This window comes from Adiantum capillus-veneris, chromosome 2 (genome assembly GCF_014529385.1).
Source record: "Adiantum capillus-veneris isolate H3 chromosome 2, ASM1452938v2, whole genome shotgun sequence".
NCBI classification, from domain to species: domain Eukaryota; kingdom Viridiplantae; phylum Streptophyta; class Polypodiopsida; order Polypodiales; family Pteridaceae; genus Adiantum; species Adiantum capillus-veneris.
The window spans coordinates 85,615,742-85,687,346 of NC_140932.1; the positions used below are offsets into that span (position 1 = coordinate 85,615,742).

General features: G+C 43.3%; 1 protein-coding gene across 1 annotated transcript; it reads right to left on the bottom strand.

Annotated features, from left to right (window-relative positions):
- Window positions 1-23,602: 23,602 nt before the first annotated feature.
- LOC147463111 (amino-acid permease BAT1 homolog) lies at window positions 23,603-59,092 on the bottom strand. The gene is made up of 7 exons (XM_086487368.1): window positions 58,831-59,092; window positions 58,535-58,717; window positions 28,973-29,092; window positions 27,200-27,391; window positions 26,694-26,999; window positions 24,464-24,646; window positions 23,603-24,362 (listed from the first exon to the last, which is right to left on the bottom strand). Exons 1-7 carry the CDS (start codon window positions 59,032-59,034, stop codon window positions 23,874-23,876), a joined length of 1,677 nt encoding a protein of 558 aa, XP_086343494.1. The 5' UTR covers window positions 59,035-59,092; the 3' UTR covers window positions 23,603-23,873.
- Window positions 59,093-71,605: the final 12,513 nt, after the last annotated feature.

The window sequence follows — 71,605 nt, forward strand, 5'->3', positions numbered from 1 at the left end:
GTAAGAGCTTCAGGTAACCGAACGTTGTACTGTGAAGCACTCCATGACCCCCTGAGCAATATGCTCGTTTCAAGATATCGCACGCTCTAATGCAAAAATCGATCGTAAAAAGACATTAAAAAACATCAAAAAACGAGTGAAAACGGGGTGCAAAATGTCCAGTAAATCAAGCAGTTAACCTTCGAGGGTATTTGCCAATGCTTGTAGGGTGCCAAAGGCACATCCATCTGCTCTCTGGTTGTGTGCTAGAGGCCAAGCAACTAGCAAGCACTTAGACTTACACGGGTTCTCAATACCCACCTACCTTAGGTTACGGGCCCTCAATGGGGATCCAAGGTAGTACAACCCAAGACCCAAACATAGCGGCTAGTGACTCTTCATCTGACTATGACATTATGGAAGGGTATCCTACAGCAAACCCCGAGCAAGTAAATGAAAACATACATGTCTGGGGCCCACAGCCTGGATCTAGTGTGTTTAGTCGCTTTATAGAAACCTTTAGTAGAGCTACTGGCGTTGAATCTACGACTAGTGAACTTGTTAACGAAGGTGAGGGAGAGGTAGATTCGTGTTTGGTATCTCAAGGGGGAACCTATACTCCCCAAGAGTGTCCATGTTGATATCCTGACCCCTGCTTTCATGGAAGACCCTGCAAAGCAATCACCCCCCAAAGTTCTAGTACCCGATGTAGGAGTCTTGCGGAGGTACAAGAAGTTGAGCGCTATATGCAAGCAGCTAGGGAGAGGGAAATGGAGAGTTTCCTAGAACAACGCCGAGACATGAAGGGAAAGACCCCTGGGAAAATAGGCATAGCAATTGAGAAATCAATTGCTCTTGAGTTAGTAGGCAATGTGGGTCAAACTGTGGGGAACAACAATGCCTCCACCTCAAGGGAAACCTCTAGTACGCCGGGCCTAGAAGGGTTATTTCTCAACAAAAATTGGAAATATGACCTACAAATTGAAACCTTGACTGATCTGTACATGGGTTACACATACCATGTAGGTTGGTTAGAAGTTCTACAATCTAATTCTAGCACCACAAGTCTAGAGGAGAGGCAACAGATGGTCTGCAATGTCATCCATAGCATCATCCAATCGGAAAGTAAAAACCGAGGGATTAACATTCCTTCAACGGGCCTTATGAGATTCTTGGATACGGGAAAGGCCAGACAACCAATGGACCCTTCATATATTGTGCCGCTTGGAGTTTCGGTACAGTTTGAACCCACAAGTAGTAGTTTTACTTTTCCAAACCTAGCTCATATGTCTCTCGGAGACACTACGGCTACGATATCTACTTTGGTGATGAGTATAAAAAGTACACATTGGACCTCGTTTGTTAGCACTGCACCACTACCTAGTAGCACAATGCCCCCAAAAATACCTACAGGTGTGCATCAAGCCTATGTACCTGTCGTTGCACCTCATGCCCACGTAGTTCCCACACCCCCAATATTGCCAAGGGCTTACACTCCACAATGGCATTATTCAATCTCTTATTCAAGTGGAGCCATACCATTTAGCATTGGTGGTGACTGCTTCCCAAGTGGTGATACCTCTAATGACTAGGCCATTGTAGATATCCTCATGTCGTAATCCCCTAATGAATCTATCAAGCAATTGATTATTATTGAAGTGCTCATTCGGATGCCAGTCCCACCTCTTGAACAAACATCACAACACGGTCCCTAGGGCCCAAAATGTTGTTCAAACAACACCATTACCACCTCCAGTGCTAGGATTGCAACCACCACATTTGAGAATCACTTTTGTGAATCAAGTGGGTTGTGAGTCATCTATTGCTTGTTTGGAAGGCTATGAGGAAGATATAGATCCTAATATTGCCTATGGGATTGATGCGCTTGAAGAAAGTCCACAATACTACATGGAGGACTATTGGGGACAAGTCAAACCTGTCTATCAAGTAGCTGCTCTTGCCGCAAGAGGCCAAAATATCAATTACACTACCAAGAGACCATCTCTTCAATGCTATGAGTGTGTAGGTCCACATCATGTGGCCAAGTGTCGTATTTGGCTACAAAAGAACGCCACACTAATGCAAACCAATCAAGCGAGCACATCTACAATGCCGATACTCATGTGTAATTGATGTGGCATAGATCATTTGATTGCTCAATGTCCGAATAATTCAAATGTGCCAAAGATCACGGCATTAAATTTGGTTGAGGTTAGAGGAGCCATCACAAAGTACACCTGTGGTACCAGTAAATGTCCTCACACGATTGATGCTCCAAAAACATATATATATATATATATATATATATATATATATATATTATATATATATATATATATATATATATATATATATATATATATATATATATATATATATATGAAGACCGGAGGAAGGGAAAGATCATAGAATGCTACACACCTATTCCAGAGCTAGTTTGGGTTCCAAGGAAAAACCAATCTATTCGGCTTAGCTCACAAAAGGGGGAGTTCCATGAAGCTTCTAGTTCCTCATGTAATGCATCCATAGAGGTAAAAGCTTCTACACAACCTCCACCTACCATAGGTAGCCTCCATGAAACTACAAAAGATTTGACACCTCCCATTGTTCAATTACTACATGATGCACTACTTCAAGTTCGTTCATGGGAGAGTACCTAATTCAAGTTCGTTCACGCACTACTTCAAGTTCGTTCAAGTGCTAGATAAAGAGAGGAAAATCAGATACCAAAAGGCACTCAATGCGCTTAAAGACCGCCTTGCCAGCCGTCAACCCAAAGACTACTTCAGCCCATAAAGCTGTGTCAAGGGACGACACCAGCAAGGAGGGGGGAATGTTAGCAACAAGCTAACACGAATACCATTTTTTGGAGCTCTCATTGTAAAACACTTATTATTTTTTATACAGCGGGAATATTGTAACTGTTATTTTTTTAGTAAACCTTGTAATTGATGAGCTGGGGCTACAAGCTTCCAGATTGTATCAACCCGTCATTACCTATCTTTAGTTAGAGCTCCCAGATTATTAGTTTTGGCCACCAAAAACCTTGGCTAAGGTATAAAAGCCAATTTTTGTTTTGGATAATGAAATACACAGCGTGAGCTAACGGTCCTCACTTCTCTCCTTCTCGTGCTTCCTACTGCCTCCTCGGTTGTCACGTTGCAGTTGCGTTTGTTGCATTGCAACCGGAGGTAAGAGCTCTATGCATTGACATTAACACCTCACAGTATTTCGTAGCTTTTGGCGTCACCTACCCGCGGCCTAATTTCATCATAAGTAGGAATTTACACTTCAAAATCAAAAACTAAGTATAGGCAAGGTATTGGGCATCACTGCTAAGCATTTAGGTGCATTTTGGGTTGAAAACGACTAGGTCAAAAATCCACTGCTGTTAATAATTGCAATTTTGGCACTTGACCTAAAGTGGGGTTTGAGACCATAGGCATGTGTGCTTAGGTCTTATAAACTTGTCCTAGCAGTTTCATTATGTTTGGATGTCATTGATGCCGTAACGGATGTGATTTGTTTGTCGATGAGAGATTGGCTTTTGGTGATATCAGTCACTTGAGTGTAGCTTGAGTTAGATGCGAGTTGTCTGTTGTTTTCCAAGAGATTGACAACCTCTTGTAGCCTCTCTGCACTAGTCGAGTAAGCTTTATCCCATGGATTGACAATTTAATCATGGTTCTCACTAAAACTTCAATAAGATAGGATAGTGAGGTTAGACGCACGTCCCATAGTGGAAGACCTGGGCAACAAGTGTAATGGAAAGTGTAGGCTTGATGTGACCTTTTAGGCCAAAAAGGCTTCAAAATGATTCAATTGGGATGACAGGTCCAAGTGTCTAAAGTGCTCTATCAGTGTTCTGGGATGTAATGCTCAATGTACTCTAGAAGTCGGCCCAGACGGCTCGTCAAACGGAGCCTCGAGGTGCAAGATATTCAAAAATGACGGCTTTCAATCAGATGTCGCAACTTGGGCTTGGGTTTTGTGAGCACTAAGAGCGAGCTTGTGAAAATGGCAAGGGAGGAAAGGTTTCTGAAATTCTTGTGTGGATCCTCACTATCGTTTCCTCCTCCCTTTGCCATGGGATCCTTAACACTAGGTTGGTAACCTAACAGAACATAAAAGTGTCCTTTCAGGGTTTTGAAAAAAACCTCTAAAACCATAGTAGATCCACTCATTTTGTAAAATCTTTTCAAGAGGTTATAGTTCAAGGCCTACTACACATGGAAAAAATAAGAAACTTTGAAAAAACTGGGTTCAACATTATGAGTTGTAGAATCCCATAGAAACTATTCAATATCTAGCCAAATTTGATCCTTATGACTAGATATGGTTACTACCTACAAAATTCATGTAGTTGTCACAAGAAACTAACAATATTGAAAAAGCTATACTTGATATACTAGAATGTTTTGTTTTCTTCTATAATTGAAAAAATCAACCATCCTTGTCTACTATGCAAAATAGGGTATTAGGTGCCCCAAAACTCAAGGAATATTAGCTTTATGTTACAATATACGACATAGAAAATCAAAACTGCATTTGGATATCAAGAAAGCCACCAAAAAAATCATAGAAGAGCTAAAATTGGCTATAAAACAGGATTTGACAATTTTTGTAATTTTGGTCATAACTTACAACTTTAACATTTATTTCTCCCTAGAAGAATCAGGACATGTTGAGGACTACTAAAGATAGTTCTCTAGCATTATAGACCTCACAAACATGAATTCTAGAGTGGTATAGTTGCAAAAAGTTGAAAAAAGCCAAAAACAGGACCCGTTTTTTCACACAGTTTAGGTTGTGAAATGTTGTGCAAGGGCAAGGTTAAAGATGGAATTGATATTCCAAAAAAATGTCGAGTTTTTTTCAGCTCATGAGACAACTTTTTAGACAGATAGCACCTCAAAGTCCATTTTGAAACTCTTGACATAACTCAAGGAAAATGGTCACTTAACAGGACATAAAAGTGTCCTAGGACATAAAAGTGTCCCATTACCAACCTAGTGAGCCACCCTTTCTAGATGTCTTGCTTGCGTGTTGTGTGCTTAGCTTGCAGCCCTGCAGCCATTAGTTGCACATTCTATTGAAAAGACTATATTATCTATGTACAATGAGGTACTAGTATTACGACTTAGATAGAGGAAAACCGTTTCTAGGTGAATCATAAATAGAGAAAGCGAAGAGTATGAGAAGAGAGAATTCCTATTAATTTTTTAAGTAGCCTTTATAAACATATTTGCATGAATTGTGTATGTATTGATTTTCTTAGTGTTTTCTTTCTTTTTATGCCATCTTTTTCCTTTTTTTGCAAAACTCACAGTTGTGAGTGAATTATACTGATCAACCCAAAAAATTACAGGGTCTTGCCATGCTCGTGTTGAGCCATGACATCATCTAGGGAGCATAATTACATCGGCTATCAGGGCAGCCCCCCCTACCAACCCGCCCCCTTATCCTTGATACACAAGGTCCATTATCATGTTCTTTTGAGATCTTTTAATTACCGATGTGGCCAAGATTTTCCCCCATCTTAGGCATGCCATCTACTGACAACAAGGCACAAGTAGTCCTAGACCAATCCTCTAAGTGTTGCTTGTGCCCGAGCGTCCATATTAGCACTTTTATTTCTTGTATAATTTTTGCGAAGCTTGCCACCGCAAAACCTCCTTCAAACACATAGCATTTCCTTGTTTGCCATACATTATGTAAGAAGAACTACCTGACAATTTGAGTGTCGATGAGGAGGATAGGACCACCTGAATTCTTCCCTCCAAGGAATAGATCAGTCTTGAAAAAGGCAATTTTCCATGTTCTTTGGACCCACTTGCATATTTTCCCTGCAAGGCCTTTGATAGTTGGGCAATCCATGAAGAGGTGGGCCAGATCTTCACTAGCCAACCTGCACCCCAAGCATTGATCTAACCCAATCCCTCTTTCCTAAATCTTCAGCCCCGTCGGTAGAGCACCCCAAATTACCTTCCATAAAAATACCTTCATGTGCTGCAGAACCTTTGGCTTCCAGATGTTCTCCATTACTTGCTCCCACCTTTCCTCCAGCCATTGTTTTTTCCATATCTTCTTAAGGGGCTAGACCAATTCCTCTTATGTATCATCGTATGATAAATGTCTTTAGGATGGGGTTTCCATAAGAGACTGCTTGTGGGCCATTTTCAGGCATTCCAGTCAAACTCTGAATCACAGATTGGCATCAATATATTGTCAAGCTCTTTCATCACTTTGTGGACAAGCAAGACCTCCAAGCTATTAAGTTGGTGTTGGGTAACCAAAAGGTCAATGGTTTTCCAACTCTTGTTGTCACTGTCCCATAAGTGCCACAGTCAATTATTATTCAGCTTCTTGGTTGTCTCTATCCAATAGGAAATTTGTGGCGGATCTACAACTTTGGAAATCCAGGGGGACCAATGCAAAATGGAGTTCTTGAAGTATCTGGTTTCTTCCCCCCACTTTAAGACTCCTGCTGCTCTATTGCATTTTCTTACCAACTCTCCTGAGCTGCCCCCCAGTCTTAGGGTAGACCACGTCGGGGCTAACAATTTGTCATGAACCTCCACCCCTCTCCACTTTCTACCTTTCAGCCCAAGTTTAGCTGCTTCTATCATATCTTTGATCATGACAACCCAAACTTGATCATGTTATTTGGCGCAACAAGCTTCTGCATGGGTCGCAGGGTTGAGAATTTCAAGGCCTCCTTGATTCATCGGCCGAGCAACTGCTTCTCAACGGGCCCATTGCTATGGCCTAGACGATTTTGTGTTGTTTTTCCATAAAAACCTTTTTACTGGTTTTAAGAACTCTTTCTAGTGACACTTAGCCATCTTGAGAAGCGGGCTAGTGAAGGCAATATAAGGAATCATAAAGGCATTTATCACTTTTATCCGACTTGGGAATGGGAGAAGAGCATACTCCAACCTGCTCATTTTTGTTTTGATTTTTTCAAGCACCCACTCAAATCTTTGCTTGTGAGTTACGTCCACCCCCAAGGGGGATCCCATATGTCTGAAGATATTCCCTTTCGTGACAATCTCCCCCAACCAGTCAGAAGGGTCAAATGAGTCATTTTTCGATAGGGAGATCAGCCTTGAATTCTCTATATTACACTGGGACCCCGAAGCTACTGAGAATATTTGTACAATCTCCAGAGCTTTCCTAATGACCTGGGGGCATGCCTTCAAGAAAAGGAGAGAATTATCTGCAAAAAGTTTTGCTAGGAGTTGGCTATTTCCTGGTAAAGCAAGGCCTTGCAACTCCCCTTGTTCCGCACTAGCTTCGAGAATCATGATTAAAGGATTTGATCCTATGGCAAAAGGCAAGGGGGACAGAGGGCATCCCTGCTTAATAGACCTTTTGACCTCAAAAGAGCCCACAATTCTATCGTTGAATAGGAGCTCTGACTGGCATCCAGCCCCCAGTACACTTACCAGACGACATAGATGAGGCCCAAAGCCCAGAGATTCCATGACGGCTTTTATATATGTCCATGTTATTCTGTCATAATACTTATAGCAGAATGCACTCTTGCTTTGTGACAATTGTGTATTCGATTCCCACCATTGCTGCCAAGATGTTATCGTAAATGGACCTTCCTTTGATGAACCCATGTTGATGGGGAGAGATGATCTTGGTTAGTAAGGGGGCTAGTCTAAGGGCTACAGCTTTAGCAATAATTTTGTAGGCCACTGACATCATCGTTATAGGGAACCAATGTTTCAATTGAGAACAACAGATCTATTTTGAGATGGGTTTGATAAGCCCTCTCTTTACACTTATCTCCAACGACCCTTCAACAATGGCTTTATTGGCCAACCTTGTGATTGGGACCTTGAGATCATCCCAAAACTCTCTATAGAATTCCACCGTCATGCCATCCCAACCAGGGGACTTTTCCTTGCCAAGGGCTTGCAATGCTAGTGAACATTTGTCTTTGGAAAATGCCCTTTCCAAGCTATTCACTTCTGAGTGGGGAATCTTCTTCTTGACACTCTGAAGTAAGGTCCCTTTGGCTTCTTCCACTTCTTGGGACTGGATCTCTGGTCGTCCAACAATTTGACTAAAATAGCTCAACATAAGACCAGTTATCTCATCTTGGTTATGAACTGTTGTCCCTTTCTCATCATAGAGCGAGCGGACGTGGCCCCGGATCTTCTTTTTTAAAGCCCTAAAATTGAGCTTGATTAGAGGCTTCAGGTTGAAGGAAAGTCTCCCTGGAGAGAATCCTTGCCTTTCTAATATCTTCTAACTGCTCATTAGCAAGGTTAGAATTGGCTTTGAGCCATCGTTTGTGCTCATCCTCAGTAGCAAGCCCATTGGCTTTTTTGGAGGTAACCAATTGTACCTCCGCTGTGAGAGAAGGTGTACCTCCGTAAATTGCTTGATTTGGGGGCCCGAGGTTTTGATTGCTTTCAGGATGCTCCGAGCAAAGAGGTCCCATGCATTGTGTTTATTGAGGTCGACATATTTTTTAGCTTACCCAGTGCTTTCTTGGTTAGATTCCTGAAAAGAGGGTCTTTGAATAGGTTTTGAGTAGGTGTGTCCATGTTACTAACAGTTTTTTCCCACCTCTTGGTGTCTGCTCCTCCCTTGTATTCTTCTTAAAATGAATGTGCAGAGGTATGTGATCCGAAAGGCTTTTTGTTGGGACTACCTTCATCTCCATCAACGACGGTATCCAGTCAGTTTGGTGTGAGCAATAGCATATGTCCAGCCTGGAGGCAGTGCGGGCATACTGGAGGCTTGTGTAGGTGAAACCAGGCATGCTGTTCCATGGGCCGACTTGCCATAAGTCAATCATCGCCCAGTTTTTACACAAATTTTTCCATTTAGACCTTTCTGAGCCAACTGGCATACTGGAGGATCTTGTTCTATCATTGCTCTTTTCTACCATATTGAAGTCGCCAACCAACAACCACTCACCTTCAATAGGAGTATCTCTAAGATGCATCCATAGTTTAGCTCTATATTTTTCATTGCAAGGGCCATACACATCCACAATGGTGAAGGGATGCCCTTCCCATCTGATTCTAATCCCCAAGATTCTTCCGGATGGGTGGTTTAGAACCAACTTCTGCTCCAATTCTCTGTCCGCAATGCTGAGGACGCCACTGAAACCGTTACTTCCTTCTCCATAGAATACTAGTTTCTTTCCTAGCACCTGCTTTCTCTTGCAATTCGTTTATTTATCAATGCTTATCCTTAGTATTTTGTTGTTGAGACATGCTCTTTGGAGGTAAAGCTAATCAAAATTGTACGTTCTTTTCTACTTTTAGTTTTCTATTTTTTTGCATAATCCTTTAACATCGAAGCCTATAATGGAAATGGATATTTGAATAAGTTTTTATTGCTCATTTTCATATTTTATTGATGATGCAATTTGGATTGGATTGATATATCTATTATGATCACTTGGTATGGTGTTGTTGTTAGCAAATGAATGAGTAGTACGATGTGGGTTGCATATGCAATGGCTTTGATTATCAATGTAGATAGTGTGCATCAATTATTGTTAAAGAAATTATATTTATGTTATAAACATAGCCTAAGGACAATTTCTTTTTTTACCCAAGTGGATTGTAACTATTTTGAGCTTAACTCTTTATCTTTAAATTAGATACATGCAGAAGGAAGAAGCTCACTTCTCCACAAGGGGAGATTGTACCCAATGCTTTGTATCTCTCTTCTTCTCCCCCCTCTATCCACATCTCTATGTTTGCATGTATGTGTAACACTCTAGTTGTGGAGGCTCGCATGTTCCTCCCTCCCTATTCTCTCGCATCGCACAAACATCATCAAAGGTATGCACATTTGATTCTATTTCTTGTATGTATGCTATGTTGTGCATTATGCATGTTTGCTATGCTCTCAATTGTTACATTATGAACCCATGATTCTACTAGTCAAGAATATGGCTCACATTGATAATGGGTAAAATTATCTCCTTGATCTAGATTCATTAACATAATATAAATGAAGGCATATTTAAAGCTTATAAATTAATAGAAATTATTTCGACAAAGTCTTTTGTTATGATTCATTAACAAAGGGCTTACAAAAGAGAGATTTTTTTTGCTTTCTGTAATAACAAGCAGCTACTTCTCAGAGCTCATCTACCAATGTGTGAGGGCCATACCCAGACTCGACCCTACTCACCTCCCTCGTTCCTCTAGACCATTCCACGGAATGACGTACATCTATCTGCAGGTATCCCTCCCACTTGGGACCGACACTCAGACAGGACTCCGGTCTATCTTGAATGCCAACCCAAGGGGGTACATCCCTTCATTCAACGATTCTATCCGCTTCTCATAATCAATATGTCCTTGACAGCTTTCAACACCCAAAGTCGTGGTCCTTAGTCTTATTCTTTTGTATTAAAGAATAAGTGTATACATAGGTTAAGTTAGTAGATGGGTTAGTAGTAAGTGGGATGTCCGGCCAGTTGGCCTGAATCCCAACAGAGGGGATGCTTGCAACTATGCGAGAGGGGACACAACATGCTCTAATACCAATTGTTCAAGTTAGGGTTATAGGAATGCACACACAACTTGGAGATGGAGAAGAAACTCAAGGCACACAAGAGAGAAAGTGTTACTAAGTGTGTGAACACAAAATAAGATAGCCCTAGAGTGATGGGCGCAAAGTGTGTGTGTGCACATACACATGCGCGTGTGGTGCAAATGTAGCGTGATATGTGCTCGATATGTGCTTGTGAGAAGGGGAGAAGGAGAGAGTAGTCCTTGTGTGGGTGTAGCAAGACTCAAATGGGCTACTTCTTATTCTTGGTATATGTACAAGAATAGGTGAGTAGAGGATGAGCACCTATAGCTTGGGAGATCGGGCAAGGCATAGACGCCTTTATCCCAAGGGCATAGATACCTTTACCCCAACAATCTCCCACTTAAAGGTGAATGTATCGATAAGTGGGTCCTACTAGATAAACTATTAGTATGTACAAGAAAACATGTGAGAGACTCTCTCAACCTATGCCCACTGGCTTGCTTAGTCGATTTACATACAGCCGTATCGGTTGTAGGGATAGGTGAACGTGTGTATCCATGCTAGAACCTGCATGTAAATTCCATAGACAACTCGATATGGTCTAAGAAAACTCCATTATGCATCATGGTAGTGTCAGTCATCATACGACTAACAATCCCTGCTGCAAATGCTCCCACTACAGCTCTTAGGTCAAGCCTCAACAGTAGTGGGTTGTACATGAGACGCCAAAAATCTCACAAAATCTACACAAACTTGGTTGTACTCCCCTTCCTTGCACTATCTGCAATCATTGCATCATCAGGACTATCCATCATGTATGGATGTGTCAACACCGACACTAGGATGGCTATGTCCCTCTCACCCATAGGTAGAATTGTGCATCCTGACATCAACTCATCAGCTTCTAGCATGAGCATATCAAAGAACTACATTTTTGTCATCTTTGTTTGTGTCTCTAGGGAGAAAATCCACTCTACTTATGGCTGCACAGACTCTGATAACACCTGTTGTGTCTCAGGAGAGCACTACCGTTGTACCTCTATCTCTACAGAGTCTACTGGCACATCTTGCATACATTAGGAAGAGAATGGGGTCTAGGAGGGCCTCTTTATTTGGCAGTTTAAGGAAGTCAAACCTTTAGTATTAAGAAAGTAATCAAAGGAAAACTTTTGAATTCAAGCAGGCGAAACGGCTAGTTTATTTGAATTCAAAGTTCCCCACCAAAATGGAATTTACAATCTAGCGGGTAAAATCATATCATGTAGCATATCTATGGAAAGAGGTCGATGCGTAGATTGCAAATCTATGATCTCCACTCAAATCAGAGATAATATGTAGGAGTTATGGAAGGCCAAAAATTGAAAAATTATCCACCTCCTTTTTGGGGGGAAAAGTGCATCCTTTGGCCACTCTTACACACCCACCATTCTTGCACACATGGCATACACCTATTCGTCAAAATGTTAATCACTTCCATAAGCTCATGGCAAATAAAGAGGCCCTCATACACCCCATTCTCTTCCTAATGGCTAAATGCTCTATCTCGTGAGCATGGTGGAGCTCATCCGCAAAGGAGACATGTCTCGTCTCTCGCTCAAACCATGAATGCAAAACAAAACCAAGACCATGCCGTCTTGAACCTGAGACACATGCATAGGATATACCAGGCACTGGGGGCTCCTCTGGGCAATCACTAATGAGCTACAAAGCATTTGTAAAGACTGCTCTCTAATTAGTATCTGACACCCAAAACCTGCTAACTGTCTCACCTTGATCAAACTCTGTCTCAGTTGAGGAACATAATGCACATGTCATAGCATATATGATGCACCACTAGGTAATGACAAACAAACATCTCCTGCACCTATAATGTCAAACATCAAACCATCGGCCAAGTGTAGACAACCAAAGTTCCCACTAGAGAAGGTGTTAAACCAATCACGATGTGGTGTGACGTGGAAAATTGCATCCTCATCTATCAACCAATGTGGAGAAGTGTCACCTCTTAAAGACATGTAATTAGGAGGAACGCTAAAGGCAAATGTGACATCACCGTCACTAACATATGAAGCCATCACTTGAGCATGTGTCAAAATCTCATATGCACCACGCATAGATCTTTGTTGTTGTCTCATACATTTGAAACAACGGCACCTAATGTGCCTTGTGTGACCACAATACCAACATCGCATGTATCGACAAGAGCAAGACCGTCGTCTCTCTTGAGTCATCATTGTAGACTCTAAATTGTCACACATATCTCCAACCATAAGTGAATGTCAAGAAACTATGGCAAGAAAACCTAGGAGAAATTTAGCAGAGTCTCTCTTGTAAAGTGAGCAAAAAACTCAAGCACAATCTCTATCACAAACCACGTCAAACTAGCAACAAAGTGGGAGGTAACTCGCGACCACTACACAATCATGAAACCCATGATCAAACACATTAAAACCGATGCTCACGTATGCATAAACTCAACTCCACAATCTAAAAATTGCAAGCGCACAATGTGGGACAAACCTCTCAATTGAGCGTAAAGAGCATAACCACATACGCAAGTAGTGAGCAACCTAGCTCAAAACGCATACCACAAGAGAAACTGCCTGCAAAAATTTGCAAAAAACCTATGAAACCTGTGATTGTTTGTGTGTAGCCACAGAAGAATGTGCAATCCTCACTCCTGCGAGAGTGGGTACAAGAACACTAAACTGTGTCCAAGCTGACAAAACCTGTCAAAATGAGAGTGAACACTCCATCACTATCAAAGTGGGCGTCAAACTCGACCACTAAACCATTAGAGAGAAAAATTGCAAATACACATAGAACATGGCAAGAATCTGGGAAAAATGCGATAGAGTTTCCCTTGAAAACTAAGTGAAAACTCAAAAAATCTCACCAATACCACATAAAGCATACAGACACTCAATGCCTCAGTAAACAGATCCACAAATGCTATACATAAAATGTCAAAATCCTGGCAAACAAGCTCACTCTTGAGAATGAGCGGCTCTATGGACCTATACCTGTCCAAAAACACTATAAACCTGTGAACCTCGTACCAGCGAGCTATACCTAGCTCAAGCTATACCCACAAATGCATACATAGTATGAACGATGTCATGGAAATGGCCTATGAACTTTGAGAATAGCGGAATTAAGAGAATTTGAGTGAGCATTTTTGTGAGACTACTTTGAGAACATAGAGGGTGAACTTTAATTAGAGGTAACAACATAACCATTATACTTAATTAACTTTGGCATGAACAATACTTTTGCAAGAGAGAGAATTAGAGAACATGACAACAACTGAGGACCGGATTTATGTGGAGCCACATAATAGCATAGTAATGAAGATGAAGAAGATGGAAGACTTAAGCATTGAAGCATGGCTCTTGGTTGGATTTGCATTCCATAGCCAAGAGTGTTGGTGAGGCTCTCAACTTCTCAACGAGCTTGGAGAAGGAGATGGAGCTCTTGCACTTTGCACCTCACACAAAGAAGGGGGGGGGGGGAGTATACCCCCAAGCTAGTCCCTTCCTTGCTTTGGTCGACCCCCTCTTCTAGCTCATGGTGAAAGCTCATTGGACCCCTTCAGCCTAGCCAGTCACATACAGAGTGCTTATCAAGCAAGCATGCTAGCCTTGAAACAAGTGTCCCCCTTTCCCCTTTGAGAGAGAGGACTTGATAAATGCATACACGATTAATTAAATTAGCTAAACTATCATTGGACCCCTCGAGAGGCCAACCAATAGGCTTTAGTCTCCTTATGAGGGCAACATGGAGAGGAACTTGACGTGCGTCCGTGTTGCTTCATTAGGCAAGGCTTGACTTGTGTGTGGGTGTGTGTGTGTGTATTATCTCTCTAGCTCCTACAATGAGGGCTCGCCCCCCTTTGATGTTAAGTATGGAGCCTGATTTACCCTTGTAATTTTCTGTGGTAAAAGCGCACATTTGTAAGGCCCCCATTATGAGGAGAAGCCATCGTGCGTGAAGAAAAATCACTCGTCGGAAACCAAAATTTTCACAGCCAAAAATCAGGGGCAACTTTAGGAGCCTCGGGGGTGGAAGCCCCCGAGACTTTTTTTTTCTCTCTCGCCGGAATATTATGGCCGGACGGCGGCCGAAAAGTGGTCGGAAAACAACCGATCGGTTGGCCGGTGGCCGGTAGTCGATGTTAGGCATGTTCCTTCTCTTCGGAAAAACTTGATCTCTACAGGACAATTGGAAGATGAAGGTCACAACATTGCACTCGGAAACAAACGATGGAAGATCTCAAAGGGATCTTTGGTGGTTTCCAAGGGAGAAAAGGTCGGTACACTTTACTTGTGTACTATGAGCACGCAACCTTCAGCTTGTGCAGCAACTACAGAAGTTGACAGTGTAGTGTGGCACTACCGGCTTGGGCATATGAGTGCCAAAGGAATGCAAATCCTTCAAACAAAGAAGCTTCTGCCAGGTTTGAAAGAAGTGGAGTTAGAGTTCTGTGAAGATTGTGTTCATGGTAAACAAAAGAGGGTAAAATTTCAAAAATCAGGAAATGAAAGAAAAAATAAAAAACTTGAGTTGGTTCATTCTGATGTTTGGGGTCCTGCAAGTACACCATCACTTGGTGGCTCATTTTACTATGTAACATTCGTAGACGATGCGACTAGAAAAACATGGGTTTATGTCATGAAGAATAAATCCGATGTATTTTCCATATTTCAAAGGTGGAAAGCCTTTGTGGAGAATGAAACAGGTACCAAGGTTAAATGCCTCAGATCCGACAATGGAGGTGAATATTGTAGCCAAGATTTTGAAAGCTTTTGTGCTAGCAATGGCATTCGGAGGCAAAAGACAACCCCAAGGACACCTCAACAAAATGGGATTTCGGAAAGGATGAACAGGACAATCATGGAGCGAGCATGAAGCATGCGGCTACATGCAGGCCTACCGCTTGAGCTTTGGGCAAAAGCTGTAAGTACGTCTGTGTACTTAATCAATCGGTCACCCTCAACGGCATTGGATGGGGGAGATCCAGAAGAGGCATGGACAGGTAAACCGGTGAATTATGTATTTCTCAAAGTGTTTGGGTGTGAGGCTTTCATGCACATAGATAGAAGCCTAAGATCAAAGCTAGATGCAAAGTCCAAAAAGTGTTTCTTCATTGGCTATGGAGAAGGTGACTTTGGGTATCGCCTATGGAATCCTGAAGATGGTAAAATCTTAAGGAGTAGGGATGTAATTTTTAACGAACAAAATATGTACAAAGATTACTTGGAAAGAAAACAAACAAAAGAAACAGGTGATGAATACATGGAGCTTGAGGACGGTGAAAACTCAAGGACTGCAAACGGTGACAATGTGCAACAACATCAACCAAATGAGGAGCCTCAACCTATTCCCCGAAGATCTACAAGAGCAAGTAGACCTCCAGAAAGGTTTATTCCTTCCTTCAACCATCTCTTGATCTCAGATTCTGGAGAGCCGGAATCATACGAAGAAGCTATGCAACATGAATCCAAAGAAGAATGGAGGAAGAGCATGCAAGTGGAGATGGACTCACTACATCGCAACCAAACATGGGAGTTGGTTGAGTTGCCTAAAGGTAAGCAGGTACTTCAAAACAAATGGGTGTACAAGCTGAAGGAAGAAGAAGGTGGGAAGAAAAGGTACAAGTCTAGGCTTGTGGTACTAGGGTTTTCTCAAAAGAAAGTTATTGACTTCAATGAAATATTTTCTCATATTGTAAAAATGAACTCAATTGCTGCTCATGATCTAAATCTCGAGCAAATGGATGTAAATACGGCATTCCCTCACGGTGACTTAGAGGAGGAAATCTACATGCTTCAACCAAAGGGGTATGAAGTAAAAGGTAAGGAGAAAATGGTTTACAGATTAAAGAAGAGCTTGTATGGTTTAAAGCAAGCATCAAAACAATGGTACTTGAAGTTTGATCGATGGATGTTGGATAATGGATTCACAAGATGCAACTCGGATCACTGCGTCTACACGAAGAATTTGGGAGATGGGAAATTCATCATCCTAATGTTGTATGTTGATGACATGTTGATTGCAAGTGCTAACATGCAGGACATCAAAGACCTAAAAGAGGAGTTGTCTAAATCTTTTTCAATGAAAGATTTAGGTGCTGCAAAGAGGATACTTGGTATGAAAATATCAAGGGACAGGACGAAGAAGACAATAAAGCTATCTCAAGAAGATTACATGAAGAAGGTACTAGAAAGGTTTGCAATGCTAAATGCAAAACCAGTTTCTACACTTTTGGCTGGTCATTTTAAACTAACGAAGGATATGTGTCCAAAGACACAAGAGGAGATAGCCTATATGTCTAAAGTTCCATATGCTGCAGCGGTAGGTTCTCTAATGTATGTTATGGTCTGGACAAGGCCAAACGTTGCACATGCAGTGGGAGTTGTGAGTAGGTTCATGGACAACCCAGGTAAAGAGCATTGGCAAGTTGGCAAGTGGATACTTAGGTATCTAAAAGGGACAACAACAAATGCTTTGTATTTTGGAGAAACTGATATTTTTCTAGAAGGGTATGTTGATGCAGATATGGCAGGTGACAAAGATACTCGAAGGAGCACTATTGGTTATGTGTTCACAGTTGGAGGCACAGCAGTAAGCTGGGCTTCAAAGCTGCAGAAAGTAATTCCACTTTCTACCACGAAAGTAGAGTACGTAGCAATGACGGAGGCAAGCAAAGAAATTATGTGGCTTCACAGATTCTTAGAAGAGCTTGGATTCAAACAAAATAATTGTGTCTTGTACAGTGATAGCCAAAGCGCTATCCATCTTGGGAAGAACTCAGCCTTTCATTCAAGGACAAAGCACATTGAGGTGAGATATCACTTCATACGCACTCTTTTGGAAGAGGGACAACTAAAGCTAGGAAAGATACATACAAGTGAAAATCCTGCAGACATGTTTACAAAGGTGGTCAACTAGGAGAAGTTGAGCTTTTGCTCATCTTCAATCGGCATTCAAGGATAAGAAGCCAGAATGGAAAGCAGTCACAGGTTTGGTTTGGAGATCAGTCTCCAAGTGGGAGATTGTTAAGTATGGAGCCTGATTTACCCTTGTAATTTTCTGTGGTAAAAGCGCACATTTGTAAGGCCCCCATTATGAGAAGAAGCCATTGTGCGTGAAGAAAAATCACTCGCCGAAAACCAAAATTTCCACGGCCAAAAATCAGAGGCAACTTTAGGGGCCTCGGGGGTGGAAGCCCTCGAGACTTTTTTTTTCCCTCACCGGAATATTATGGCCGGACGGCGGCCAGAAAGTGGTCGGAAAACAACCGGTCGGTTGGCCGATGGCCGGTAGTCAATGGCCGGTGGCCGCCGGTGGTGGGAAGTCAATGGCCGGTGGGCTGGTGGCCGAATTCAAAAGTGGACTTGTCTTCTCAAGGGCGGCCACACATGGGCGGATTGGAGGGTCCGATTTGGACTTATCTACACAAGGGCGGCTACACATGGCTGCCTCTCATGAGAGAGGGCAGCCCTTTTGGCCTATAAAAGGAGGCCATTTCTACACACATTTCATAGTGTGAAGTTGATGCAACAAGGTGAGTGTGAGGTGGTGAGAGTGAAGCAAGGCAGGAGCTCCATTAAGGGTATAATCCCTTTGTAAACTACTTCCTGTTTTGAAGTACTAAATCCATTGAGTGGCTGCTTTCCCATGGACGTAGCCCACATTGGGTGAACCACGTATATCGTGTGTACTCTCTCTCTACTCTATAATCTTGTGTATGTAAATCTGTCTCTCTCCATTAAGTAATCTACTCAATTATCTATTTAGCTACGTCTTATTTCCTAACACTTGAGTAGGGATCTTGTTGAATTTTTTGGAACACCTTGAGCCCCTCAAGCTTGGGGAAGGTTCTCACCTCAAGCTCAGTCCTAGCACCTCAAGCACGACAAGCACCTCAAGCACCTTAGTGAGCAAGCACGACAAGAACCTCAAGCACCTTAGTCAACAAGCACTTCAAGCACCTTAATCACCAAGCATGACAAGCACCTCAAGCGTGGGCCAAGTTCCCACCTCAAGCACAGCCCTAGCTTGCCTAAGGTCAAAGGACTTTTAACTAACCTTTCGAGATCTTCAATGAAGCTAACCCTAAGGTATTTTAAGCTCCATTAAATAGCCTTGCTCTTTGACAGACCCTCTCTCATTTAGACCCCTTTAACCTTGGCCCGGTGTTGAGATAGATCCATAAGCACATGTCTATATTCTAACCCTTGTTCCCGTTTATTCTCCCATGCATTAAATGATCAGTTTAATATAAGAAAATCATTTGGGTTGGTTAGATATTAGATTTTATGACAAACTACACAAAAAAATGCTAAAAATTTCTCTCTCAAATGCCCCACAAAATCATACATAGTCTGCATTACAAGAAAGCGCAGACTGCGAGCAAAATGGTATCTCAAGAAACTGGCGTACACTATGTCATCGATCAATAAGCACGTCAACCGGAAACCAAGCGCAAAGCACAACTAGCTTCATGTGGTCAAAATCGCCATTTCAAAGCCACGCTGGTGGGAAAAATGCTCCAAAATAGTCCATTGGAGCCGCTATGTGTCGGTACATGTCGTCGAAGCTCGAAACTGGGAAACCGTCAAAGCCGAAAAAGCTAAATGAGGCCGGGATATCGAGAAATGTCTGTCGGAGCAAATTTGCTCTGAAATGAGCGTGGGAGGGAAGTCGATGGGGCGAGGCTATGGCGGAGGAGAGCCAAACCGCTCTCTCTCGCTCATGCTATGTCGAAGCTGAGAAAATCGTCAATGTTGCCTTTTGCCGCCGGATGAAAGCAATCGCCAAGGTCATATGTTTGCATCCCAAGGTTCGAGAAAAGGTGGATTTTGAAGGCCCGGAAAATTACAATGGGGTAGTTGCTATTGCGCAGGACAAGAGCAGGAAAATCAAGAAGAAAATTGAGCAAGGTGCATTGGGGTACGAGTTGATGCCCCCTACATTAGGGAGAGAATGGGGTCTAGGAGGGCCTCTTTATTTGGAAGTTTAAGGGAGTTAAACCTCTAGTATTAAGAAAGCAATCAAAGGAAAACCATATCATGTAACATTCTACGGAAAGAGCTTGCCGTGTAGATTACGGATCTATAATCTCCACTCAAATTATTGTCCATGCCAAGGAAAAACGCCAAAGTCGTAGCTGCGCTCTCGTTGGAGGAGAGCTAATCTGATGCCGAGGGATGCTTGGGCTTACTCGCCAAGGCTCGCACACAATGTATGTATGCGTGTGTGTGCCCGCGTCGAGAGCGCATGCGCCCGCTCTCTTTTTCGCGACCAAGAGAGTCAAAACTCTCTTTATTTGCTGCCCAAAGTGTGTAGCCATGCACCAAATTCTTTCTCGGTCTCTATCTTCTCTCTCGAGTGTGTGTTTATGTGTGAACGCACTCCAAAGGGAAATAACAAAAAGAAAAATACTTTCTCTGTTGTCTGTTGCACTCGAAGTGTGTGTGTGTGTGTGTGTGTGTGTGTGTGTTCAACACACACAATTCCTCCCCAGTTTTCCCCCAATCAGTGTTCGGGAAAAGTGTGTCTTAGCTTACATTCGTGCCGCTTTAAAATTCAAAAATGCAGCTTGAGAGCAGGGGGGGAAAAAGTGCCGCCTAGATTTTGACCAAAATGGTGTAAAAATATTAAAAATTAACTCGATTTTTCCAATTTTCTCTTTAGAAAACCTATTGGAAGGAATTGTGTAGGGTTCAAAAAATGATTTTTGCCGAACGCTGCCCCAATGCCTCGACAACTGCTCGTTTGTTGTGAGCACTACAGCAATGGCTGCCCGACTTTGCTTGATTTCAAGATGTTTCTACTCTCAAGCTCGATTCCCTTCTTGCCCTGCACTTCTTTTCTCACGCTGCCCCTCACTCAATCAGTGCTCGACTCTCCAAGCCTTGCTCAATTTTCTGCTCTTTATGGCAAGCCTTTTGAATTTCCCCAATTGCCAATGCTCTGCACACGCTTTAGTTTGCTGACCACAGCACTACTAAACCTGCTTTAATTTGAATGCAATGCAATTGCCTATTTCCCCCATGCTCAATTGCTTGCTACTCTAGCTCACATACGATGCCCAATTGCACTAATATAACCAACATTGCAGATCCGCACTCGACTCTGCTATGCTTCCTAATTTGGCTCAATTTGCTTGCTTTGCAAATTCCTCCAATTCTCTACACACTAACTTTCGCTTACTACTCGATTTTTACTGCATCTCGATTGTGCTGCTCGATTCTCCTCGATCCACATTCTTCTCAAGCTCGAGATGCTCTCCTCTACCTTCCATCCCTTGCAGATTTCCTTCTTGTTCAGATTCCTTCAAGCCTCTCAAGATTTCCTCTTGAGTACGTGGTGAGTTGCGCACGCCGGGGCTCCGATCTTGTGGATCCACTCAGATCAAGCCCCAATACGTCTCCTACACAAAATATGTCATCATTGCAAAGCTCTGAGATCCGAGATCTACGACCATCTGCTCTCGATCCGAAAACGATTGTGAGGACCAAGCTCCCGAGAGCTCGCTAGGAGGGGGAAATGCGTGCGTGCCGATCGTCATCATGGCTCTGATACCAGTTGAAGAGTGCATGTACGCGGATGTGTATCCGCGTACATGCACGTTGCAGATGTGATGCAGTGTGTGCATGCGAAAAGGGGAGAGGGAGAGAGTAGACCGTGTACAGGTGGAACAAGACTCAAATGAGCTACTCCTTATTCTTGGTATATGTACAAGAATAAGGTGATTAGTGGGCAAACGCCCATAGTGTGGGAGATCGAGCAAAACATAGACGCCTTTATCCCAAAAGGGCATATATACAAAGCACAAGGAAAAAGAGCTCTTAGTGAGAGAAAACAAATTTATAGTACTCCTAAGTGTGTCCGCGTGCACATCACTACCATATACAAGGAAAAATTTCTTAGGAGAATCAAACCTAGGATAGTTGCCTTGGAAATGTTCACCGGATTGTCAACTTTGTCTATTATCACTAAACCTCCTTAGGATTATCAATTTTGTCTCGATCACTAAAGCTTCTTTTGGTTTTGGGACATCCAAGAATTCTTCCAATTCCCACTAGAGATTTAGATTTTTTTTATTATAAGGCTTCTCTTTGTGCTCATCTTCCATATAATGGACTTGCTTGAATCTAGAGTCAAGGATATTTAAAGAAAGAACGATAGTCAAAATAACCTATGACATAATACCCAAGGTTGTATTCCTCCTCATTATAACTCCCAATGGTTACAAGCTCATAATTGATTCTTCTGGGCTCATCGATCACATCTACGCATCTTACTAGTGCTACTACAAGGGGAGGCTGGGTTCAATTCGGGTTGGTCCTATGAGCGTCCCCTTGCTAAAGTGTCACCCGTGCTTAAAGCAATTTGGTGGTCTAATCACCTTCTACGTTCATTGACTACTTGTGCTTTTAAATATAACTTGTAGGGTTGAGGATTCCTTACTTTCTACCATACTACACACCATAGCATACCACTTGTACCTTGAGCAACATTTCATATCTATTTGACATGCTCATGAGGGATGGCTACTTGAAAAACTTTTGTAGCCATAGGCTCTTAGATAAAGAGTTTATACTCTCTCTCTCTCTCTCTCTCTCTCTCTCTCTCTCAATCTATTGCCTTGTACCCATAAAAGGATGAGATAAAATCCATAATATAACTTTATCAACAATCAATGAAGGATGGAGTATTGTTCCATTGTCTCTTAATTTCAATAACCTTGATTTTAACCACAATAACCATATTCTAACAACTTTGTGGGATAGAAATTGAACATCAAATTTAATTTTGTTATGACTAGACGAATAACAAGTTTGAAAATGTTTCCTCAAAGGGTGACAATTTAAAAGCTTTTGTTGAAGATAGCAATCCTTTATCGTGGTGTCATTAGCTCAACTACTTTACTTTGGCTTATTTAAGAAGGTGCACTAGCATTATCAACATCATGAGTTTTGATTTTGTTGTCTCTAGGTCTGTAATTTGACCTAACAAGCTTTAGCTCTATGCGATGATGGTTCAATGCTCCATGGCTCCATCCATCCATTTATTTTACAAGATTGCGCCCCCACCCACACCCGCATGCCATAGGGGTTGAACCACAGCGGGCACGCTTAAATCCCCACACCTGTAACGCTAGGCCAATGTTATTCCCACTCTTTTCTTCCATCCTTGTGTCCTTCGGCCTTTAATTCATCCTTGTAGGCTTGAAGCTCGACACTTGCAGATAACAATCACATGATTACTTGTGTCGTTTGGCCTTTAAATGATTCTCGTTCTCGTAGGCGTGAAGCTTCATACTTGCAAATAACAATGACATGATTACTTACGTGTTTACTATATAAAAGAATTTGCCTCCACAAGGCAAGGTACTCTAATGTTTTAAAAATCAGTCCAAAACCACACAAAAAAAGCAGCATATATACCTAGTGTAATTACATGGCACATAAAAGCCTATCAGCCTCCCTCCAGTTTTAACAGTTTTGTGATTTCAGTTTTCCTTGTCTTATACCATACCAACCTCCATGATCATGAACCTCCCTCAAGTCAGTGTTCAGGAAAAGTGCCTCTCAGCTTACAATCATGCCGTCCAGAAATTTAAAAATATCGCTTGAAAGATGGAGGAAATGGGAAAAAGACATTCAAGACAAAGTATAAAAATCACCGAAAAATTGGGTCAGTTTTGGAAAATTTTTATTTAGGCACAAGCTTAAAAGGGAATACTGTCTGTTTAGGAAAATGAATTTTCTCAGAGCATTGCATGAAGGAAGCTTTTCTCCTTAGCTGCTTTTGGGTACGCGCCGTAACCACTAACATTATGCACCACAACTTCATTCAGTCCATACCATACAACCTTGTCATCTCATCTTTTTAAAATACAGTAATTACAATCAAGGATATGCTTGCTTCAATGATAGAAACACACTTTATAGCTCACCTCTGAACCGTTCGCTGTAGCTAATCTTGACGAAAATATGTTGGCTGGTAATTACCCTTTTACAAGTTTTACTTACAGCATGCATCTATGAAAGCAACATGCGTTCAAAAGCATTTTGGAGCCACACTCACATACAGATAACCCATCATACTCAATATTGCTATTTTATTTTGTGTGATTGTACAAATGGACAGAAGGCCTGTTTTCTTTGGGTATGATAATCGTTGACTGTATATCGCAGGCAACCAAATGTGGTTGTTTTAGCATCTGGCAATCTGTTCGTAAACGGCCAAAAAATTGAGGTCCTGAATACTATCCTAGTTACAAACACCCACTTCAATTTTCTAAAGAATTGAAGCATTTACATGATCCTCCACATGCTTGGAGCTAGCCTTTTCCTACTTTACAATTGTGAAGGGATGTCAACATTTCTGACAGGTCCTTTAAACCATCTTTTTGCATCTATAACCCACCATAGCATAATTAAAGAGAGTACCACACCCAATGCAATGGGTGCATAATTAAATGTCGTCAGTTCAATTGGATACTTGGTAGGGAGGAGGAAGACAGCACATGTATAACAAATCCAAAGGAAGGCAACGAGACATATGGGCTGGCTGTAGCGTCCGAGGAAGAAGGGCCCCGGATTGAAGTTCTCCCGAGGCATAACCATTCGGGCAAAAATTGGCACAGCATATCCTCCCACCCACCCTATTGTACAAATGGATGTGATTGCAGTGAATACTACATCAACTCCAAGAATGGGAAGGCCAAGTAAGGCACAAGCGAATGCACAAAGCCAGACAGCATTTGCTGGTATCTTGTACTTGGGATGTATCTTCCGCCAATACCGTGAGCCTGGTACTCCACCATCACGCGATAGTGCATATACCTACAAACATAGTCATGCTCTTTTCAAGAAAGAAGAAACCTTACCAGATAAAAATAGGCTTTGCAGCCAGAGACTCTGCTTTGAATAGTCGAAGAACTTACAACTCGAGCCGCACTTGTCAGAATGGATAACCCACCAAAAAAGAAGGACCCCCAGATGACAATAAGAATAACAATTGCACCGGTTCCGCTGTGATACCGCCCATGGAAGGCATCGTAAAGAATTTGAGCTATTGCAAAGCTTCCAGCAGTTTCATTACTTGCATCAAAGAGATAAGAAGGGTCCTGAAACAGCAACATACAGTCAGCAACCACACTATTAAATCACAACGAGTCATGTGTAGCATGTATACACAAAACTTGGAAGTAAGTTGTTTAGAATTATGGCAGATAACACTATGACGCCAAACAACTTCCAACATATCGACTTCTAACACTTAAGATGCGCCCTGAGCTTCTCAGCATACGGCCCACAGAAAGGAAATCTGTGATCTAGGTAAATTTAAGTCATAAGCATTGCAACTTCTACAAAAGAAGAAGGGCTTTCTCTCCCCACCTCATCAGTCCACATGTGGCACACAAATATTGGCATCTCTTTTATGATGCTCAGCTGAGATTCTGAAATTACCATGAAACTGTATGGAAGGTGCCAAACCTCGTCGTGGAAATCTATCTCACAGGGCTCCCTTCATTGTGGGGGAAAGTCACTTGCCTGAAACGACAACTGAGCCCCCATAGGTACTGCCCTCTGGACTGCATTAATCTCGTGTGATATCCAGGCCTTTGCCCTTACAAACATGATATCATCAAGATCAGTGGTCTCTCCATACACCCCCGTCCATCATAATAATCCCTCTGGCCCACCCAACTGTCATAGTGGCTGTCTCCTCATATCGAAAAGGCCTGGCCCCCAAATAGCCACCACATAAAGGAGCAGAGGGGAAGAAGCAGCGGGGGGGGCGCCGGGGCGGGGCGTTGGTTAACTAGAGTATTAAAAAGCCACAGTTTGGTATGTGGCTCATGGAGCTGTCTATGTGCACACTACCTCTCCAATGCACCAAGTGCTGCAAATGCTCGAGATCTCATGTCTGAACTGTGGCCCCTTTATGGTTATCCCCTCATATGCATGCTGGTTCGTTAGAGCACAGATGAGGGCAACACCTATGGTGGTTAAGGCTTTGCCCCTCAAAACGTGATATTATTATGAGTAGTCGTCTCCTGCTAAACTAGCTCCTGCCCATCCTATCTTTGGATATTTTCTAAGACCTCCTCTCTATTACACCCAAATAATATAGATGAAAGCAGGCATCCCTCCCATCTCCACAAAGACCCCATCCTGAAGTCTCATAATCAATCTTGAATGCAGCACCACATCAGATTATTTACCACAAAGCAGCAATATATCCTCTTTTTCTGTGCTCAACCCTAAATGGTTGCTCTCAATGTAAAAAATAAGTCCAGAACGGTGTAACCCCCTGACACATGGATCTCATGTGCATCTCTGTTGTCCTGCTCAAACTGTGCTCTACGCTAAATCCATGTACCTTGGCCAATCGATGGCCAATCACTATGGTCAACTAGTTGTTGGGAGCCAGCAGGTCTCCATTTTGTAATAGTGGTACAGTTGTATGGTTTGACCCACTAGCTGGAAATCGCTCGCAGCTGGCATACTGAATATGTGAGACCCAATGCTAGTGCGAGTATCTAACAACCCTGTGCAAAACAATCTACTACCAAACTGTCATGGTCTTGGGCTCTCCCATTTCTTAGTCACCATATAGCATGTACAGCCATGACCATGAAGTTCAAGAAAACTATCAAACATGCCAGTGGATCGTAAAGGGGACCATTTGACATGCCACAAAGAAGTCTCCTGATGTAATTTGAGGACGAATGAAACAGTTGGGAGATCCTAGGCTTTGCAATTTATTTTAAAACCTACATTTCTAAACATTGCAACCCAACCAGCATGTGCCAGGAGAGTCGAACTGCATGTTCTAGAATCTAAGCCATATTCACCCTGTGCTGCTGGATCTAAACTTGCACATTATCTTTCAAGCTTTTCTGCAAACATGTGCATGCAGTTATGAGCATCACTGCATCAAGTCACTAATTCAAGATCGGACAGCATGACAACATCAACATAAAACATCCAAAGCAAGAGAAACCTGATCATTTTGCTAGCGAGCCCCTGCACATAGCCACTTCTTTTTTCACCATGGTGAGGACAGAGAGGGGCTTATGCTTATGAAACTGAAGAGTCGAATCTAAACATTTCATGCCTCAGTCAGAAAAAGCAAAGAAATTATCAAGCAACAAGAGCAATAGTCACCTGGATGCTGAATGTGAGTGCTAAAATGTATGCCCATCCGAATACTGAAATTATTCCAATGCTTGTAAGAATTGCAATTGGCCCATTTTTGTCAGCTCCTTTAGTTTCTTCTGTCAAATGGGCAGCCGCATCATACCCATACAGTGAGTACTGACTGACAAGGAAAGCGAGTACTACAGCGTAAGGCTTGCTTTCTATTCCCGTTCGGCCGGGTGATAATTGAAAGTTCGTAAAGACGTATGATGCCGACTGAGTCGTCGGTGCAACTAATGGAACTAAAATAACAATAACTGCACCTCCTATCACCTGGCACAAAGCAAGTTCACAGACCCAAGCATGTAAGGTGGCAGCCCCCATGACAAAGCAATTTTTTTCCCAATATGATGATAAATTGAGTTCTATAATTAATCCAATCAAGCTGCTGCCTGAGGCCGCTTTTTGTATAAGGTCAAAACTGACCAATCAAGGAAAAGAAATGTCTACACAGAAATTAAAGAAAGTACTACCTGCCACCATATTGAAATAATGTCAATGAAGGCTATGACATCCAGAGCAAAAGTGTTTAAGATGGCCCAGATGACTGTCAAAGCAAGGTACATAGCTAAAAAGACACCTCGGGGAGCAAGGTAGCCACCATCCTTGTTTGTCCCTGTGCTCAGCAGAATTATGCTCTGGAGAACTTGTGAACCTGCATAAGCCTTCAAAGAAAAAGGTTACGGGCCTCCAGAATCTGAACTCATAAGTTTAGAGCAAAATATTTGAAGGTATCCAACTGCAAAATGACCCATCACAAAGGCAAGTAATGGATCCAGCACACAATTTCCATTTACGTTAACATTTAATGCACCAGCATAAGACATTGCAGCATGATTTCAGAAAACATAGACTATAACAAAAGCTCTGATCAGTAAGCTTCACCACATTAGCTGAGGGTGTGACAAAAGGCTCAAAAGAACAAAAAACATTAAACGCCTATTCTAGGTTTATGCATTTTTTTGTGCCATCCTTAGTTCGCTTATATCAATGGCAGACTGTGTCAGCAAATCGCTTGTGCAAACAAGATTAGGCAACTAGGCATTTATACACATTGTGCTGCTGTTGGATTCTTTTTTCCTTCCTTATGAAGGATAGTTTAGTGTTGTGATACTACACTTTACAATAAAGTTGATTGTTTGGCCCCTGATAGCTGGGTGTACATATAAAGATAAGGTCCTTAAGCAAACTTTTCAGTTCCTCTTCGCACAGAGCCACATCAATATAAATAAAGGAATTTCAGGAAACCTTAGAGATTGTGAGATTTGAAGCTAAATTAACAAAGAGAAAGCTTCTATATTGTTACATAATGTGCGGAAAAGTGTTTGCTGCCGAGTTTGATTACAGCTAGCAAACTTCTCGAGTCCCATGGACCACAATATCTAAGCTGAGCAGGACGTCATGAACTCCCTCACCAGTAGGATGTCAACAAAAAAGTATCGTGGCCCTATGTGCTCACAAGCCACTCAGGAACTCTGATAATCATGACCTGCTACCAATCCAATCGGCCTGCCAGAAATAACAAACCTCTACACATCAACTATGGGAGCTGTGTTTATGTTTTTTCTTAATCCAGCATGTAAATGCTTTAGAGTCTGGCCAACATGAAAAACCATCAGTGAATCACAAACCCAAATGCACTCGGAAAGAAAAAAAATCCAAAATATCCACAGTATCCCTGGCCTATGTATTCAGGTGCATATTCAAATAAAACAAGGGCCCCTCTGTATCATTATCTATAGAAAACTGATTTCTCTCAGCTTGAGAACATTTACCTCAGCTTGAGAGCATTTACAGCTCCAAGAAACAAAATGCCTCTCACTTTATGAGGAGTGCACTTTAGAGGCACATCTTTGAGTATGCTGGTAAGAAACAGCATACCACAGAGTAAATATCTCTAGGTCCTTCTGTGCTCACTCTAATCCACATGTATCATGCATCATTATCTTTGTCAACTGCATGAACCACATCTTATAGGTCCTCTACAACAATACACCCCAGACCGTGACATTTGTGTTTTTTTTTCTCTTTGAAAGAAGAATATCCGGCTGGCCCCCGGGGAAGCGGGACGGGCAGGGGGGGGGGGGAGTTTTGTTCCTTTAATCTCGACATGCAAGCATACAAAAAGAGGAGAGGGGGCTACAAATTTCATGAAAATTCATCATCTAGAGAGCAAACACTCAGACAACAATCGTTAAAAAAAAAATATATATATATATATATATAAACAATCGAGCGAGTATCACCTGTGTCCCAACACCTGCAATAAGGCCAATAGTTTCAAGCCAGGCACAACACCATGACGCAAATGGACCCCATCTTGGTCCAGCAAGATGAGCTGCCCAGAAGTACAATGATCCAGTCGTCTGCAAAAAGTAGGAATGTTCCAGATTGAAAAACATGACTACATTCCAAGTAGACTGAATGCTCATGACATTTACAATTAAGCACTTTAATTCCAAGTACGTATCCCAGTCTCAGAAAACCTAGCAAAATGCCATTAAATTGTTCACATGGAAATTCTGAAAATATGCGGACCTTTAAATGCTCTAACTTCAAATACCATGGGGCAATTTGGAATCAAATAGAAATTACTAAAAGGACAGATGCAACATCTGATGTGACACAGTAAGCATTTAAGGCAAACAGGCTGCATAGAATGTGCCATACTACTGCTGTAAGAAGAAAATTAAAATATATCATAATTAAGATCAATAATAATGCACTCTTTCGATGTAAGACATAAATCCTTACAAGATTAATTCACAATCTGTATGCCCTGTCATTCTAACCACAGCCCCAGTGAAACCTTTCTGTACATTAAGAACAGATGGCGAATCACAATAGAAGACACTTCAACTTGAAGAGAGAAATGAACTGAAATGAAATGTAATATTAACGTCTTCAAAGGCCAAAATGACCTATGAGACCAAAACAGTACATGTGGTGAATCTAATACCAGGGCTGGGTACAAAAAGTACAAAGAAAGAACTGAAAAGAAAATAGTGCGTAGGGGTGGGGTGAAAGCTGATACAAAGGGGATACAAAGGGTGAGAGGATACAATGGAGCTCTCTGACAGTAGAGGCATCATATACATATACATCAATATCCAAAAGGATGTAGAGGTTCAATGTCCTCCAAGGTAAGCACTCTGTCAAGACGGCTCCTATGTCGCGCTAGTATGGTCTGGATCCTCCGTCGCAATCTACGTCGATGTCGAGAGGGCCCCCTCATCCGTGGGCGATGGGACCGCCCCAACTCTATCACCTAATCAAGCGGTATGCCTCTGGTGCCTTTGGTGCTGCTATGATGTGGGGGCTGCTCGAACTCCTCTGTCTGTGACTGAAAAAAATCTGTAATCTTCCGCTGTCGCTGGATCTCTCTCATTGTGGCCCTCTTCAAGAGGTCTTCTCTGTGTCTGCAAATCTCCAGTAAGTATAATCCGAGGCATCTCTGATCCTGGCATCTTATGACTCTAGAAAATGGTCCAAAACCCTCTTTGAATAGATAGTGAAAGCGGCCTCGTATCTCATAGTATACTGGGCAGTGACGTGTAATGTAGCTCTGTCTCGGGCTCTATCTGGCACACCTGACAAATCCTGGACTCAGTGGGTACTCTAACTCTGCCTGTCTCGATCTCTAGCTGATGTGAGGATGTGCATATCTGACCAATAGCACATCGTATCCCGTGGGATAGATGAGTACTATGTATCCTGGTCTAATCACAAAACCATCCTCCAATCTCCTCCTAGCAAGAGAACTAATCTGGAGAGAAGAGGGGAACATGTCTCGTGTAGAGAGCATGGAACCTCTCTCTCCGGTGCATGCACCTTTGTTGTGGTGCTCTGCATCATGGTGTTCACATTGTCTTCGTATGGATGTTCTGAGGGGAAAAATGCTAGGGGAATGCCCCTGCTGCCCATCACCTGCCTGATGGTGCGGCCCCTCACTTGAGGATGAAGAACGCTAGGATGGGAGCAGCCAGCAAAAACGCTAGGCATGCTGCCCCCTCCCTACACTCCATCCACCTCCTAGGGATCCCCAAAGGCCCTGCACCACAAGGCCTGTGCACTGTTGTCCTCCCATAGTGTCCTGCCCTCACCTATATACCTCCATATGACCAGGTCGGCCAGCTGTCCACCAGCCCCCACGACCTGGGAAATTGGAGAAAATAGGATAAATGGCATCAAAGGCTCCGTGGGCTCTAGGGAAAAATACCGGCAAGGCTAGGAAAAATACCTCCAACCTGCAGGAGCCTAATTAATGGCCATGGAACTGTCAAAGAAAGACAAGCGTTGGAGAGTTTGTGTTGATTACAAGCCATTAAATGCAGTAACAAAGAAAGATCCTTACCCTTTGCCTTTCATTGATCAACTTTTAGATGCAGTGGCTGGCTTTGAAAGATACAGTGTCTGTGATGGTTATTCAGGATATTTTCAGCTTATCCTTGCTCCTGAAGACCGAAAAAAGACTACTTTTGTCACGCCATGGGGTTGTTTTTGCTTTTGCTGCCTTCCTTTTGGGTTAACAAATGGGCCTGGAGCTTTTGAAAGAAAAGTGGATTGGGTCCTTAACCCGTTCGTTGGAAAGTTTGTCAAATGATTCATAAATGATTTCTGTGTATACTGTTCAAGAAAAGAGCATGTTCAGAAGCTTGAAATGACTTTTGCAAGAATGCGGGAATCAGTTGAACCCTAAAAAAAGTCATTTGGCACAGCCACTCAAAACCCAAGACTAAACATGGCTAGACACAACCGGACATGTGAAACCTACCTCACACTCGTCGGGCACAACCACAAAACAGCCCTCACTCCCTAGCACCTGTCCCTAGGAGAAACTGGGACCGACTGGATAAATCCGGAGAGATGACTGAACTCTAACAGGAGTTCCTTCCCTAAAAGTGTTGACCCGACCGCACCCAAAGGGTATTATTTCTTTTATATTGCAAAATATAGCCAATACAAGTTGTCACAAGTGCTCAAGGCCTTCTTGATCTTCGCAATTGCTCAGTCCTTCGTCGACTTCAAGAAAGCTCAAAGAGAGATTCCCCAGAAACTGATGGCCGTTACAAATCCCCCCAAGAGGTCTTCATATAGGTACTGGCCTAGCCTTTTGGATGCCCCTGACCCTTGGCTTTTCAATTGTCCAACCTTTGGCTTTTCACTTATCCGACCTTTGGCTTTTCAATTGCCCGACTAACCTTGAGAAATGCCAAAGGTCGGATAAGGCCTGATTTGTGACATACCCCCCGTTGAGAAAACAATAATCATCCTCGATTACATCGCCAAAACAGAACAAGGGTAACACAACAATATTTATCAAATAATCAATCAATCATGTACATCCATCAATGGTACAAACCACATGGCATGCATCACATGTAACTGTCTTGAACAAGTCTAGGAATAATTAACCAGGTCAATCTCGAACCCTCAAATGCTCCATATGCACTAGAATCAAGCAAATTTCTATCCAACCATCTCATCCTCATTAGAACTTTTGATATCCTGGAGTAGCAATATTAGCGATCACATCCAGATCTAACTGATCTCTGACGCATGTCTTCATACCCAATTTATCTCATCTAAATTCAAACTTTTGATGCACTAAATTTATCCACACTAATCATCACATCCAATTCTAACTCAAACTCCATGGATGTGTCTATTGAATTAGTACATCATCAACACAAAATGTTGCAGTCATTCCATCCATCATACTCAATCAAATAGTAAAACATCAATCAAAATGAGAGAATCAATCATTCTTCTGTTGCAACGTTCATCAAAATACATAGTGATGGCAGAGTGTCGTCAACTCGGCACCCCTGAAAGGATAACAACCTGTAAATGGCTTGCACACCCCAAGCGAGAAAACAATAGCAACACACCAACAAAAACTTCAAAATCACTGAATTTTAATAGAGAGAGAGTCCACACGGCGCGGCGGAGTTCCATGCCCAAAGGCATTGGCCCCAAAGACTGGCACCCCTTTCAGTATTTCCTTATCATTGATCATTGCAAAGTACAACTCCCGGAGACTTTTGCTCTCAGAATTCGCGTCCAAATGCTTTGCAGAGTGAGGCTCCAGGAGCTCTTTTATTCTTACAAGGAATGCCCAAAAGCAGAGCCCCAAAAACAAGCAGGTTCAAAAGAACTTTCCCCCAAAAGCATTTGCTCTCAAAAGCTAGCACTGGAGATTCCCAAAAGCAGCCAGCGTAATTTGCAGAAATCCGTACAGCCTACCATGTGGCACCTGGAACGCAAATTGCACAAATTTCGTACGGCCCTACCACGTCAGCATCCATACGATCTACCACGTCAGCATGTCAACGTATTTTATGGAAATCTCTCCCAGAGGTCAAGCTTTTGGTATTTGGGGTTTTAGGCCTCTCGGTCGATGCTCCCTAAGTTTTTTAAGTTGATTGGTACAATTTCTCGTCCACTCGGCCATTTCTGTTCCAGTTGATCATGCCGCATCATCACTTTGTGACATTTCCCCCTCTTGAAAGAATTGCCTGCAAAACAGACATAAGCCAGAAACCAATCGAGTAGACACTGATTCTAAGCATTGATGCACTAGACAACACATATCCAACACTTGCACAAAGACGACAATCACTGAACATTCTCACATCACTACTTCCGTCGAGATCTTGGATGAGAATCATGATCAATCCGGAACATATATAGCAATCACATATAGATCTCTCATTGATCTCCACAGATGTCTCAATTGACTAAATCTTGTTACTATGATGTCCATCTCATCTATCCGGAAAACAAGACCGACATGCTGCAATCATTTCGTCTTTCAAACATGCACTCAAGCACTACTCACAAGCAAGAGCACATGTAACAGATTGATTTCGGAAATTCCCAGTTCGAAGTAATTCCTTTATAAAGTCATCCAGCAAAATATCGTCAACCCCATCAGTATCCCTGAAATCCAAAGGAAGTCGGTGACTTTATTCCATCTAGGTAATATGTGACAAAGGAGCGGAGTAATTCCACTCTTATGCAGTTCCCGGTTGCACCAGATTCAACCCGTTGATCATTGAGAACTCTTGGAATAGTCGAAGCTAGACCAAAAGCCTCAAGGTAAAGTTCCTGCCACAAAGTGATGACATGGCATGACCACCAGACAGAAGGAGAGCCAACTCCTCAACAAAAGGCAGATAAAGATTTACCGGTTTAAAGAAGCCTATCCGAAAGGCCTATTTTAAAAGATCTTTAAAGCTTGCAAGTTGTACCAACTTATGGTACCCTTGCCGAGGGGGCCCAAGAGGACACAAAGAAAATTAACAAGTTGATGATGTGGCACTGTACGCACGGCCGCGAATTGCGCTAATCGTTGTACGGACGGCCGTAAAACGCACTAGCATGCTGACGTGGCAGGCTATACCCATCTCCGCAATTTGTGTTGGCTGCTTTTGGCAGTTTCTAGCACTAGCTTTTGAGGGCACGTGCTTTTGAAGTTTACCTGCTTTTGGGGCTCTGCTTTTGGCATCCCTTGTAAGTTTATAAGGAGCCCAAGGGCCTCACTTCTCAGGGCATCTAGACGCAGAGTCTGAGAGCTAAGGACCCGCAGGCGTTGTACTTTGCTCAAAGATTAATACAAAAAGAAATACCGAAAGGGGCGCCAGTCTTTGGGGCCAATCTCTCTTGGCATGGAACTACGCCGGCCGTGTCGAATCATAAATTGTGAAGTGTTTAAAGTGAATCTCTCTTGTGTCGCGACAGAACCTAGACTTGGGGTACGCAAGTTTGTTATAGTTGTATCAGAGCATGGCCGATTTCTCTTATACCGGGAAATCCGATCCTTCTTCTCGCGGCACCTATGGATTCCGAAGAGAATCAGACAACTACATCCGCCAACCCTAAAGCGGGAGGTAGTACGAGAAATTCAAGTGAATTAGCAAAGAATGAGTACGGGCCACCTCATCCCTCACAGTATGAACTCATGGAGATGCAACGCCAACAACGGGTTGACGAGTGCGCAAAGCAGATGCTCCAGTTTGCCAAGGATCCCCAGTATGCAAAATTTTTGACCCATCACTCGATGGATGAAGTGCATGCTCAGTGGCAAAAAGCCATTGAGACACCAATCAAACCGGCAATCAAGAAACCTCCTACTCCGAGGATGTTCACTGAAGAAGAACTTCATGCTGTTGTCAAGACCCAAATCAATCAGCTTCTAGACACGAAGAAGCCATCGAAGAAGCAATTAAAGAAGCGCAACAAGGGGATTGACTACCCCAGTTACTTGGGCCGTCAATCTTCTTTTGCAACTGCACGAAAACAGAAGAAGCACGTGCGCTTTGAAGGACTACCCAATTCTTCTTCCTCTTCTTCCGACAATTCCTCTAGCTCTTCCTCTTCTAACTCGAGGGTATTTAGGGCACGAGGACTTTTACATCATGTGTTTGGAAGGGTGTGACGTCCTCCTAGGAATCCCTTGGTACCCTACGAACAACACAATGGTCGACTATCGGGCCAAGAAAGCGACTTTGACCAATGAGAAGGGCAAGAAAATTGCACTTGATGTAAAATTGAAGGGCGAGTCCGACCCTTTTGTATCGGCTTCGACCATTTCAAATTTAATGAAATCCAGTCTTTTTGTTTACTCGATCTATTTGAAAGGATTGAATGATGAACAACGAACGAACATGTCTAAATTGGACAATGAACAACAAGAACTTCTGCCGGCACATGCTGACTGTTTCTCAGAAGGCCTACCAAGCAAGTTACCTCCATCTCGTCCTCAGGACCACACTATTGATCAAATCCCTGGAACCACACCACCGAACCGGCCACCTTACCGTGTTAGCCGAGCCCAAAATGAAGAAATCATGAACCACGTGAAAGACCTTGAAAAGGGTCTCATCCAGCCTAGTACTTCACCATAATGCTCTCCGGTTTTACTAGTACTAAAGAAAGGCGGATCTTGGAGAATGTGCATTGACTATAGAGCTCTCAATAAAGTCACCATCAAGAACAGATTCCCGATTCCAAGGATCGATGATATTCTTGACAAACTTCAGGGATCCTCTTGTTTCAGCAGGATTGATTTGAAAAGCGGATATCATCAGATCAGAATTGTTCCAAAAGATGTCTACAAGACAGCCTTTCGGACAAGCTTTGGTTTATACGAATTATTGTTGATGCCTTTTGGACTTACCAATGCTCCAGCAACTTTCAATCGAATGATGGATAGGATTTTCCGAGAGCATCGATCTTTTATGGGCACTTTCTTTGATGATATTATAGTTTTCTCCAAGAATGAAACAGAGCACCGCCACCATCTGCTACAGATCTTTCAAGCATTGCGCGATCATAAATTGGTTACTAATGCCAAAAAGAGCGAGTTTTTCTTGCCAGAGATACATTTCTTGGGACACATCGTCTCAGCAACAGGAGTACAGATGGACCCGGACAAAATTGAGACTACCCGCGATTGGCCTGACTTGAAGAATGTTCATGAAGTTAGACACTTTTTGGGCTTGTGTTCTTACTACCGGCGGTTCATTTGGAAGTTTGCAAACTTTGCACTTATTGACTCAAAAGGAGTCCCTTTCTCGTGGGGACCGAAAGAGGTGACTGCTTTTCAGACACTTAGGGAAAAATTGACTACTTGACCAACGTTGGCTTTGCCAGACTTGCAAAAAGCCATTAGAAGTTTATTGTGACGCTTGTGGTCGTAGTCTAGGAGCGGTCTTGATGCAAGAAGGCCATGTGATTGCTTATGAAAGCAGAATGTTTTCAAGACCACAATTGGTAGCCCAGATTTATGAGAAAGAGCTATTGGCAGTGATCCATGCTCTTACAGAGTGGCGACATTATCTACTCGGAGCCGACTTCACAGTTTTACAGATCATCAAAGTCTACGCTACTTCTTGTCACAGAGGAAGCTTTTGGAAAAGCAGATGTGATGGGCTAACATCTTGTCACAGTTTCACTTCCAGATTGTCCATGTTCAAGGACAGAAAAATTTAGTGCCAGATGCATTGTCTCGGAAGCCCCTCGTCTTGGCTATTTCCGCGATCCATCATAAAAGCTTCGAGCATATGGTTGACCGGTACGCCACAGATCTAAACTTTACCGATGTTTTTACTCAGATACAGAACGGCGAGACAATTCCACGATATTCCATACGAGATGGCTACTTGATGAAGAAAACGATGTTGTGTGTCACACAACCTTTGAGGAAAAAGGTCTTAATAGAGTGCCACTGTCCACCGTTTACGGGTCACCGCGGCATCGATACCACCTTGAAGGGGGTAGAGCGTTATTTCTTTTGGCCGAGACTCAAAAAGGATGAGAACGATTTTGTTCGCAGTTGTTTAGTATGCCAAAAGGTCAAGTTTGAAAGGCATAAGGCACAAGAATTACTACAGCCTTTACCCCTTCCCACCCGCCCCTGGGAAAGTATTGCAATGGACTTCATCTTTAATCTCCCTAAGACACAAAGTGGGTACGATGGCATTTGGACTGTCATTGACAGATTTAGCAAGCAAGCTCACTTCATTCCAGTGAAGAAAACAGTAAAGCCAGACCATTTAGCGAGGTTGTTCATTGCATAGATATTTCAGTTACATGGCATGCCTGAGACAATAGTCTCCGACAGAGATCCCCAATTCACAAGTTTGTTTTGGAGGGCTATTTGGGAGAACATTGGCACACGTCATCTTTCCACCTGCAGATAGATGGGCAATCTGAGATCACAGATTCAATTGTTTTGGATTTGTTGAAGTCTTACATCTCTGATCAGAAGACTCAATGGGAAAAAAATTGCCTTTGGTGGAATTTGCCTACAATAACACGGTTCACTCTTCGCAGGGAAAGCGCCATTTGAAATAATTGAAGGTGCTCATAAGGTTCCTCCTTTTCTCAGCACTAAAGATAAGATTTTTGAAGACGACCAGTACACGAGGGACTTGGGACACTGCTTTTGCCAAGGTCCACGAGGCTTTAGAGAAGTCTCAAGTACAACATAAGAAGGCAGCGGATCGACATCGACACGACTGGAAATTAAAGGAAGATGATTGGGTTCTCTTACGTTTTGAAAAGGCACGCCTAAGAAAACGAAAGGGAAAGGAACAGCTTTTTCCAAAGCTTAGCATGAGGCATTATGGCCCTTTCCAGATTAAAGGAATAGATAAATGACATCTCCTTTCGACTCAAGCTACCAGATACTTGGAAGATTCACAATGCATTTCATGTGAGTCTCTTGGAACCTTTTAAAGGTGAGGTGTCAGTTGATGGGGAGCCTGATGAGCAACCCAAAGTGGAAGAGAGCGAGGAGATACTCCTTCCTGAACAAATTTTGGCACACAAGGAAAGAAAAGTGAAAGGTAAAGTGATTCGGCAGTTCTTAGTTAAATTCAAGAACTATCCGGCATTGGAGCGAAGTGGATGGAGGAGGACGACCTAGCAGATACTCCTCAGATTTTGGAACTTTACCTTGAAGCATTCGGTTTAGCTGAGTCTACTCCGAGATCCCGCAGATCAGCAGGGTTGAATCTGGTGCAGAGGGATTGCACAAGAGGGGAGTCACTCTGCTCCTTTGTCACTGATTACCTGGATTGAATAGAGTCACTGATATCCCCTTGGGTTTCATGGATACTTCTGTGCTAACAATATTCTGTTGTATGACTTTATGAAATGGAATTCCCGAAATTGAACATGAATGATTTGTACTCTGTCATGTAACTTGTTTGAGTGCAGGAACTGAAAGACAAAATGACTGCAACATTTCGATCTTAAAAATCTCTATAGACATGATCACAAAAAGGATTAGTTAATCCGACATCAGTGAGGTCCGTGATGGATCTAGATGCGGTTACTAAATACGTTGCTGGCAGTCATGGTCTGAGATTTGGAATGAATTTTTTTGTGATTGATTTGTCATGTGATGTCATGTGCAGTGATGTGACTGTAGTCTTTGTACAAGTGCTAGATGTGTCGTGTCTAGTGCGTCGATACTTAGAGTCAGTGTCTGTTGAAATGGTTTATGGCTTGTCTGTTTTGAAGGCGTAATCGAGGGCGATTACAATTCTTTCAAGAAGGGGGTATGTCACAAAGTGATGACGTGGCATGACCACCAGACAGTGGGACAGCCAACTCCTCAACAAAAGGCAAATATAGATTTACCAAATAAAAGAAGCCTATCCGAAAGGCCTATTTTAAAAGATCTTTAAAGCTTGCAAGTTGTACCAACTTATGGTACCCTTGCCGAGGCGGCCCAAGAGGACACAAAGAAAATTAACGAGCTGACGGCATGGCACTGTACGGACGGCCGTGAATCACGTTGACAGTTGTACGGACTGCCGTAAAACGCACTGACATGTTGACGTGGCAGGCCGTACGTATCTCCGCAATTTGCGCCGGCTGCTTTTGGCAGTTTCTAGCGCTAGCTTTTGAGGACAGGTGATTTTGGAGTTTACTTGCTTTTGGGAATCTGCTTTTGGCATCCCTTGTAAGTTTATAAGGCGCCCAAGGGCCTCACTTCTCAGGGCATCTGGATGCAAAGTCTGAGAACTGAGGACCCGCGGGAGTTGTACTTTGCTCACAGATTAATACAAAAAGATATAACAAAAGAGGTGCCAGTCTTTGGGGCTAATCTCTCTTGGCACGTAACTACGCCGGGCCGTGTCGAATCATAAATTGTGAAGTGTTTTAAGTGAATCTCTCTTGTGTCCCGATAGAACCTAGACTTGGGATGCCCAAGTTTGTTATAGTTCCAGTATCCGAGGAGTATCTGCTAAGTCCTCCTCCTCCATCCACTTTGCATCCAATGTCGGATAGTTCTTGACTAAGAATCACCGTTCACTTTACCTTTCACTTTCCTTTCCTTGTGAGCCAGTACTGTTCCGGAATGAGAATCGCCTCGTTCTTTTCCACTTCACGTTGCTCCTCACGCTCCCTATCCACCACTAGCACCTCACCTTTGAAAGGTTTTCAACAGACTCACATGAAATGCAGTGTAAATCTTCCAAGTATCTGGTAACTTCAATCTGAAGGATATATCATTGATCTTCTCTTGAATCTGGAAAGGGCCATAGTATCACATACTTAGCTAAGGAAAAAGCCGTTTCTTACCCTTCCGTTTCCGTAGGCATGCCTTCTCAAACCATAAAAGCACCCAATCATTCTCCTTCAGCTGCAAGTCATGTCAATGCTTGTCCGTTGCCTTCTTATGCCTTGCTTGAGACTTCTCAAGAGCCTCGCGCACCTTGGCAAAAGCAGTATCTAGATCTAGATCATACTGATCTGCTTCAAAACTCTTATCCTGGTGCCTAGAATAGGTAGAACCTTCGCGACACCCTCGATGATCTCAAAAGGCGCCTTCCCTCGTATGCACTGCGTTGTTGTAGGCAAACTCCATACTTTTCCCACTGAGCCTTTTGATGCAAAATATAGAACTTCAACAAGTCCCAAACTACTGAATTGGCTATCTCAGATTGCCCGTCTGTCGAGAATTGCAACCGCACCGCGTGCCAATGTTCTCCCAGATTGCCCTCCAAAACAAACTAGTGAATCAAGGAGCTCTGTCCGAAACAATGGATTCAGGCATACCATGTAATCGGAAAATCTGTGAAACAAACAGTTAGTTAGCCAAATGATAGAGCTTTTTTTTTCCGAGAACAAGATCCTTCCATTAGTTGATAAAAATTGCCCATAGGGCTACAACACCTCTATAGAAGAGGTCTACATCATCAACAGCAAAGGGAGACTCTCCCAATGAAAACACAAATGTACAATGAGGGCTAGATCAAGAAATGGGAGGAGGAATGAGCCATACAAGTGGACGGTAGTGCCATCTTGGTGCACCCTGGACTATGGAGAAGAAAGGCCCTAGACGCCAGAGTCGCAAGAAGGCCTCTCTGCGCTCCCGCATGCGGTCGGAAAAGCACCTGACTGTGTGCACGTCTATAGAGAGCTAAGACACCTCTGATCCAAGCATCTAAGAAGCCCATCCTATGTAGTGTGCCCTCCAAGAAATCCGAGTCAACTCTATCGTAAGCCTTTTCAAAATCGAGAAGAAGAATCACCAAATCCTCGCCTCGCAAGCGCGCAAGGGCAGAAGCCTCCCAAAAAGTGAGGATGGTGTCAAGGATACTGCGCTCCTTGACAAAACCTGTCTGGGTCCCATGTATAATGCTCTCTAGCAGTGGGCTGAATCCTCAAGCTCGAAGCCTCGGCTAGAATTTGTAGGCTGAGTTGAGGATGGTGATGGGTCGCCACTGTCAAATCTCATCCAATGAGCCCCCCTCCTTGAGAATGAGGTAAATCAAGCCCTCACTCATGCTGTCAGGCATCTCTCCTGTGTACAAGATGTACTGAAAAGCGCTACAGAGATCTGAGCCAAGCAAGTCACAGTACTCCAAGAAAAAACTGGGCGTCAAACCATCCTCCCTTGCACAAGTACCTCGGGAAAGTACTCTGAGGGCCTCATCAAGCCCCTCTAGCTATAGGGGCATCACCAATCTCAAGCGGATCTCCTCAGTCACAAGACCCCCCAAACCTGCTCTCTCCATGCATCCTTGCGCTCTGATTGAGGCTCAGTTGAAATAGGTCATGGTAGAAGTCAATAGCAACTACATACATATCCTCACGCTCTGAAGCAACTGACCCGTCGAGTCTCCTCAACTAGCTGACACTGGTGTGCATGGTGGGGACCCACCGTCTCAAAGAAGGCCCCAGTCACTCTGTCACCCACCTCGGTCCACTGAGATGTTGTCGATGGAAAGCAAACTCATGGCACCTATCCTCTATGCTGGCGAGCCTGCTGCAACTGCTCCCCCAACCAAGAATTGTGTGGGTGATGCTCCTGGCCTCCTGCATCCTCTGCAAGGATAACACGCCCTGTCAAAGACGCTTCTCTTCCTCCCTTGCTGCAGCCAAGCGGGCCGCAGACTCCTGGAGAAAGAAGCGACTAAGCTCAACAAATCCAAAGGCCACTCTATCAATAGGGGTTTCTGGCGTGTCCAAGCCCTCTGTCCAAAGCACCACCACTCGCTCTCTAAGCTCTGAGTCCAACAAGACCCTCTCACGAATGAGAAGCATCGTGCTCCCCCTCCTCTACCTTTCTATCACAGTGAGGATCACTGGTGTATGGTCGGAAAAAGATGTCCCTGACAAAATGCCAACAGATCCACCCATGTCACAGAAGTGTTCACTGACGTAGAAGCGATCTATCCCCAGATAGATTCACTGTTCCTACTATGCGGTCTGAGCGAGAAAAGACCAAGCTATCTGGGGGTCTCACAAAGCCTGAATGTTGCCAAACATCCGAAACCCTCAAGGTCATACATAGACTCTCCCAAGCTGCCAACTCAGCCCCGTGCACAGTAGCATGGCTACCTCCAATCCTGTCAGAGGGGTCCTCCAGCATGTTGAAGTCACCCCCAATACACCATTGCTCTGCGTGCGGTACAGACTCCACAATGTGAGGCCAAAACTCTGCACGTGGACTTACCACATTGGATGCATAGATGTTCACGAAGCCCATGAGGCAACCCTGAACCAGCATAGTAATCCAACGAGCCCTGCCAGGCACAATAATACCTCTGCCCACAATGGCCTGCTGCCAAGAGTCCGCAATAGTCATACATACCCCGCCCTGGATACCACCAGGTCCAAATGCAACTGACCAAAATGTCTCATATCAACCACGCAAAAGCTGACCACATCGCCAAATGCGGCTCTCACAAAGACGATGCTCCTGCAGCATAAGAAGATCAATCTCACCGCCCACAAGACATCGCTAAAGCTCCTAGTGCAATCGACCACGTTGGGACTGAAATTGGGGTCCACCTAATCCCTGCATGTTCCATGAGACAATCCTCATGGGGTGCAAGAAAGAACCGATGCTGCAACAACAACTAACCTTGCTATCTTCGAGGCCAGCTCGGATAGGGAGTAATCCGCATCTGAGCGACCCTGAGATAAACATGAATGGAAAGACTGTCCAACCCAAGCCCAAGAAGAGCGTGCCGTGCGTAGGGCAACCTCCTTTGTCCAGGAATCCTCATGTATGTGTACATAGCATGGTGGAATCTGCGTGTCAGCAAAGAGATGTACCACAATGTGTCTACATCCTGTTGTGTGTGGAGGTGTCACAGAGAACTTGGCCAACAACCACAAAGTCTGTACCAAGTCTATAACCCCCAAGTCTCCCGTGTGGTGAGAGAACTCGAGAGCCTGGGCCTGCAACCAGTCCACTACCGAGTCCAGAGTCCACTCAAACTGGTCCCTGTCACATAAGGGGAAAGAGAAGCCAACCGCTGTGTCAAGGGCCTCTATCCCCCTAGCTGCAAGGAATAGTACATGAACTCTGAAGCAAGCCGCCTCGAAGAGTCGCCGAGGAAACGTGTAAAGTCGTAGTCAAAGAAGTCTCACCTACAACGGATGTCGAAGCTCGTTAGTTCACGAGGAACTGCTGCAATGGGAGACGTCTATACCAGAAGGGGGGTCCGCAAGGAAGGCTGCCCCTCTCTCACCAGGCGACTCATGGCAAAGGCATTGCCAAGAGATCTCCTAACAGTCGATGGAGGTCCTGCCCCATGGACCGGTTGTGAGGCAGGAGCGGGAGGGGATGGGGAAGCAAGGGGGCGAGTGGGTGGAGAGGGAGGGGAGGGGGATCAACGGGGGGGATGGGGGGTGATGGAGAAGAGGATGGAGGCGGGTGGGGAGGGGCAGTGGAAGGCTCGGGGGGAGGGGGGGCTGTCAGTGGTGAGGCTGAGGTGGGAGGTGGAACTGGGACCACATCCTATTGGAGAGGGTCGAAGTGGTTCCGTGTGGGAATCCACTACTCCTCGCTTGGAGCAGTACGACCACTAGAAGGGCTAGGCTAACGCGGTGGTCCCTGGCGACGTCGACCACGGACCTGCTCCCAGTCCTTCTCTGTCTTGGCTCCAGGCTCGGAGAAAGAACCTGTATGAGCACCATGTGACTTTGTCTGCTGAGGCTGGCCAGCCTTAGGGCTGGGGCTGGGGCTGGGTCTAGATCTGGATCTGTGGTGAAGGTCGGGGCCTCCTCCGTGAACGAGCCTTCACGAGATGGCCCATCTGTCAACAAATGAAGCTTTGATTCGGGAGGCCCGAATACTCCACACTCTGGCGGACCCAACCACCACTCACCCGAGGCAGTAGGATGACCTTCGAAAGAGTGTGGGTGTCTCTGACCAGAACGCGTACTGTAGGTATGGAAGCTGTCGTGCGAGGTGTCTCCAAGACACTCCCAATCTCTGAGCCAATCCTAGACAGGAGTGAGAGGTGCTCTCTCCTCAAGCCGGGGAAGCAGACTGATATGGAAAGGTTTGCCTCCTCGACTATTAACATCGGTAGCTGCGTCGAGACCATGGCGCCGCTGTCGAAAATAAGCTCATACTGCGCGGATGGCCAGGGGGCTCATCGCAATGACCTTGAACGCCATCTTGGAGGTCTCAAACTCTATCTAATAATAGGCACGTCCAAGGAGTTGAGTGTCGAGGATCTTGCCCACCTCTGCGAGAAGACAGGCCTGGAGGAGATCTCGCACCTCCCCTCTGCTAAGTCGGGTGCCGATGATCTTGCAGATGACGTGCAAGGAGACGCTCCACTTTTGCTGCAAGGCTCACTTGCTCTGCCAGCGAGAGAGCAAGTCGGATGGTGGGCTCTGTAGGGTCGGGCGAGGGAGCTTCTTAAGAGTCCCTCTGGGATGGAGCATGAGCCTCCATCTAAGTCTGCTACTGCGAAGAAGTCGGGGAAGACGTTCTCCAGTTGGCGCGGACGAACTCCAAAACAGCTAAATGAAAACACTAGACAGCGAAAAGGATGCGGTGCAGGAGGGCGCGAGATGCGGAACCGGGGGGTTGCAAGGAGCAGGACAGTGGGATGGGAGGGGGGAAGCGTGCGCGAGGGTGGGAAGGGCGAGCAAGTGTAAGGTGCAGCGAAAGTGAATGTTGAACTTTGCTAAAGATGAGTGCTCCGAACTGTGCTCAAGGTTCCTTTTTTACTTACGGAAGGGAGAGCCTTCCGTTCCTTTAATGAGAGAGTGCAAGTGATCACAAACAAAGTGGATAAACATTGAAATGAAGGTGCTGAGACTGAGAGATAGAGAGAGAAGAATACGACACCAGACAAGTTGTCAAACCCTCCTCCAAGGGCCCCTCTCTCGATGGCGAGAGAGGTCTACGCTATTGATTGCACAAATCTGGTACAAGATACTGATGCAAGTCATGCGACTATGATGCAATGTGTGTCTAGGTTGGAGACGACGGTGACGATGAGAGCGGCAACGACGACGGCTGAAAGGGCTATCTCCTGGCTGATCCTCTTTCTACTCGAAACGCTGAAGTTGCTGCTGATTATACTGCTGAAAAACGCTGAAGTTCCTGCTGATTATACTGCTGAAACGCTGAAGTTGTTGATGATCATGCTGTGTGCAACCAGAGGATATGCATCTACTCTAAGTGTCTGGACATGCACGGTCTGCGAACAGACCTCACAAAAGTGCCAAATCACTTCCTATTCTAGATTGACTGAACTGAACTGAACCCATATCATGAAGTAGCTTGTCCACGTACACATAGGGTTAGATGTGCACGTGACAGCAGGTCACGAGGAGGGAGGGGCGGAAGAGTAGGGCACAAGGAGGGGATGTTGGCGATGGCGGCGAAGCAAAAGCAGCGAGCGTTTTTTTGATGTGTCGAAGACCTTGTCAAATGATCGAGCTTAGCTGTCTTCTTGACCAAAAAAAAAAGAGCATGCTTATTAAATCTGTCGATGGCTGTTCAAATGTCATCATGCCCACTCAGAGTCTTGGGAAGATCAAAAATGAAATCCATTGCTATACTTTCCATGGTAGGCTAGGGACCAGTAAAGGTAGCAGAAGACCTGGTGCCTTATGCCTGTCAAACTTGACCTTTTGGCATATCAAACAAACTCGTCCACATCCTTTTTGATCCTCGACCCGCAAAAGAACTGCTGCACACATCACTGGTGGTTTCTATGCCGCGATGACCCGAAAAAGATGGACTGTGGCACTCTGTCAAAACCTTATTTCTCCATGTTTGTGTCACACACAAGTAGTTTTTCCGCATCAAATAGCCTTCCATGAGCCAACAGCTCGCAACCACTTCCCCACTCTGTCGTTGGTCAAAGATGTCTACAAAATCTGGAATTGTTGCGTACTAATCTACCATATCCTCGAAGTTGTGGTGATGAACTACCGAAATAGCCAAAACCTAAGGCTTACGAGACAGTGCATCCGTCACCATACTCTTCCGTCCCTGATCATGCACGATTTGAAAGTGAAATTGTGACCAAGTGTTTGCCCACCGTGTCTGCTTGTCCAAAAGCTGTTTCGGAGACAAGAAGTATCGCAAACTCTAATGATCGGTGAACACTGCCAAATCCGCTCCAAGTATAAAGTGTCGCCTCTGAGTAAAAGCATGAATGACTGCCAAAAGCTCCTTCTAATAAATCTGTGCAAGGTGTTCTCGTTTGGAAAACATCCGGCTCTCATAAGCTCAGACTGCGACCCCTATGTACCTCAGATGGCTTTTGCAAGAACCAAAGGAGAAGCAATCCCCACGAATCTTCGAATGAACCATCGATAGTAAGAGCATAAACCCAAAAAGCTTCGGACATTCTTCAAATCGGGCCAATCACTTACGGTCTCCATCTTGGCCGGGTCCATTCTGATACCCCCCGCAAAGATGATGTGTCCCAAAAAGCGGATCTCTCATAAGAAAAAATCGCTCTGCTTCCCATACACCACCAACCGATGTCTCAGAGCCTGGAAAGCTTGTAACAGATGGTGTCTGTGCTCTGCCTCACTCTTGGAGGAGACGATGATGTCGTCGAAAAAGGTGCCCACAGATGACCTATACTCTCTCAAAATCATGTCCATCATCTTGTTAAACATTCTTGGAGTGTTCGTGAGATTGAAAGGCATCACCAAATACTCGTACAAGCCAAGAGACATCCTGGATGTTGTCTTATAGACTTCCCCAGGAGCAATGTGGATCTAATCATAACCACTCTTCAGATCAATTCTGCTAAACCAAGTAGAACCGTGAAGTCTATCTAGTATATCATCGATCCTCAGAATAGGGAATCTGTTCTTGATGGTAATTTTGTTGAGAGCTCTATAGTCAATGCACATTCACCAAGATCTATCTTTCTTTAAGACCCCAGCACTGGCAAACAATAAGGTGATGTACTCGGTCAAATGAGACCCTTCTCTAGAAGCTCTTTCACTGGGTCAAAATTTGCCTCTTTCTTCTCAGGAATCCTCTGATGACCTTGCATCAGGTTCCCTTAGTTCGTCGGAACCGTCGAATGCACTACCATCGGGTTCTCGTACTGTCCTGAAATCATGTGATGTTCTGTCATCCAATTCCCCCGACTCACTCTCTTTATTGGAAGACTCTTGCCATGATGGGGTGGATATTGTTCTATCCATAGGATGAGTCAATCAGCTGGCATGCATCCCAAATCCTTGTTGGGCGTATCCCAGAGTCCTTGAATAGAGTCAGAGCTCTACCCTCAAATCTCTTTATGGCAAACCACAGCAAAACCGCTCAATCTGGTCTCTTAAAGTAGTCTTCGAAACGAAGACACTGACAAATAAGTATCCCAAAACCTCTTGCAATCGTCATCCAATGTATCTTTCTTAATCATTCTCAAATGATGCCAAGTTGTGATGATATCTCTTTCATATTCGTCTGATATCTAAGTTGAAAATTCTCTTGAATTTTACCCACGTCACCGATGTTTCTCTGCATAACAACAGAGTGGACCACCATGTCTGTGCAATTTCTTTCAAGTAAGATGCCGCCCTTCGCACCTTGGAGTGTTCCGTGAACCAACTCGACATCAAATTGCTGTATAAACTCAAGGGTTCGAATGGTATCCTGGTAGCCTGAAAACGTCTGAAACCTAACGGCATGACCCCCTCCCTTGAACTCCTTGGTCTTCTTGCTCATGTGCTCATTGTCAGAAGAGGACGAGCTCTCCTCCTTCGAACTGCTAGATGGCCTTCCATGCCTTCTAGAATTTTTAAGAAATCTACTTTTCTTGCTCTTCTTGCTTTTTTCTCTGCTTCTTCCGCCTTTTCTCATCCTCTTTGGAGCTAGAGGACGACGCACTGTCAGAACTTTCTTAAGACGAAGAAATTTCTTGAGTCATCCTCGAAACGAGCACACTTCTTGGATCTGTCTGCCACCTCGAAACTCAACTTCCGGTCCAAATAAGCAGGGAAACCCACTGATTTCCTTTTCTTCCAATAGTGCTTTAAGCCTTTCAGTATCTGGTTCATCTTCTTTTCAAGAGTTTTGTCTGACTCTTTCTGCGGGTACAGCTCCCGCTTTTCTGCACTGCTTTGTCCTTTCAGCCTTCTTCCCGACTTGAGAAGAGAATCGATGGCCTCACGTCATCTCGAGCGAATCTCATCCATCGGGTAAATCTTCAGGTGTTTCTCGAATCTCGGGCCTCTAAAGTACTTCATCAATCGTTTCACACACAAGTCAACCTACAATTGACGTTTGTACTCCACTCTGGCAAACTTGCCCAATTCTTGTCACGTGCGCATCTAACTCTTTGTGCCTGTGGACAAGCAATAGAGAGGGGGGCCCTTGGAGGGGGGTTTGGAACCCCATCTGGTGTTCTCTCTCTCTCTCTCTCTCTCTCTCTCTCTCTCTCTCTCTCTCTCTCTCTCTCTCTCTCTCTCTCTCTCTCTCTCTCTCTCTCTCTCTCAGTTTGCATTCCACTCTTGTTTTGGTCATTGCACATTCTCTCTCTAAGCAAGGAAGGCTCTCCCTTCCTCTAGAGTAAAAGGAACCTTGAGCACTTGCCAATCACTCATCTTGAGCTTACATCATCATTCACTTCTGCTGCAGATTACAATTCTTCATTCTTTTCTTCAATTCCCGTGCCGGATTTCAACTTTTTTTTGCCTGCTCACCGAGAGGTGTTATCTCTTTCAAATTCTCCGCGAAAACCAATGTGTAATCTAGGGTTCTTTATGGCTTATGCCCTTTAAGACAGAGCGATGAAGACGGGAGAGTGCCTGACGCGCAATGGGCAAAAGGTGGGAGTGGCTAATCTATCCAGGGTCGGGACACGAAGATTCTTTAACAAAAACCTGCGTGTGTTGCAAAAGGGATCGGATCCTCTAGAAGAAGAATATTTATGAGCTCTAATACCACTGTAACAGGCTTAGACACCCCAAGCGAGAAATCAATAGCAACACACGAACAGAAACTTAAAATCACTTAATTTTAAGAGAGAGAGAGAGAGTCGACAAGGCACGGTGGAGTTCCGCGCCCAAAAGCATTGGGCCCAAAGATTGGCACCCCTTTCAGTATTTCTTTATCATTGATCATTGCAAACTACAACTCCCGAGGGAACTCTGTTCTCAGAATTTGTGTCCAAATGCTATGCAGAGTGAGGCCCCAGGGACTCTTTTATTCTTACAAGGGATGCCCAAAAGCAAAGCCCCAAAAGCAAGCAGGTTCAAAAGCACTTCCCCCCAAGAGCATCTGCTCTCAAAAGCTAGAGCTCAAGATTCTCAAAAGCAGTCAGCGTAATTTGCGGAAATTTGTACAGCCTGCCACGTGGCACCTGCAACACAAATTGCGCAAATTCCGTACGGCCCAATCACGTCAGGTCCATACAATCTGCCACGTCAGCATGTCAACACATTTTACTGAAATCTCTCCCAAAGGTCAAGCGTTTGGTATTTGGGGTTTTAGGCCTCTCGATCGATGCTCCATAAGTTTTTAAGTTGATTGGTACAGTTTCTCTTGTCCAATCGGCCATTTCTCTTCCACTTCGTCATGCCACGTCATCACTTTGTGACACAACCAGTTAGGAAAAACCACTATCAATCATCTGTGTTAATATGGCAGAGTGTCGTCAACTCAGCACTCATGAAAGGACAACAACCAATCATTTAAAACCACTATCAATCATTTGTGTTGATATGTGACAATAGAGTGGAGTAGCTCTCCTCTATGCAGCAGGTCTTGCACCAAACTCAACCGTTGAATCATACTGAACTCTTGGTGGCAATGTAAGAGCCAATCCAAAAGCCTCAAGGTAAAGCTCTAATAATTTCAATATGCCAAGTCCTCCTCCTCCATCCATTGGCATCCAAGGTCAGATAATTCTAAAACTTGACCAAATATTTCCCAATTAGCTTTCCTTTAATCTTTCTTTCCTTGTGTACCAATATTTGTTCAGGTCGAAGGATTTCCTCTCTTTCTCCAACTACAGGTCGCTCCTCAGCAATCATATCCATTAGCACTTGTCCAAAGGACGTTGAAAACTCACATGAAAGCATTGTGAATCTTCCAATGATCTGGTAACTTCAATCTGAAAGCAACATCGTTGATTTGCTCACAGATCTAGAAGAACCATACTATCGCATACTTAGCTTTGGATAAAGCCTCTCTTTGCCCTTTTTCTTTCTGAGGCGTGGTTTTTCAAACTTGAGTAGCACCCAATCATTCTCTTTAAGCTGCATATCTCTGTAATGCTTATCGACTACCTTTTTGTGTTTTTCTTCAGACTTCTCCAAAGCCTCCTTTATCTGGGAAAATGATGTATCAAGATCCTCCACAAAGCGATCTGCCTCAAAAATCTTATCTTTGGTGCACAAGATAAGTGGAACTTTCTTGCCATTTTCAACAATCTCAAATGCGGCCTTCTGTCACAAGGCAGGCACCACGTGCCAATAGAAAAGAACAAGCTGAACAGATTTTTAGCACTTCAATAACAACTGAACTGAAAGAGAGAGAGAGAGAGAGAGAGAGAGAGAGACGACGCGCGACACGGAGTGATGGAATTCCACCCCAAAGAGTATTGGCCCCAAACCTTGGCGCCCCTTTCGGTATTTCTTTATATTGCATCAACACAGTACAAGACGGTACTCCAGACTCTGCACCTTCTCCAAGAAGCATGCCAGAGAATGAGCCCTAGCCTCATATTTAAAGGCCCTTGGCTTGAAAAGCAGTTACAGTAAAAAGACTTTAAAACTCAAAAGCTTCTGGTCCAAAAAGCAATGCCAAAAGCTGCCAGCATAATTTACGAAAATCCGTACAGCCTGCCACGTCATCAGCCAACGCAAAACGCGAAAATCCGTACAGCCTGCCACGTCATCATGCCAACGCAATTTTCGGAAATCTACCATGTCATCAGTTTTTGCGTGTGTCCGGATCCTACTTTATTTTCTTCCTTTATGTCACTTGGGGCCCCATCGAACGGGGTCCCCATAAGTTGGTAGGACTTCTTCTGTTACTTGTTCTTCTTAGGGTTTAGGCCTCTCCGCCACATCTGTAAGTTGGCTCCATTCTTTAGGCTTTGACACGTCAGCAGTTTGTTACACCTTCCCTGTCGATGTATGGACCATGCTGTTATAGGCGAACTCCACCGATGGCAGATATTTGTCCCACAATGATTTGTGGACTGAAACATAACACTTTAATCTAGCACAATCTGAATTTGTGATCTTTGACTCTCCATCTGTTTGTGGATGAAAAGAAGAAGAGAACGTTAATATAGCCCCCAGATTCTCACATAAAGCTCCCCAGAACAAACTGGTCATCTTGGGATCTCTATTTGAAACAATAGAAGAAGGCATCCCATGGTATCTAAAGATATGAGTAATGAACAACTTTGCCATATGATCTACTTTAATCGTCTTCTTTACAAGGATAAATTACTAAACTTGTCAACAGCAATACATAAGCCATCATACCCACCCTGAGTCTTCTGACGATCAAAAATAAAGTCCATAGCAATACTCTCCCATGGTCGATCCCAAATCAGAAAAGGTAGCAATAGTCCTCGTGTTTTATGTCTAATATACTTCACTTTTTCGATACCAAGCATGTCCGCACAAAAGTGTCCACTTTTGCCTTTGAGTTGAGGCCAAAAGACGTAAGTATCTACTTTTTTAAAGTAGCCTCAACCCCACAATGCTCTGAAAAAGGTGGATTATGACATTCAATCAACACTTGCTGTCTAAGTTGTCGTGTGACACAAAAAATCCTTCTTTAAGAGCACATATCTTGGAAAACCTCATCATCATGTAAGCTATCATAAACGCTCTGAAAATCGCGATTGGTAGCATACTGCTATCGCATGTCATCCAACTCTTGATGAAAAATAGCACTAACTAAAATTTGCGGTTTGTGAGATAAAGCATCTACAACCACATTCTTCTTCCCCTCTACATAAACAATCTAAAAATGAAAGAGACATAAGATTCGCCCATCTCATCTATTTGTCTGACAGCTTCGATTGTGACAAGAAGTATCTCAAACTCTGATGATCAGTATGAACTGTGAAATCAGCTCCAACAAGGTAATGTTTCCAAGTAAATAATGCATTAATTACTACAAGAAGTTCCTTCTCATAAATTTTTGTAACTCCTCAGCCTTAATCTGCTCTGCTCTCATAGGCTACCACATGACCATCCTATTGCAAAACTACTCCTAAATTGCTGCCACATGCATCATAATGCACCTGAAAAGGTTTCTGCAGATTGGGAAGGATAAGGATTGGTCCAGTCATAAGCTTTTCTTCCAGACACTCGAAAGCTGTAATTTATGTCTGTTTCCAAGAAAAGGGAACCCGTTTCTTGGTCAAATCATGCAAAGGTGCTGCAATTTCTGCAAATCTGGAAATGAACCTTCTGTAGTAAGAACACAGCCCCAAGAAATTGCGCACATCATGCACGTACCTAAGAGGTGGCCAGTCCTGAATAGCTGCAACCTTGGCTGGATCCATCCGGACAACCTCTAGAGAAATAATGTTCAAGAAAGTATATCTCCTGCACATGAAGAACTCGCTATTGTTGATATCATCAAAGAATGTCCCCACAAATTGCCCGTGCTCTTGAAACATTCGGTCCATCATCCGGTTAAATATAGGAGGAACATTAGTGAGGCCAAAAGGCATCACTAAAAACTCATAGAGACCAAAGGTGGTACGGAATGCTGTCTTGTGAACATCCTTAAGAGCAATGCAGATCTGATGATAGCCACTATTTGGGTCAATCCTCCTAAAAAATGACTTGATCCTTGAACTCGATCAAGGATGTCGTCAATCCTTGGTATAGGAAACCTATTCTTGATTGTAATCTTGTTGAGTGCACAATAATCGATGCACATTCACCAAGGTCCATCCTTCTTTTGAACAAGCAAAACTGGTGAAAAAAAGGGTGAAAATTTGGATTGAATCAATCCTTTCTCGAGAAGATCATTGACACGACTCAAGATCTCCTCATGTTGTGCATGGCTTATTTTGTAAGGGGGTCGGTTAGAAAGTGAGGTCCCTAGAATCAGATCAACGGTATGATCATCACAACGCTTAGGGGGTAACTCTCCCGGTAGGCTCTCCAAAAAACAATCCTGACATTGTTTCAACAAATCAAGTCTCTCTATCTCCAAAGAAAAAAATTTAAATTAACTTAAAAATGGCCGCAGCAAATACAACGCGGAGACTCGCCCTTGAATTTTACATCCAGAGTGAGATCCTTTCCTTTGTATTGTAAGTATCACATCCAAACAGCGCTGATCTTTTCGCGGATGTCTTATCTACTAAATCTCCTTACTATCATATCCACGTCACCCCTTCGGTGAACAAGACAAAAAGCTACAGTCATTTTGCCTTTTAAACAAGCACTCAAACAATACACAAATGAGAGAGCACATGTAACAGACTCGTTATAGGAATTCCCACCGTCAACCCGTCGGTGTCCTGAAATCTCAAAAGAAATCACTGAATTTATTCCATCGAGGTAGCTTGTGACAAAGAAGTGGAGTAACTCCCCTCTTGTGCAATTCGCACCGCACCAGATTCGACCTGTTGATTCATCGATAACTCTTGGAATAGTCGGTGCTAAACCAAAAGTTTCAAGGTAAAGCTCTAATATTTGAGGAGTATCTGCTGGGTCCTCCTCTTCCATCCACTTGGCATCGAAACTCGACTTCCGACCCAAATAACCGGGGAAATCCGCCGATTTCCTCTTCTTTCGAGAGTGCTTCAAGCCTTTCATTATTTGGTTCATCTTCTCGTCAAGAACTCTGTCCAGCTTTTTCTGCGAGTACAGCTTCCGCTTTTCTGCACTCGTCTGTCCTTTCAGCTTTCCTCCCGACCTGAGAGGAGGATCAATGGCCTCACGCCATCTCGAGTGAATCTCATCAATTGCATACTTCTTCAGGTGTTTCGCAAATCTCAGCTCTCCGAAGTACTTGATCAGTCTTTTCACACATGTGTCAACCTGCAGATGACGCTTGTACTCCGCTCTGGCAAACTTCTCCGCCAAAAATTTGCCCAATTCTTCATTCTTTTCTTCGGTTCCCGGGCCAGATTTCAACTTTTCTTCGCCTCACCCCGAGAGGTGTTATCTCTGTCAGATTCTTTGTAAGAACCCTTGTGTAATCTGGGGCTCTTTATGGCTGATGCCCTTTAAGACAGAGCCATGAAGATAGGAGCGCGCCCGATGCACGATGGACGAAGGGTAGGAGTGTCTAATAAGTGCGGGGTCGGGACACGAAGATTATTTCGCTCTGTCAAATTCTCCTCGAGAACATGAGTGTGCTACAGAAGAGATTGGATCCTCCATAGAAGAAGAACCTTTTTGAGCTCTGCTACCACTGTTACAAGCTTGGACACTCCAAGCGAGAAATCAATAGCAAAACACAAACAGAAACTTCAAAATCACTGAACTTTAATAGAGAGAGAGAGAGAGTCGACACGACACGGCGAAGTTCCGCGTCCAAAAGCACTAGCCTCAAAGACTGGCGCCCCTTTCGGTATTTCTTTATTATTGATCACAACAAGGTACAACTCCCGAGGGTCCTCTGCTCTCAGACTCTGCGTCCAGATGCTTTGCAGAGTGAGGCCCCAAGGGCTCTTATAATGAGTACAAGGGATGCCCAAAAGCAAAGCCCCAAAGCACCGGGTTCAAAAGAACTGAACCCCAAAAGCACCTGCTCCCAAAAGTGAGCTCTGAAACTAGCCCAAAACAGCCAACGCTTTTTTGCAGAAATCTACAATCCTGCCACGTGGCACGGCCAACACGAAACCCGGAAAATCCGTACAGCCCTGCCACACCATCATCCGTACGATCTTCCATGTTAGCATGTCAGTGCGATTTACGAAAATCCTCAAAGTTCAAGCTTTTGGTCTTTTTAGGGTTTTGGGCCCCATGGCCGGTGCTTTCAAAGGTTCTTTTAATTGGTTGGCTCAGTTTCTCTTGTCCACTCCACCATTTGTCTTCCAGTTGGGTATGCCACATCACCACTTTGTGACAGAAATATCAAAAGGGGGTGCCAGTCTTTGGGGCCACTGCATCTGGAGACGAAACTCCACCGTTCCCTATCGATTCTCCTCTTCTCTCTCCCTTCACATTCAGTGGTTTTGCAATTTCTCTTCGTGTGTTGCTATTAATTTCTCGCTTGGAGTGTCCAAGCTTGTAACGGTGGTATCAGAGCTTAGAACGATTCTTCTTCTACAGAGCATCCATTCCTTTTTAAAGCACATGTGAGTTCTCGCGGAGAATCTGGCCGAGACGACACCCCTCCGACCATTGGTCTACAGAGAGATGAAAAGCTAAGACCCAACATGGGAACAAAAGAAACCAACAAAGATTTTAGCAAATTTCCAATGGAAAATCTCCACAGACAAAAGTACAAACGTCAACTACATGTTGACACGTGTATGAAAAGAATGATCAAGTACTCCGTAGACCCGAAATATGTGAATCACATGAAGAATTACCCACTTAATGAGATTCACTTGAGATGGTGAGAGGCCGTTGATTCCCCACTCAAGACGGTAATGAACCAAAAAGAGAAGTCTAGTGCACAAGAGAAAAACTTGTACTCGCAAAAAGCGTTTGACAAAACTCTTGAAACGAAGAAAAACCGATTGATAAAAAGCTCAAAGCATTCTCTGAAGAAGAGGAAATCAATGGATTTCTCCGGTTATTTGAAGTCAACTTTCAAGGGGGTAAGAAGATCCAAGAATCATATTTGTTTCAAGGATGCCCACATTTTTCTTCGTCTTCAGAGTTCAGGCAGTCCGTTGTCCTCTAGTTCTAGAGGGGATGAGAAAAAGCGGAAGAAGTAGAGAAAAAGCAAGAAAAGCAAGTAGTAGTTTTTTGAAATGATCTAGCAGGTACAGGGAGCCATCTAGCAGATCAAAGGAGGAGACCTCATCCTCTGCTGACAGTTAAGACAGTGGAAAAAAGCATAGTCACAAGGGACGCCCATTTTTGGGCTTCCCTTCCCTGCTTGCCATCCCACCCTCTTTTTTACACTAAAAATTCATTTGAGCCCCGTCCCTCATCCCCACTCCTTGAGACGCGTCCCTTGTGACTATGGAAAAAACAGTAAGAAGACCAAGGAGTTCAAGGATGGCGGTCAAGCAGTCAAGTTTGATACAATTTTGGGCTATCTGAACACCCATCGAGCTCTTGAATTCATACAGCAGTTTGACATCGCCTTCTCGGGAGGTCGTTTCTTGGAACGCTCCAACGTGCGAAGGGCGGCATCTTACTTGATAGGAAATGCATAGACATGGTGGTCTACTCTGTTGTTGCGCAGAGAAGCACATAAGAAGTAGGTAAAATTCATGAGAGTTTTCACTTTTGCATGGATAACGGAAGAATATGAAGATGTCATGACGGCTTCGCATCATCTGAGAATGACTAAGAAAGACACTTTGGACGACTACTGCCAGAGGTTTTGGGTACCTATCTACCAATCTCCTCGTTTCGAAGGGTCACTTTGAAGGACCAAATTGAGCGGTTTTGTTGTGGATTGCCAAAAGAGATTCAACGGTACTATCTCCATTACAAGTCTAACTCCATTCAGAGACTTATGAGACATGCCAAGCAAGGTTTTGGTATGCATGCCGAGTCAGTGACCTATTCTACAGACAAGCCAGTGTCCACCTCAACGGGGCAAGAGTCTTCCAAGGAAGAGAAAGAACCAAAAAAATCAGACGATAGTTCATTAGAGAATTTTGAAGAAGTAAGAGAATCAGCTGGTAGTTCATCTGAGGGTTCCGAAGAAGCAAGGGAATCGGCTGATGGTTCATCAGAAAAATCCAATGATTCAGATTGAGGTGCCAATGGACAGGGGAGGCCCAATAGGACACAAGGCACAAGAAAAGCACACAAAGGGAAGCTAGGTCCACCAAATAATTTAGTCAAGGGCACTTTGGCTCTCAAGGCAAAGTGGATGGGGAAAGAGAACATCACAAATTCTCTTCAGTTTTGAGTTGTAGCTTGAAGCTTTTGGATTATTAGCAGTGTCTATGCCAAAAGTTACCCATGATCGGCAGGTTGAATCTGATGCGGTGCGGACTGCACAAGAGGAGAGCCACTCCGCTCCCATGTCACAGATCCCCTAGATTGAATAAAGTCATTAATTTCTCCCTGAGATTTTAAGGATATTGACCATAGTCACAAGGGACGCGCCCCGAGGAGTGGGGATGAGGGACGGGGCTCAAATGGATTTTTTGAGTAAAAAAGAGGGCGGGATGGCAAGTGGGGACGGGAAGTCCAAAAATGTGTCTCCCCTATGACTATGATACTAACAGGCTGACAATATTTTATGGAATGACTTTATGAAAATATGTACATAGAATTGGAAATTTCCTAGATTGAACATACTCTTTCATGTGTGTGTTGTTAGTATGTGATGAAAAAATGAAATGTTTGCAGCATTTGTCTTAAGAATGATTTGAACTTAGTTAATGGCATGGGATTATGGTGTTGCCTATATTATCTATAGTTCTCTTGTTCATCCCCCTTAACACTGCAACAATAGGGTGCAGAATCAGGGCAAAATCTAGGTGCTTGACCCTAGATTATGGGCAACTAAACAACCATGAGGATGCCTAGCTAATCAAATGGAGTCCAAATAATAAGGTGGCCAAAAAAATGGGCCAAGGTATAATAAAGAGAAAAAAAGGCTAAAATGCATATGCAAGACTAAGGTAGCCATACAACCATGAGATGCAAGCAGCTAGGTACCCCCATCTTACAAGTTACTCAGACATCGAAATAACAACCAAGCTTCTTCAACTTAATACCTTTCTCTTCCAGAACTTTACCACGATAGATTATTTAATAGCATCCGTAACATAATATAACCATTCTAATGGAAACCAAGAAACTATGTCAGGAAAATATGATACTGAGGGAAAGGTATGTTAAATCATTTCAACATATAAAGTTGACAACAAACATATCCAAGCCAAGTACCTCATTTCAACAATGCCTTAGGCCCCGCACAAGTAGGATACCCCCATAAATACACGTAGTTCCCCTGTATAAAGCAATTTTCTAGGCCAGCTTAAGCATAATTTATACATTTCATCATGGAGGGTCGTTGGAGACAGGATGAAGGAAATGCACTCTGACCACTGCATGTTACATATTATAATAAGCTTGTCAACTTAGCTTTCCTCCCATGCTATCACATCGGAAACTTTTCATAGACGCCAGTGATTTTTCATTCTTTTAGCATGTTACCTAGTGCACGGGCTATAGAATAACTAAAACTAGTTTAAATAGCTAAGAAGGATAGGGAAACAGCATAAACGTTTTTTTGTATGAAAGAAGCATGTGCCCTGGACTTGATTTTAGGCTTATGAACTAGGTTGACAAATATTCTAAAGATTGCTTCCCTGCGTAGTTTAAAAATGGTCAAAAGTCTGTGTCAAACTGCCAGCTTGAGGATTTTAACAAACAAAGGCTAGATTTCCCTTGACAGCACAATGAGAATAGATGCATACCGGAAAAGATGAACAGATTTCTGCCATGGCTATGCCCACGAACCAAGTGAAGAAAGTGACTACAACCCAGCCCCAAACTACAGGTGCAGGGCCTGCGTAGGCAAAGCTGGATCCATATAGAGGGGTGATGCCAGTGAAGAGAGTCATAGTGGAAAAACTGATTGCGAGGGTCTTGAATAGTGTCTGCAAGAATAAGTTTGGAAAGATTGGTGTGAGCGCTTGTTCATGCATGCGTGTCCTTGAGCAATCTTATGTGTGTGTGCAACCAGGGAGGCAACGAATATGCAAAACAATACCATCTCTCTGCGAAGCTCCTGCTTGTAACCAAGCTCGAGAAGGCGTCGCTCGCCTGAATCGAGCACCTTCTCAGGCTTGTCGACGCCATTGGAGGCCATGATTTGCCGCTGCGTGGAAGACGATGAAAGAAGGGGGTATGTGAGAGTGGAAGGACGGCTGCTGCTACTGCTGCCTATTAGGCTTCTGCTGGGACTGCATTTCATGGCCCAGTCAAAGGCGGGGAACAAGTGTCTGTGTGGGTGTGTATACGTTGAATTGCGGGAGAACCGCGTGGAAAAAGAGTGGTTGACGTGGGGACCTTCTTTCTTTTCTTTTTCTCCTTTTCATTTGCAACAGTAGCCTGTTACAATACTGCACTTGTCCTACCTCCCGAATGTATGGAGCATGTCATCTTCATCAACCTTAAACCATGAACCAACATAACTAAATGTCACAAAGTGTACGCACATGTAACGCTAGAGACTCAGACAGTGAGGTCCCTTGAATCCCGGGCCCTGTTGTTGAACTCGTCTTGCGCACATACAATATGTTAGCGGAGGTGGGTCGTTGAGTAAATTTGACACAGAGCGAGAATTTCGTAGACACGACGGCAAACTACATAAGAAATCCTATTCTCACGTTGTTAGTCGTTGCGGGTGGAATCTACTATCCACGTCAGATTATTTGCCATTGCGGCGTTTTTACAATTGCATGTGCACACCCTTACAAAGGGACAGCTTGTGTAAAGAGACAAGGTGCTCCAGAGCTTCCACTCCACCACCGTTGTACCCAAAAACCCAGGTTTATCGTATTTTTTACCAACTAAAATTGCAAAATCTCAGCTAAATTCAAAGCTTGCCTTGAAGAAAAATGGCAACATTTTACAAGTTTCAATGTAAGTATCAACAAGTGCATCAAATTCCAGCATAATAACTGATAGAGTTTTAAGTGTGCCCTTGTTAACTTCAGTTAGGAAAAATCTTTTTGGCAAGCGCTTACCTCCACCTTCAACGATGTGGATGTATGTAGGAGTCTGGAAGGCCCTCCAAGGTTGGTAATGTTGCGTTCATATGTCAACTTTGGTGTTATCCAATCGACTAGTGCCTATGTCCTTGTCATTATATGGAACCGGTATGGCCGGCCGCCTTTGATGGCCTCTCTCTCTCTCTCTCTCTCTCTCTCTCTCTCTCTCTCTCTTCTTCTCTCTCTCTCTCTCTCTCTCTCTCTCTCTCTCTCTCTCTATATATATATATATATATGTGTGTGTGTGTGTGTGTGTGTGTGTGTGTGTGTGTGTATAGATGTTTATAATAGATAATAAAACATAATTGAACTTTTTACATTCAAAAGATAGCTGGCTTTAAAAAAAGGGAAAATTAAGTACAAAAACAATTGAGTATTAGAATTATTTTTGTACAATGATTGTAAGAATGAAGCCCCATTCCAATATACAAATAACAAAAGAACTTCCCAAGCAATAGGTGAATGTGTAATCCAGTGTTGGACAGCTCGCTACAGCCAAAAGAACTTTCCAAGACAGAGTCCTTACCTGCATCCATCCAAACAAGACAGCATATATGTTAACCTTGGATGTGTTTACAGGTATCAATGGACTATACCAGTTGTTATCCATGTCCATCTTACAAACTTTTTTTTAACTTACAAGCTAAGTCCATAGTATTTATGTAAAAAAGTTTTCTCTTTTTTTTACAAAAATCCCAAAGTTTCTAGTAAAAAAGTATCATTTTGATTAGAAGGCCATCACCCCTTCTAATCCAAGTGTCTGAATTCCCCCTTTTTATTTATTTGTGTTAGTTTTATTAGTTATGACAGCTCCACCAAATGAAGTTTATACAAGAAATTAAAAAAGTTCCATTTACAGTTCTTATAAAGTATCAAGCTCGTTTAAGTTTGTTTTTAGGTCAGATACCCATCATGGTAAATGGACTCCAAATCATCCCACAATTTGTATATCACTTACCATATACTTCTGTTAAGCAATCCAAGTAGCAAGGAGCCCTAATACAAGCCAGGCCTTGAGAAAAATCCATGAAGTTTAAGGAAAAAATATATCATGCTTAAAGTGCTAGTACCACATCAATACCCAAAGCTACAAAAGGAGCAACATCCGCCTAAGTAAATGCAGAAATTATAATGCATATCCTAACCTAATTAATAAAGTAAAGACCAAGTACTGCAACAGTGTGCAACCGGGCCCAACACCCCTAAGAACCCGTTTGTTTTGTTAAATAACAGTGTGCAGTAGGATAGAAAAACACCACCACCTATGTATGTACCCATAGCCAACCAATATCAGTGCGCAGTAGGACAGAAAGACACCATCGCCCATGTATGTACCCATAGCCAACCAATATACAAGGCCTATCAAGGCTTCTTATGATAGTGCTAAAAAACCTATGTAAAAGCGACAATATCAAGTAAATCACAAGGCATTTTGATGCTCAGTAATCCCCCAAAGATGTCCGGTTACTGTCGATAGAGTACTGCCATGCTACGTAAAGTGGTAGCCACAATCTCCTAAAAAAAGCCAATGTTGATGTAGAGCAGCCCCCCCCAAAAAAACCAGTTTTTACAGAGATTTTAAAAAGGCAACAGCTGGTACCTCATATCCCAAAACCTCCTCGAACAGTAACTACGAAGTTTAACAACAACCCGAAAACCCAGTGGAAGGGTAAAAAGCTATGCCAAAATACCATCACCATATATACTCACCGACCAACAAGGACCTTACCCAGGTTCCGTTTTACAAAGCGAAAACCTCATAAAGAACCACATTATCAAAACTAGCTACAACATCATTATCATAGTGATATTGCCCCTTAAAAAAGTAGGTCTACAAATAAATATGCATGGGCAGAGTGGCAAACCTGGGTAACTTGTGTTGCGAGCTCCATCCTTCAGTGTAGAAAAGACACACAATTCTACTTAATGCAAGCAGAACAATAATCAAAGCTAAGTGAGGGGCACAATTGCGCCCTCACCTCTTTAAATAGAGGAAGGAGGAAGGCCGCCACTCCTATGTGATGAGCAGAGCGCCATTAGTGGAGAGACCCCCTCCTGCGGACAGCGAGGCCGCCTACAAAGTAGTATGAGAGTACTACCCTAGCGTCTTCACGGCCAGTATTACACGAGGTAGTAAACCGCCCCCCCCCCCCCCCCCCCCCCCCCCCCCCCCCCCCCCCCCTTTTTTTTGTCAAAACCTACTTGTATATCAGAGGGGCCAAGTCCCATGGTGGAGACCTAATTAAGTGAAGTTTATGTGTCCAATATGCTATGGGTTCTTAAGTAATACAATGTGTGTGTGTGTGTGTGTGTGTGTGTGTGTGTGTGTGTGTGTGTGTGTGTGTGTGTGTGTGTGTGTGTGTGTGTACCCGCCCTGTCTCCCGGGCACCAAACACAATGAGTCGATAGTAAGCCCATTGGGAATCAGCCTACTACCTTATTAGAGAAATGAGATTTTCACGGTTAAAGTGTAACCCAAGCCAATCATGCTGAGTAAGAGATTGTATAATTTTACAGACTATTTGGCTTCTACTGAAACCGTTATGGCAATATTTTCTTATTAGTAATTTTATATCCTCCCAAGCAAGGAGATAGTTGGAGGAAGAGTAGATGATCAAAGATAGTAGGCTGATACAAGTGCTAAGCGCTGCTTTGTGAGGCCTATTACTATTCCTCTTAATGAACTTCAAAGGTGACAGTTTAAGAAGATCCCTTTTCCACACAAGTCTTAGGTCGTTTCCTCCAACACAAGGAATATGTAGGGAGATAGAAAGGTTAAGGAACTGTACCAAAGTACAAAAGCGCCATTGGGTGTTACGAACTCGTGTAAAGAAGTAGGTTCAATCTTTAGGTAGTGAGGATATATAAGGCAGATTTCCTCAAGGAAGGCTTTATTGTTCATGCTTAGTATGTCATCCATGTATCTGTAAGTATGTCTGAACAATGAAAGATTATTATTCCTTCATTCCATGGCTTTGAGAAACCATTTGTATTCGAAGAAGGCCAGGTAAATATTACACATAAGTGGAGAACAGGAGAACCCCACGGGGATGCCCAGGCATTGGTTAAAACAATGTCCTCCAGAAAGGATAGTACAAGTATCAAGCAACCATGAGATGTAAAGACAAAGGTTCTCTTTATTGAAGTGTAAGGGTGTACGGAGTAAGTCTTCTTTAACCACCACCTTGGCTAGAACATTCTTAAGGCCAAGATCCCCATTAAGGGGAATGTTTTCATAACATTGTGTGATATCTGCTAAAAATATATGGAAGATTTGTTTAGGGAGGTTAAGAGAGACCTCGGTAGAGTTTTTTGTTATCCAGAAGGGGTTGTATTGTATTTGTAGAAAGTCGTGGCAGATTTTTTGTTTAGAGGCACAAATAAGTTCAAACTCAGCTAATATTAGGTCAAGGCATAGAGTGATATCCTTGGTGATATCAATAAAGATACCATTAGAAGCATCATATATCCATCTGAATTTTGTGTTTATGTATCTTATAGGTGGGAAAAAGTAATGGTAGTTTAGTGTCCTGTAAAATGTAGCCTAAATTCTCCAAGTGTCTTGAGATGCTACTGGTGACTGTTTATAAGGAAGAGTTAATTTTAATGAATTCCTTCCCAAAACCTGATCGTGGGCACCATTCCAAGCAAGGTTACCATTTTCTATGAGTTTGTGATAATTTCTGAAAGAAGCATTCCTCCACAACTTTTGTTAAGTCTAGTAGGAACATCTTCTCCAGTTGGAGAGAACAGACAAGGTCAGTTAGGCAGCTAAGTACAGCTGATAGAGCGAGGTAAGGGTTTTTGGGAGAGTTAGATATGTGATTGAGCCAATCGGCCAAGATCCTTTGTATTTTGATATTTTCAATGATGCTAAGATCAAAAGTACAAACATGCATATCGTATTTATCAAAGTTTTTGCAAAATGTGGTAAATTGACTGCATGAACATTTGGGAACAAATTCATGTCGAAGAAAATCATTATTGTAAACCAAGTTTTTCACGGGTTGTTGATACGTCCAACTAATGAGTACATTATCAAGCAGTTTGTGATTGCCAAAAAGTAGGTCAAAGCACTCACAAAAAGAGCTTTAGGTTGTATCCATTCGAGAAGTACATTATGGAAGAGACAATGTACGTAGAAATAGCCTTGGTTTGGAGCTACTTTGTTGAGAAACCTTCGTCCATAAGGACTCATACTAACCTGCAATTCCACCGAGAATTACATTTCAAGAAAATTCCTAATGGGGGAGTTTTTGCCTCTTCCCCTACTGTAGCTACAAGATTTCCCCCGATTAGAGGAAGAGCTAGGTGTTAAAAAAGAAGTGAAAGAGTTGGGGGTAGTAAGAGAATTGGATCTTTTCATAGCAGGGGAATCATCCTCATCAATACATGGTTTGAGTAAGCTAGTGATGATCTTTACACCTTTGTAGTTAGCATAAGTGGTTAGGTAGATTCCAGGTTCATCAGATTTGAGTTTCTTCAAGATATCCAACATTAATCCACAAAAGATGTTAAAGGCAATCTGAGCAATTACTATCTGTTTAGCTTGGCCGCCGAACTAGGAGCAAATAAGGGAGAGGTGAAAATCTACTGGTTTTTCTGGGAAGAGTAGGTCAAGATGGTTGAGAATAAACCAAATGGCATGATCAAACCACATGATGCTGGATTCGCAAGAGGCTTTAGGGTCAAGAAATTTGCAGGCACATTTAACATAGGGCCGAAAAACATTCGAAATGGATTTTGTGTAGAAGTCCGGGTTGCTTTTAGCAAACTCCATGTTCCCTTTGTACGGATGTAGAGGCCAGTATTGGAAGGGCATTTAGAATGTTAATGAGACTGAAGTTGAAGGGTGCTTTGATGAGCTCTCCTTTGTCAAGAAATTGTCCACCTTTTAAGATCTTGAGACTGCAGTCTTTGATAGTAGAGGCAGGGAGGTTGGCAGGTAGACCCAGGTTTCACTTAAAATGGGTGCTAACAAAACCTTGTTGGGTAGGACCCAAAGCTGATGGTCCACCCCAAAAGACTCGATTTCAAACAGTCTAACAGGTAAGAAAGGAAAAACTTCAGAGATTTTTTGGCACCATTTCCAAGAGGTTAGAGTCGTTGAAGGAACAAAGATTACTCTGAAACTCTTTGATGGCTTCAAGAGTTGCACTATCCTTACAAAAAATACCGCCAGTTTGAGGGATAGTAGGGGTAGACGGGGTACTAACAAAAGATGGATTGAGGCCGCACAGCTTCCTCAAAAAGTTAGATAGATCAGCCCCAGAAGAAGAGAATAGGGCAAGCTCATGTTGGTATTGTAAAGAGAGTATACAAGGCCTATCAAGGCTTCTTATGATAGTGCTAAAAAACCTATGTAAAAGCGACAATATCAAGTAAATCACAAGGCATTTTGATGCTCAGTAATCCCCCAAAGATGTCCGGTTACTGTCGATAGAGTACTGCCATGCTACGTAAAGTGGTAGCCACAATCTCCTAAAAAAGCCAATGTTGACGTAGAGCAGTCCCCCCAAAAAAAACCAGTTTTTACAGAGATTTTAAAAAGGCAACAGCTGGTACCTCATATCCCAAAACCTCCTCGAACAGTAACTACGAAGTTTAACAACAACCCGAAAACCCAGTGGAAGGGTAAAAAGCTATGCCAAAATACCATCACCATATATACTCACCGACCAACAAGGACCTTACCCAGGTTCCATTTATACAAAGCGAAAACCTCATAAAGAACCACATTATCAAAGCTAGCTACAACATCATTATCATAGTGAAATTGCCCCTTAAAAAAGTAGGTCTGCAAATAAATATGCATGGGCAGAGTGGCAAACCTGGGTAACTTGTGTTGCGAGCTCCATCCTTCAGTGTAGAAAAGACACACAATTCTACTTAATGCAAGCAGAACAATAATCAAAGCTAAGTGAGGGGCACAGTTGCGCCCTCACCTCTTTAAATAGAGGAAGGAGGAAGGCCGCCACTCCTATGTGATGAGCAGAGCGCCATTATTGGAGAGACCCCCACGTGCGACAACAAGGCTGCCTACAAAGCAGTATGAGAGTACTACCCTAGTGCCTTCATGGCCAATATTACACAAGGCAGTAAACCGCCCCCCCTTTTTTTGGTCAAAACCTACTTGTATCTCAGAAGGGCCAAGTCCCATGGTGGAGACCTAATAAAGTGAAGTCGATGTGTCCAATATGCTATGGGTTCTTAAGTAATACAATGTGTGTGTGTGTGTGTGTGCACGTGCGCACGCATGCACAATGAGTGCCTCTGTCATCGGAGTTGTAGGGACCACTGCCGGATCAAGCTGCTTGCACCATGTGGCCAATGGGAGTATAGATTTAATAGGGTGGTTATTATCATGCTTATTAATGTTCTAACTAACTCTCATGTGCCGTAACACTAACCTCCAAGACATGCTAGACATTGTACTTCAGTTTCTTCTTTTGTTGGTCACAAATATCATAGATGATAGGGCCCATGAAATCTCTATTTTAGACCAATAAGACCCTGATGATGCCTTGGAAACAATTGTAAGTTTGGCAACGCAAGCCCCAGGGAGGATTTGCGGTGCATTTATTGGCTCAACCACTTCATCAATGCATTTTTTGGCTCAGTCACTTCATCTTGGTTTCAACGCGATTTTGAGGGCTACCCCACCAACTCGAATATGGCCTAGCTCTTGCAAGCATTGGTTTGTTTCACATTGTTGCCACACTTGTCGACATTGGCCACATACAACATCATCATCATCATCATCATCATCTCTCTCTCTCTCTCTCTCTCTCTCTCTCTCTCTCTCTCTCTCTAGAATTCTCGGTAGGATTGCACTAAACCTAGGATTTTTTCAATCCCCGGTCTATACTCGCTTTGCTAACCTGCACATGCTACCCTAGTGTCAGCTACCACATTATATATGACACCCTTCAGTTCTCGGTTGTAAAAAGACATGGAAAATGCTAGTATCATTGGCCATAGTAGAGCAGAATCTCTTTGTATTCTGTTAGCTAAGTATGGAAGGTGGACAGCTTTGGTTGCTCAATGATATGAATGCATGAACTTGCGAGTCCAAACGCGTAAAGCAGCAAAGGATGCACGCATGTCGTAGTTGCAGATTAGGAAGTTGTCATAGCTTAATGCATCCGGACAATCTCCAGGTAAGATGAAGTGCAATAGGCAAGATTGAGAGAGGGGGAGAGCGAGCAAAGGAAAGGGTGTCGGAGGGGCAACATGCAGACTGCAGCATTAGAGTCTACCAATCAAGCTGTGTGTAATGCTTCTCGTTAACACTCCTGTCCCTCCTGCATTGGATTGCCCACATATAACACGTCATGCAAGTGATCCCACACAAGAGCGACACACATGTAGATGGTTTTCAACACACAATAGTCTCACTCCTACTTCCCAATGCTATTTCTGATGTCTATCTTTGCAAGTTACGATCAGCTACTTGTCATGCTCTCTTTTTTGGCCTCTTCCCTAATTATAGTATAAGTAGAATTCCGATCTCTCTCTCTCTCTCTCTCTCTCTCTCTCTCTCACACACACACACACACACACACACACACACACACACACATTGGTGTTGCTAAGCCTCAAGAAAGAAGAGAAGAGAGGAGAATTTTTAATGTTGTAAGCGAGAGATGCATCTTTTCTTGCTATCCCCCAAGATGTACACCAGTCTTTTGCCCCGCGAGAGCCACTCTCAAATGTACACCCTTGCCCATGCTTTCCTACTGGTGTGCCTTTTGATGCACAAAGCCCTTGTAATGCCTTCATAAAGATCTCTAAGAAGAACATCCATTGGAATGTTGTGTGGTCCCCGCTATTGGATATGGCCCAAGAAATGTGCCAATGGCTAGCCTGACTTTGGAGATCTCTATCGTTCTTTGTCACTCTTGTTCTAGCCTTTGTTGTTGGCGATGGAGATATCTTTCTTTGCATCTACTAGCTTAGGAGCTCTCTCTCTCTCTCTCTCTCTCTCTCTCTCTCTCTCTCTCTCTCACACACACACACACACACACACACATTGGTGTTGCTAAGTCTCAAGAAAGAAGACAAGAAAAGAGAATTTTTTATGTTGTAAGCTAGAGAGGCATCTTCTGTTGCTATCCTTCAAGATGTACACCAGCCTTTTGCCCCCCTGAGAGCCACTCTCCAATGTAGACCCTCGGCCATGCTTCCTGTGGGTGTGCCCATCGATGCACAAAGCTCTTAAACATCTTCATAAAGCACTCTAACTAGAAGAACATCCACTAGAGTGTGTGGTCCCTGCTATTGGATATGGCCCAAGAAACATTCCAATGGTGAGTGCGCCTTTGGAGATCTTTATCGTTCTTTGTCACCCTTGGTCTAGCTTAGGAGCTGTGTGTGTGTGTGTGTGTGTGTGTGTGTGTGTGTGTGTGTGTGTGTGTGTCACGTGCTCGTGTGTTGTCTGTGTAGCATGGCATGGATCCACATACACAAGATCAACAATCTCAACACACACACACACACACATTGGTGTTGCTAAGTCTCAAGAAAGAAGACAGGAGAAGAGATTTTTTAACGTTGTAAGAAAGAGAGGCGTCTTATGTTGCTATCCTTCAAGATGTACACCAGCCTTTTGCCCCCTGAGAGCCACTCTCCAATGTAGACCCTCGGCCATGCTTCTTGTGGGTGTCCCCATCGATGCACAAAGCTCTTAAACATCTTCATAAAGCCCTCTAACTAGAAGAACATCCACTAGAGTGTGTGGTCCCTGCTATTGGATATGGACCAAGAAACATTCCAATGGTGAGTGGGCCTTTGGAGATGTTTATCGTTCTTTGTCACCCTTGGTCTAGCTTAGGAGCTCTCTCTCTTTCTGTGTGTGTGTGTGTGTGTGTGTGTGTGTGTGTGTGTGTGTGTGTGTGTGTGTGTGCGCGCACGTGCTCGTGTGTTGTCTTTGTAGCATGGCATGGATCCACACACACAAGATCAACAATCTCAAATTTTCAATCCAAAGAATGTATGCTACCCAGCTAGGGCATGGAGGCATCTCCCAAGTTTGAGAGAGTTCTTTGATTTGATGATAAAAGAAGAGGCCCTAATGGAGAAGTAGATGATCAAAAAGAGAAACCACAAAAGGGCTAATCTCTTACTTCCACTCGTCTCCCTCTCTCGACCACACTCACACACATACACACACACACGTGCATATGCATTCTCCTACCATTCCTACTATACACACCTCTCTCAACAAGTGTTCACACACGCATGGAGCTAACTAACGAAGCACGCTAAGTCTTTGTCTTACAATGCACATAGTTCTAATTTCGTACACAAACAAGCATGTTTGGAAAGAGTGACCAAGTAAAAATAGCAAGAGAAAGTAAGCATGCTCAAGCATAGAATGCAAGTCAGACACACATAAGCACAGTTAGTATGTAAGAAAGAGATTATTGGTGAAGAAGAAGGAGAGAGACACCATAGCCAATATCCAAGCTTATTCTTCTCCATCATTGAAGCACTTTGGGCTTTAGGAAGATGAACTTGACATTTAACCAATGATGGTAGCTTAAATCATCTAGACCATTCCTCATAAGGTTCCTAGACTTGGTGTTTGCAAGAAAGTAGAACTCTTAGAGAGAGGGGTTCCATTGGGGCAAACTCTATTTGATTTCTACTTACAAGTTGAACATTAACATTGACATTTGTGACTTTTGTATCATGTTGCCTTCAAAGATGACTTATAGAGAAGGCAAGATAATTTGGCAATAAGCGGTTTTGTCAATTTTGACCTAGTTCTCACCCAAAGTTCTCATCTTCTAGGATACTTGGTGCATTGGCATAAAACCTTCCTCCTGTGCGAGACCTGATGGAGAATAACATCTCTAGCTTGTCCATATACTCATGGGGGAAAACCTTCCAAGCGAACATTTGAGCACTATGGAGTTGTCATCTTGGTCAACATGACTTAGCTACAAGTGGGAACTTTTGCAATGTAATGGGCACAAAATTTCCCCCCTTCCTAGCTTGCTTTCTAAAAATGAGTTGGTGCTTAGATCTTCATCCAATAGTTTCTTCCAAGGAGGTGCAATTTGTGGAGTGACCCCTCTTCCTAAGGTCAACACTATGTTGAATGATAGGGAGGGTTGTCCCAATTTGCAAGTTGATTGCGGATTGACAAGCTTGGTAGGCTTGCTTGACTAATTTGAAGCTTGGGCTATAGTGTCCCTCTTACCGGAGAACCTTTCTCCATCTTAGAGCCATTTGGCATACTAGAGCAACATGCATACATGTTAGGAGATTTGAGTCTCTCTAACTTTGGTTTTGTCAAGGCTTTTGGAGCTAGTTGAGGTGCCAATGGTTTTAGACACTACTCAATCTCTCCACAAACATGACTTTAGTAATTGAGTCTCTTTGGAGTTTGATTCTTGGCATAATGGGAGCACTTGGGGGAAATTAATTTGAATTCATTATGATATAAATAATCCGCTTGGGAGCAGTTAGACACCGACACAAGTTCTAGAATTTGATTAGTTTGTTTAGTGTTGCATTATTCTTTATCTTATTAGCAGTATCCTTGCCTTGTTGGAGGTGGTTCAAGAGCACTTTCTCTAGAAATTGGTGTGTTCTCCTCTTTGATTTTTTAAAAAAGAGTTGCACTAAACTCCAAGACTAATGCAGCTTCTATCGCTTTTTTGGGAGACTCTAGTTGTTTAGTTTGTGTGCTTTTTGCTACTGTGTTTGGCATAGCCACTCTATTCCATTTGAGCCGACACCCACCTCCGGCATGGCATTCTTGTCGGTCGATTTTTTTGGCTAGGTGAGAATCTTAGTTTACAAGGGCATATCTAATGAGATCTAGGAGTGACATGGGTTCGTCCCTCTTGGCCTTGGTCCTTAAGTGCATCTTGAGTTGGGGGAGCAAGCCATCAATAATTCTCCCGTGTCACTGTTGGGTGGTGCGACTAACATGGGGACATGGAATAACAGAACATGGCACAAAAGTAATTTTTACTAGCTCAAGGAGGAAACTTGCTTCCTACCACCCACGTCGACAACTAGAGGCTCTTTCCCCCTTCTCGACAAGTCAAGAAAAAAACCTGCTTCCTTCATTGGCACGCAGGCAATTGGTGGCTCTTTTCTTACTGGCTTGTAGGCTCTAGAGAAAAAAAAGTAAAAAGTAAAAAGTAAAAAATTAGGATATTTTTACGAGCATATAACAAAAACGTAAAAAGTAAAAAATTAGGATATTTTAAGGAGCATATAGCGAAAACGTAAAAAGTAAAAGATTAGGATATTTTGAGGAGCATATAGCATCTATGAGAAGAATTTCTCTATAAGAGCAGGGGCCTTAAGAGGGTTATCGACCAAATTACCAAAAATGTTTGGACTCAGAGTACATAATTCGTAGATGCAAAGAGAATGAGAAGATTGTTCCACTTCACTATAAAAAATGCTTGTTAATAGTTCCATCCCATATAGCTTGGGTGGGGGTTACAAAGTTGCCTAATTTTTGCAATGCATCAACTTGTACTAGTATGTGACCCGCGCGTTGCCGCGGCTACATGTGCGTCAATTGAAGCAACCATTGGTCTCCTTCCCTTCATAGGTAGGGCAAATGTGGACAAATGCCTTTGATTCTCATGTGAGCTTTTATAGCTCTTTAATACACTTGTGCATCAACCACCACTATAACTACTTTCTAGATGACAATGTATGACAACACACAAGGTCTAAGTGCCCTCCACATTCACATCAACCAAACACAAATCTATCTTTTGGATCAACACTATCTCTAAC

Excerpts from the sequence above, each read along its gene's own strand:
- LOC147463111 (XM_086487368.1), bottom strand. The coding sequence starts at position 59,034 with ATGAAATGCAGTCCCAGCAGAAGCCTAATAGGCAGCAGTAGCAGCAGC. Across the intron at positions 27,000-27,199 it reads TTATTTCAATATGGTGGCAG|GTGATAGGAGGTGCAGTTAT; the intron begins GTAGTACTTTCT and ends GCTTTGTGCCAG. Across the intron at positions 24,363-24,463 it reads TGACAAGTGCGGCTCGAGTT|GTATATGCACTATCGCGTGA; the intron begins GTAAGTTCTTCG and ends CTATGTTTGTAG.